The 72,089-nt window shown below is 44.7% G+C and overlaps 1 protein-coding gene and 1 long non-coding RNA gene across 2 annotated transcripts; both read right to left on the bottom strand.

Annotated features, from left to right (window-relative positions):
* Positions 1-47,051: 47,051 nt before the first annotated feature.
* Positions 47,052-48,065, bottom strand: LOC135386811 (uncharacterized). Its single transcript, XM_064616380.1, has one exon. It carries the CDS (start codon positions 48,063-48,065, stop codon positions 47,052-47,054), a length of 1,014 nt encoding a protein of 337 aa, XP_064472450.1.
* Positions 48,066-65,605: 17,540 nt separating this feature from the next.
* LOC135370649 (uncharacterized) lies at positions 65,606-68,726 on the bottom strand. The gene is made up of 4 exons (XR_010415415.1): positions 68,354-68,726; positions 67,948-68,127; positions 67,773-67,849; positions 65,606-65,637 (listed from the first exon to the last, which is right to left on the bottom strand). It is a non-coding gene; the product is annotated as an uncharacterized LOC135370649 (long non-coding RNA).
* Between the last annotated feature and the right edge of the window lie 3,363 nt (positions 68,727-72,089).

Here is a 72,089-nt window from a genome sequence, read left to right as displayed (position 1 = left end):
CAGGGCAGCTGGCCTAATACATTGATACGCACAGAAGTACAGGAATAATACAACATTGCAAGCCGGTAGAGTGGTTTATTTGGTGACTGGCTTTGCTATTGCTCACCTTTAGAGAGAATTTACGAAAGAGACTAAAACAAGAGTAAAATATAGTTGCGGTGCATGGAAGAGCCATACATACATTTTAAATACAAAACACAGCTCTGAAAGGGGAATCGGGAACAAATGTCACCTATGTGTGAGCGGCATCACAAACTGATTCTGTTGGAAAACATAGATTTGTATGCACATTCTCGAAAACATCACCAGCCAGACGTAGTGTGTGGATCGTTCGACGTGCTGAAAACAACGCAGCTATGACCGAGGTTCAAACATGTCCTCGGCGGTTCTTGCTAGCTGAACTCCAGATACTGCATGACTTTCAGATGCTTTGTACCACACATGGCATGAACGGATCCCTGTCACTGGCCGAACCAGCTCCCATTCATCCTTTTTCGAATTTCGAAAGGCTGCAACCTGAGCCGACGGAATGTGCAGCAGTTCCGTGGCGTGTTCCTTCTTTTTGAGAGCGCACACAAAGTCTTCAGCGGTTTGAATAGCTTCAGCAGGTGGACATCGCAAGTTATCCAAGCTTGCGATATGTTTCAAAGAGCCCCCGACCCCATCGCACACATTTTTTTCCATGGCCACTGGCAGAGAAAATCCATCGCAGTAACAAGTTGTTCATAGAGCTGGTACCTGTTCTTAAAGTGCGCTGCAGTACTGTCGGACACGTATACCACATGGGAAAACACGGGCAGGATGTCTTGTATAGCCTTGGTTATGTTTTGGAGGGCAAGAAGGGCATGTGTAGTATCGTGAGATAGGTCGTCACTCACTGTTGCAAAACTTTTTGTCGAAGACATGGTGGTTACAACACAGGTGAATAAGGATATTTGATCCGCCTTCCAATAGCGCCCTTGGACCTCACTTGAGAAGTTGACTCTCCAGTTTTCTGCAAAATCGAAGTGCATGACGACATGTCTTGGATCCACGAAGGCCTTCTCGTTCCAAATGGCGCTTCTTTGTTGTACACAGTAAATTTTTTTACGCCCTTCCCGGTGTGAAAAGGGTGTACTATGGGGACAAACCCGAATTACACTTATACTACACTCCACTAAGCACCCGTGTTGGTGTAAAAGTGGTGTAATGTACCAATACACCCCGATCACACTTCCGTTACACACAATGCTAAATTTTGGAACACTCATATCAGTGCAAAACGGGTGTATGCCGCACAATACTCATAGCTCACGTAGTTTTCTTTTTAATTGTGATAATGTTCGTAATATATATAGATAACTTAGTACAGATGGACGCGAAAAAGATATAGACTACACGTAATGAAGAGACTTGGGAAGCCATATAAGGATTAGAAACAATTGCTACTTTTATTACATTAAATCTATTTCTAGTAATTTCCATTTAATTTTTTTACAGTCGTGTTGCCAACTGTAGGGCAACTGTAGTTACAGCTAGGGGTCGACGTTTCGGCTGTCAGCGCTGCCTTCAACAGGACTAAACTTGAAAATAGCTGACAGGGGCTTCACCCCTGGCTGAAAGGTTAACTGGTGCGCGTGATCACGAAATTGAAATACATATGTGTATGTAAGTAAAGGGCTAACTATTGTGGATGATTGTGAAATTAATATACGAAAAGAAAAAGTAGAAAGAACCCAATACCACGAACAGCTAGGAAAAAACAAGGGAAGAACAAGGAAGACAGCAGCAGCCTTCAACAGGGCTTGGAAATGGCGAAGGCAGGCTGCTGTTGCAGTGTCGACTTGCCCCTTAATCCTTAATAAACCCCCCTTGCATTGTCTGTTTGTAATCTCGATCCATTCTACCTTTTCCTTCGCATATATATGCAATATACCTATATATGTATACCTATTAGTACATTTAAGCAGTGTTCATGCGGGAAGAGCGTACATGTGACATAATGAATGCTAACTCAAGCTTCCACAAGAGGTTAAAGCGGAAGCAACTAGCTAAGCTCTTGTAACCTCCCGTGTCATGCTGGTTAAGATGATCGCTTTCCACGCCGGTGACACGGGTTCGAATCCTCACACCGTCTGTGTTGCCTGCGGTTTTCCCTGGGTTTTCCGAAGACTTTCCCGACGAATGTCTGCGCAGTTGCCCTGAAGTCGGCCTAGGATGCACACTAAGCCCCCCACACACACACCTCCCTGCTGTCCTCTGCCCACGTCTGTACGCCTCTCATAGCCACAGTTGCTTCGTGCCGCTAACACGGAAATAAAAAAAAAACTCCAAGAGTCTAGATAGGTAAGATGCTCACACTAGCAATTAAATGCAGAGCAAGTGTTTTTTTTTTTCATAACCTGCCATTTTTGGGTCAATACACCCAATAAACACCCTTCTTTTGGGTGTAATATGTGACGCCTCTGTTACACCCATCATTGGGGTGTAGCATTTACACCCATAAGGGTGTGAGTTATCTAACGCTCATTTTACACTCATAGGGGTGTAAATAAATTTACTGTGTATATATATTCATGCTTGGTGTACAGAGCAGCACATTTCCTGACCGCCTTCAGGAATACCGATGCCTTTAGCGTCTTCCTAATGAGGTCACCAGATTCCCAGAGAGCCATATCAACGTCGTCGGCACGGTCCATCCTTAGCTTCTGTAGGTTGTTCCTTTTGGCCCCTTGACAACTGCGACACTCTTGCAAAAAGCATGTCCTTTGTGGCTCGGGACATACAGGCATCGCATTCAGTTGTTCTCTGCTTAGCTGGATGGATGACGCACTGTTTATGGCGGCGATGATCAAATCAAAGTTTGCGCAGTACAAACACACGCTCTGTTCCGGACGTGGGTCTGTGCGAACCCACTTAGGCCGAAGTGTGTACAACTTCGTCAGTCCTATATTGATGCCCGGATGAGCGCTCTTGAGCAGGCTAAACGTTTCCCGTATTGAACGAGTCATAAAGCGCTTTGCAACAGCGACTCTCTTCCCTCTTTTTTGTTGGGACTTTGGACAGAACAGTCCTTTTCGTCTTCAAGATAGTACCGGAGTGCAACCTGTACGTCGTTCTCGCTGACAGGATGACCCCATAATTGTCCGGCATCGCCCACACTCCCTGCTTCCCTCTCAGACTTTTTGATTTTTCTATCACATATTTCGTCGCATCCGGGATCAGTCCTACTATTTGTTTTTTCGTCATGTTTTCAGGAAGAAGCGTAAGAATCTGGCATCTTTCTTGATTGGAGGTGCACTTCTGATAAGCGGTCCTGATGTTGCGCAAAAGGATAGAACATCTCGTGCAGTCTGTTCCGGATGTGGTCGGTTCGTCTACGTCATATGCATCACGTATTCTGCGGCTTATTGACCTGCTCAATGCGTCGCCAACTTCTCTCCGTTTCCGTGACGCATACGACCCTTTTGAGAGATCCCGGCTGCCGCAGCGGAGTTACGTCTATATTTGCCGTCGAAATACTTTTATTAATTTCTTGAATAATGTCCTCGCTCTGAACATAGTCTGTGCAACAGATAGAGCAACGGGCGAGGACTGCGATAGGTCACTAATTGCTGAACGAAAGCGCGCAGCACAATTCTTACATAGTTGGTCCTCACCGCTGACTTCATCACGTCGCTCAGGGTCGAGAAGCGCCTTCAGCGCGCCGATGTCAAGGCTTGACACAGTTGTGAATCCACTCTGGCGAAGAATCCTTTTCCGATGTCGACGTGCATAATCGGCACAAAACGCACGCTCCTCACTATAAATGTTCCGAGCCATGGAGATGACTTCCAACGCTGACGAACCCAAAGTTATTCAGACACCTCACTCATCCGCTGCATCGTCGACGGCAGGTCCGTGCATTATTGGCCACACGCGGCGACCAAATGAACCTGTCCACACCGCAGCACGGTCATTTTTGTTAGGAAGTCTGGCGTCTGGTGTTCCCAGTGCGGGTTTGTTTATTACTTATAATCCGTATGTACATCCGGCAAAGGCGATGGGACGCGGGCACAAAGTTTGGGTGAAAGAGAATATAGCCTCCGCGTCACGCAACCTGATACCAAAGTTTCTTCTTTGCAGCCTGTCCGTAGTCGAAATACGATATGGCATTAAATCTCCATCATAGGCACAACAGGTGATGAAATGGAGTGTAGCATAGATACGTGGAAGTCAGGTTCCCTCAGTCGACGATCAGTACAAACGCCGAAGGGTGGCCGTAGTTGGAACCGCGTGGCCGCGTTGTACATGCTCTCTTTATGCGCGCTGGCATTTCGGTTCTAAACTTTTAGAATACACAAATTCTACACCATTGGAAAGGTAATATAATCAGGATTCCATGCATTTTTTTTGACAAAATTAAAGGTGGGTTTTTGAGGAATTGACCTACGAACTTCCCGTATTTTCACGGAGGGAGCATGGTTCGTCTCATTCTACCTATTCTACAGTAACACTCGCATTTATGCGTAATACGTCGTTGGAATGAGCAATTAATTATCTTTCATTTGGTGCAGAGTTCGTAATTCGACCATGCGTACTTCTTCCGTAATAAAAGTTTAAAATGTGCGCAAAATCGCGCTCACGAGCGTTTTCGCGATTTTTTATAGAACAGTTCGTGAGAGGAAACGTCCGTTTTTTGAAATGATGCGGTAGTCCGGCATCTGTAGAACGCGCAAAAAAATTCGCGCTCCTCTAGCGCTTTCGTGGTGCGGACAAGACGGCCTCAAATTACCACCCGAGGAAGATTCTGTGAAGCGCACGACGCCACCCAGGCACGCTCGTCAATTTTTTTCTCGGCAACTGCTGCGATCTCAAGTTTCGGACCAGTGGCACTGTTCATCATAGAGGTGTGGCTTTAGCATAAAAAAGAATCAACGAAATCGGAGGACCAAAGGGGACCGGCTTGCCTGAACTGAGATGAAATCGCTTCATTCATCTCTCCTATCATTAGTTGCAGGTGTCTCTCGATAATTTTAACAAATGAATAAGAGTACGGGACTTCACTATTGCATAGTCTAGAAAACCTCGTCATAAACATTGGGGAGTGAGGCTAACACCCCTCCATGACGGAAGTGCACGCAACCCCCTTAATTAAATACAATCATGGAAGTCGCTGCAACGCCCTCTCCGTAGGCGATGGTGTCAGAGTCCGAGCACCATTTTACTCCCTTTTGACTCTCTTTTTCATAAGCGTGTAGCCCATTACATTTTTGGTGATAAGCGTCCTGCATCAGGGGCGTAGCCAGAAAAAAAACAGGAAGGTTTATATGGGAGGGGAGGGGTTTCTCTCTCTCTCTTACCTCTCCGAAATGTACTACCAAAGGTGCGGTTTCGAGAGAAGGCTTCAGCCCCCCCCCCCCTTTGTCGCTACTCCTCTGCCCTGCATTGCTCTATAACCTGTATCCCGCAAGATTACCACCGCCCCAACAGGAGCGATATCTCCCGAGTTCCGACCACGGCCCTCGTACGTACATGTAATACAAGTTTTCCTGTGCAGGTGAGCATGAGTGAGCATCCTGAAGAAGGTGAGCATGAGTGAGCGAGCGATGAACATGTGAGTGTGCATGAGTGAGTGGGCAATGAGCTCAGCTGCCTGTGAGTGAGCATGAGTGGGCGAGGGATGAGCTCAGCTGCCGTTGAGTGAGCATGAGTGAGCGAGCGATGAGCTGAGCTACCGTTGATTGAGCATGAGTGAGCGAGCAATGAGCTGAGCTTCCAGTGAGTGAGCATGAGTGAGCGGGCGATGAGTTGAGCTGCCGGTGAGTGAGCATGAGTGAGCGGGCGATGAGCTGATCTGCCGGTGAGTGAGCATGAGTGAGCGGGCGATGAGCTGAGCTGCCGGTGAGTGAGCATGAGTGAGCGGGCGATGAGCTGAGCTGCCGGTGAGTGAGCATGAGTGAGCGGCGGTCCAAAGTGCCGACCTCTGATCCTGGTTGCCCTTCCGTGCTTACGCGCCGCCTTAAAGGGACTGTCGCATCCGGAACCGTGGTTACGAGCTCCATACCAATGTGTTCGGTACACTACCGCGAGCTATTTGCCAATGCCAAATTTTCTCCTTCCAAAACTGACCGGGTGATGAGGAATCGAATTTAAAAGATCCGGTTTCGTTTTGATCCTCGAAAGCGCCACCGCCAACAACGTCGCGTGACGCAAGGTGGAATCTGGCTAATCCGCTGTGAAGGACGCTGTCGTCTGCCGCCAAGTCTGGGGCTGCTTTGTTTCTTCCGGCACGTCGCCCGTATTCACATGTGACACTTTCTAGTGACGCGTATACTATCTCTACGCCTGCATCCTTCGCGTGAGATGTCGTTTGGAAACCGACGCAGCGTTCCTGACTCCAGGAAAACTTCCTTCGAAAACCTCCATGTTTGATTTCGCACACCTAGAATACAGCTACAGCCAGACCCCAGACGAAGCGAAAGTTGGAAGCAGCTACATCACTAGCGCACTAGCTGGTATCCAGATGAAGCAAGGAGTGTTCATGCTGTCCGTGTATGCTCCTCGCATTTCACCGATAATGTGTACCTGGATGAGAACATCATGCAAGTGCAACGTGGATTGACACAAAAAAGGAACGAATTGAAACTTGACTCCGTTCCGACAGTGTTCCACGAACAAAGCGAGCCAGCAACTTCGACAGTAAGTCACAATATCTGTTTCCCAATCAGATCTGTCACTCTTGCGCGTGAGTAACTTAGCAGCAAAAGAAGAAAACGGTACAACGTAAGGTATCCCCTAACCTATGTTTAATAACTAGATAAATAAAATACGGTAAACAAGTAAAATAACATGATGTCATTTATATGAACGTGATTGGCTTTCATGTGTATTACAGCTGCAGGCAGCTCGACAGGGTCAAGCGCAAGTGGCACGTATATTACTTAAATACATATAATGTGTTTACAATTTTTTGGGCACAGAACAATTCGCGAACTATGAACCCTGATCACTAAAAGGAAGAACTGATGCAGTTTGTGTGCTGGTGTTAGAAACAGGCACTATATACAAGCAGTACCTCTGTCCGTAACAAAAGTGCCATAAACCACTTCCCAGTTTCCTTTTATCTCGCTGTTTGTGAACTGTTTGTGTGCTGTAGGGCGGCGGTTTTTGCGGTTGTCGTAGCCAACTTGAGGTGCACTTTTGACGTTCTGTGTTATAGAAGGGCGAGGTGCTGCTGATCCAAGTCCCATCCATCCATGAAACGGCATCAAACTATGTACGTGTGTGCACGGCAATTTTGCTGAGGGACCTGGTTCTTATACTAATGCCTTTACGACGCCTCTGACAAATTAGGATCTTCCAGAACAGTGCTTTCTTCATCCAAGTTCAAGAAGTGAAGAGAATGACTTCATGGCTTCTACTGACATATCACAGCTACAAGCCAACACAAAATAACTTGAAAGAAGGAAAAAAAAGGTTATTTTCAGGTCCACCCAAATCTTTGTGCAGAGGCTGACAACAACAATGTTATTGTGAGATGATGAATGATGCTGATTCAGCGTTGAGATTAAGCCCTTGTTTCCTTTTTTGCAATGCTATACATTACTGCTGGTTAAAGGTAAAGTGGTGCACCTACCTCCAGAAATTAAAGGGGCTACCAGAAATGTAGTGTCAATTCAACAGAAAAGCTGCATGTTCTGCGAGGCACTGTCACATAAGCATTGGCCAAATTTACTGTCCTGTGAGCTTTGATAGGATATGCCGTAGATAGTAAGAGGCCTTTTACTGTAAAATGGAGGTGCATTATTCGAGTAGTGGGGTCTGAGGGATGAGGGTCATTTCAGGATGTACTAACCCTTCCAAAATTTTATACTTTGTTGTGCCCAGAGATCGATCCAGGTCCTCCCAAATACCCCGAGTTTTTTTTCCTGTGTACCACTGTTATAATGAAACCGTCCAATTTACTGTCCAACCGTCCCGTTTTCATTGCAATTGAAGTACTTACGATTTTTTTTTTTTTTTGTGAGTCCCCGCTTCAGATCCCAAGGGACATTGCCAGTGTGGTGCACGCTGATAACTGTCTGTGCATAGCAAATAATAAATACCTGTGCGTGAAGAGTTGGATGTGAACTTGTGCAATGGCTCTTGAATGGACAACACTCAGTCAACACAAAGATTTATTCACATTTGCGTAACGTACTGCCTGTCATTATAATAATTATTATAATACATAGACAAGAGGTAATGCTCTGCCAAGGATCTTTGAAGTTACAGTCTTGAAAGCTGTTTTCAAAACAGTGGTACTAAAAAAAATGGATCAATGGCAGGTATCAAAATTTGTTTTGCTGTATCAAGGCAGAACAATCTTCCGTGGGAATGACAAATTGTGGACGTTCCCAGACAGATGTATCACTTACTATGATAATGAGGTGTAACTGTACCATTAGTGATATAGATACCATAGTGAGTTATATCCCTTACGTGCTATAATACTGCCAACGATAAGAAGCATTACACTACCATTAAAAGTATAACTGTCACTTATGGTCAAGTAGTTTATTGCTCCTGCCTATTCCTTTGCACTTCTCGGGATTACTGTGGTAACACAGAGTCTGTTTCACACGTCTCAATTGGAAACTACTCAAGTCTATTATGGTGTAGGTGTGAACAGGAAATGAGGCACACTAAAGATGATAGTCCTGATAGGACCGGGATGGAAAAACGTTTGCGAATCATGCGGACGACACACCCAGGTATCTGTCGTCTGTTTCGCGGCCCAAGGAATGTCCGAACTCAGCTTGTAAACACACAACAAGCAGTGAACCTGTCGTAGCTGTAAAAAGAAGGGACACTTTCTAAACACGTAGCACAGTAATTTCCTGACAGTCATGCTAATTCTAACCCGGCCCTTGAGTTGCACAGTTGGTTAGAGCCTTCGTATCTTTTATGGGGCATTCGTCGCGTGTGTAAACAACGACGACAACTACGAAAATAAGATTGCTCAACGTGCCTATCGTGTCTATCATGCGCACAGTAGGCGAAGACTGTGATCGTCGCTGCAAAACTGCGGTGGATACACCACCAGAAGTTGTGGCCGAAGACAGAGAGCTGGGAACAAAGTGTAATGCATGCTTACACTGTACTTTGCCGTCATTGCACAACTCTGCCACTTCACCAGCACTGCAGCATATAGGTACTCATCCCGTTCCTGGGGAGCAGAGACGCCGCACAAACGCTTGAATTGTTTCCTGCGTCGTAGTATGAATGTCACGGGATTAAGTATTGAGCACTCCGATCATGAACGTACCTAAAGCAGTGGTCCTGAGGCTCGTTCTGTTGCGCTAACGCAGCTGCGCCACGTACATCACCAGCGACTTGCAGAAGAAGCGGATCCGTCGAATATGGGCCGTCATCAAACATGTATATTCGTCACGGGAGCTATTACTAAAGGAATTTGAACAGCACGATTCCCCACTTCCGCGTTCCGAGTCCGCAGTCTCCGTATGTGCCTTCGCCTTCGTCTCCCTGACCTTGCTCATGCAAGCCGCGGGGACTCCTCTGGCTCGCCGCGTTCTTATTGGTCAGATTCCTTGTGACGTTGCTAAAGATTCTCAGCAGAGAGTTCCGCTTGACGACCACATCCGTCGTCTGCTGTAGCGCCGCATACACACGAATTATGCAAAAAGTATTCCGTCGATCGGAATGAGACTTTCGGAGTCATGGTCAGGGAAGGACGGGGAATCTCATTTCACTGTGGTTTCGGAATAGATCTGCGGTCGATGCGACTGTCCCTTTAAAGCCCGATCTGGGATGCTCCGTGGCCGAGCACGTCTATGGCACAACACTGTTCTTTCTCGAAGAGCTACTGTGCCCCCTTCCGTCGGCTTTCCGAATGGCGCGTCGGACTATGCCTCTCGGCTTCGCACCGTCACATGTTCTCACCACGCTCCGCCAGAAGCTACCAACACCTGTATGCACGTCTTCATCCGCTGCGACGCCGTGCGAAAACCACTCCAGCCCCTACACCGGCCCATTCCCGGATCTCCACCGCGCAGACCGGTACTGTCGTCCTGTTAAATTCCCCAAGGCGCCCCTGAAACGCGTCCGTCCCCTGGACCCCTGCCCTCGCTGTACATCACTCTGCTGCCGGCAGTTGGCTAGGGGGGTGGGGGAGCCGTGCAGAGGCACCATCATCCTCAACGCCACTAGCTCCTGGCGTGCGGAGAATAAACTGTGTGGCGCATGCCCTTCGTCAGTCTGCATTGGCTGTCACGGTCAACGGTTGTCTCTGTCATTTGGTTACCCGTCATCCCCACAATCATATCAAGGACGCACATATCTAACAAGTTACCACTATTGCTGGGACCATATTTCTAACTTTTTTTCTGTTTTTCGGCGGGCATAAATGCGGGCCGTTGCGACCACCCGCCGCTACATACAGTACAAATAATATTCGCGTGCAAGTTGCATATTGCAAACACACACACACACACATGCACGATGCCGGTGTTTCTCAAACTTTTACAGTACGTGACCTCTTTGAGTAGTACCAAACCTACCATGACCCCCCCCCCCCCTCCTTCATAAGCCTTCCGAAAACTTTTTTCTCAATGACACAGATACATTTACATTGTAATGTATTTAAAAGACAAAAACACAAAGAGAGCTACCAAAAAATCATACTAATGTCGTTTAACGAAGATTCATTTAATCATGTATTTTAATGAGAATGATGTGTTTGCTTTTTTGATACAAGCAAATCAATACGGTGGTCTTTGTGGCTCAACCCATATCGCATTAAAAGAGATAGGGCGCAGACTAACTGGTGCATGATGATGAAGGAACGAAAAACCGAGAGACACGGGACACGAAGACAAGCACAAGAGTTCTCAGACACAGTAATGATTTAATAACACCAAACCTCCGGGAGTTGTTAGCTATTTAGGAGGTTTGGTGTTATTAAATCATTACTGTGTCTGAGAACTCTTGTGCTTGTCTTCGTGTCCCGTGTCTCTCGGTTTTTCGTTCCTTCACCATATCGCATTGTCTGCTTGCACCCTCAATGACCCCACAAAAAGGTTCATGGCCCGTTTAGGCGTCATCACTCACAGTTTGAGAAACAGTGGACCATGCTGAAACAGCGGACAGATGACTACTACAGCGTAGGGTGCGAGCTTCACTGCAGCCTGCAGGGAATGTCCGCCATTCCTTTCTACGTCCATTAATGGTCCATCAATGGTCCATCAGACCGCAATCCCACATATACAGATATACCAGAGCTGACCACACTTCTTCCCAGGCTTGTTTGCTTTCGGACGTCTCTGGCAGGCACTGTCCCGTTTGTCTGAACCCTGTAGACAAGCGTAGCGCATGGGCGGCAGAAATTACGGCGCATTAGGTGACTTTCTCAAACCGCAAGGCCAGTAATTTATTTTACCTTCGTTCTTTTGCAGAGAGGTTGATCGTCATGTCGTATACAAGCTCATGTCCGGGCCTGGATACAATGTCAGCAACATTAAGGAGCATCCTCGTAAGTCCATGGCTAGCTACACTTTGACGAGAAGAAACGTAAAATAAAAATTAAGTGCAAAGTAACACTCTTTCTTTTAACCTACCTACCTACCTACCTAAATACCTCCCTACCCACCTACCTATCTACCTAGCCGCCTACCTGTCGTTTCATTCACTGATCTTCGCATTTGACAAAATGACCATGGATATTTCTCTCTCGCCAGATGCAGTAGTTTGGTGTTATGTACACATAAGTTGACTGTCATACAGCGTAATATCTCATAATATTAACATTAATTTGGTTGTAATTTACTCACCAGACAACAATTAATTTCTTTTTCAGACAGGGATGTTATAAATTAACGACTTAAAACATGTAAGCACTCCTACACAGTTTAATTCGAAGAGTACATAAGGGATATGCAGAGATGATCAACAACAACAACACAACAGCAACAACAAACAACTACAACATGATGACGATGAGATGCGAGAGAGAGAGAGAGACCAAAGCATGAACACAATATATGCATATCCTGTAGAATCTATTAACGAATCAACGAATCAATCAGTTCAATAAAGGAAAAATCTCGACGGTTCACAACGTACTCGTTACGCTGATGAACCCATCTCATTAGATGTGCTTGCTGCCATAACTTTTAATATAGGTTCGTTTGGTGCCTTATACCACACGTGTGAGGAACGAATCCCCGGAACAGCTGGCACGGACCCCCACTCGTCTTGTTTCGCTTTCCGAAATTCTCTAACTTCACTTGACGGAAGATTCAGCAAACGAGTGGAGTATGCCTTTTCAGTTACAGCACGCAAAAAATCGGCAGGAGTTTGAATGGCGTCATTAACTCGGCACTTCATTTCATGCAAACTTGCCGTGTGCTTCAGGGACGCGCCAATATGATCGCGGGTGCTTTTGCCGTGTCTGCTGGTAATGAATAGCCATCTCAACAACAAACCATTTTTACTCATCTCGTAGAGCTGAAACCAATTCTTGAAATCTGGAGCGGCACCATTAGAAACGGAGATGACATGTGAAAATGGGGGCAGGGTATCCCCCATGGAAATCCTCTACTATATTTTTCAAAGCGAGGAACGCATTCGCACTCTCGTGGAACAGGTAGTCGCTCACTGTTGCGAAGCTCTTGGTGCAAACCAGTGTCACTACGACACATACGAATAAATAAATCTGATCTGTCTTCCAGTACGTAATTGGTTTAAAAAAAAACTGACGGTCCAATTTTCAGCAAAGTTGAAGTTCCTCTGGACGTTGTGTAGACAACGAACACGCGCATACCCTTTGACGTGGAACAGTCCGGACTCACTTGTGTCGAAGGGTGTAGAACTTTGTCATCCAAATTCTAATGTCGGGATAAGCGTCCTTAAAAAGACTAAGTACCCACTGATTGAACGTCTCATGAAGCGTTTGGTTTACAGGCTCTCTTCTTCTGCTATTCATCACATGCATTACGTCTTATTCGTTAGGGCTTTGGATGAAACTATCCATTTCATCTAATAGGTAATACTGTAGCGCTAGGTAGTACATTAGCTAAATCATTTTCACAGACGGTGTGTCCAGCATGTACTGTTAGCACAGAGGACACGGTTAGCTAAAATCGCCTGTCAATACTTCGCCGCTCCATATTACCTTCTTTACGCTCGAAACTGTTGTGTCAATATTGTATTTCAAGGTGGACCATGTGCAGCAGTTGCTTATTACTGAAAAGAAATAGTCTTGCAGCACCTGGATATTTGAGATACGATAAACCATGGAGTGCTGATTTTAGACAACTGTACCCTCTACAGTACTTCTCGGGGATCGCCCAGACTCCTTTTCATCTCATGTATGTATTGATTTTTCGATCACATACTTGCTAGATTCCAGGGTGAGTGTTCCAATTTCTTTCTTCGTAATGTCATCAGGAGGGAGTTTCGAAATCTGACACCTTTTCTGATGTCAAGTGCATTTCTGGTACGCACGTCTGATGCTCATAACCAAAATGGAACACCTCAGACACTCTGAACTTGATGTGGCCGCTTGTCCTGCGCCGTATGCATCACTTATCCTTTAGACTATCGACTTCCTTAACGCATCGCCAACTTCTTTCTTTGTCCGTGAGACATACGCCCCCACTTGTTTACGTTTCAGTAAAGCTGTATTTCTAAGCGGGGTAACATCAATATGCACAGAGGAAATACTCTCATTAATTTGGTCAATAATTTCTCTTGTCCCAGCAGATAATCTATATCAGACGCAGATGCAGTAAGAGCTTGTTGATCTAGCTCATCTATAGCTCACCAAAAACACGTTGCACAGTTCTTGCAGAATTCGTTCACGTTGTCCACTGCATCACTTTGTTCCGCACGCAAGGCTTCCTTCGGTGCACTGGTGTCCACGCTTGTAATACTAACGAAGTCAGGCTGCTTGTCCATCTTTTTATGGTGACACGCATAACCCGCACAAAAGACACGTTGAGCACTGTAGATGTTTCGTACCATCAGAACTATGTCACACGTGCATGCATTGGCCGAGCAGTAGTCTCCCTTCACTTGGCGGAACCACCAATATCTTGCGTGGAAATCCACTCACTCGGTTTTCGAGATTACTACTGACCACAAACACCAAACAGTGAGCAGTGGTCAGCAAGGTCGCTTGGATTAAGACGTCTCTATACCGCAAGAGAAAGGATGTGCTTTGTTGTAAAATACAGCGCTATCGTGTCATGCGTTAATGAGAATTACCTTTATCGGTGTGATTTCAAAGATGCGACCTTCTTTTCCGGAATATAACCAAACTAGTGCGCCTGGTATTACCATATACTGAACGATATATGGCACCTGGTACACCCATTGCCATTTCGTCTCATGCAAAGATCAGTGAATGAACCGATCACTACGATATGTACCCCGCAGCGTCTTCCAGGAGCCGTCGTGGGGCGGCCGTCGAGTGATCGGTGTTACTGCGAAATTGGTGTTAGTATTCCGCTCCGTAATCCATCCATCCGTCCGTCCGTCCGTCCGTATGTCTGTCTGTGTCTAACTATCTACCTACTTACTTACTTATTTACTTGCATACGTAGTTACTTACTTTGTTCAGGGATGACCACGCAAAGTATATACTTAGACAAGGCCCGAACAAGATTATCTTACCGTGTACAGCTCCAAAGACCTTGGAATAGCTCGAACAATGACTTCGAGGACATGTGAAATGCGATGCCAATTCTTAACGCTAAAGCTTCTATTTTGCAGTCAGCAACTTCAAACCTGAAGTTGGATGTTTATGGTGATTTTTTGTATTTTGATTGCTTACAGTGTTCGGTGGACCACCTATTCCTTTCCTGGCACTCTACATAAAGTACGGGAGCTGCATCCTCTTGAATGCCGTCGCCTTACACAGTAAGCTGCTCGTTCGAATGGGGGAATCGGAGTGTGGTAACACTAGCAGAGCAAAATAAGTTGCGGTCGGTGGGAGACTTGACGCATGCTAAAGATGACATGCTACATGCGACACAGCAAAAAATTTGATTGCCTATGTACCTCGCTGTTGGCCACATAGACAAGAATAGCACCGTTTTACCCAGTGTTTCTGAATGTGTGAGCAAACAAGGATATGATACATATTACTAAAACATCGAGGCTAGGGTAGTACGAAAACAGGCACACACGGAAGAAGTCCCAAACACAGCTGAAATATGCATTCCAGAGGAACAATTTTTAAGAAATACAATAAGGTCAAGGACGAAAAGTTTTCCATCAACTTTCAACATCAACTTTCCTAAAGACGAACCGAAGGTCACGCACGGCTTGCTAACACAGTTCCCTCAGGAATAGATCGACTGTGTATTTCTCAATTGCAGACCATTCAACCCTCATTCGTTAGCTTTAATCATAGTGTTATGCCGAACTAAAACGTTCCAATGGCGTGGCTCGACCACCGCCCGCCGGTTTTCATGAAAAAGAAAAAGATACATGTTTACAATTTGATCGTGCACTCCCAGCTAAGGACAGCTGTTTCGCTCTACTTGGAGCTCGTCGGCCTGGCGTAGGGAAGTGACACGATCTTGGGTCGGCACAACAGTGCGTCTCAGCGAGACGCCAATGTTCCACGGTGACGACGCCACCTGTGGAGGCCGTAGTGCAAGCCAGCAAGTACATATACAAAGTAAAAAAAATAGCCGAAGCTCTGTAGCTGCACGTTGAGCATATGTTTACAATTTGATCGTGCACTCCCAGCCAAGGAGAGCTGTTTCGCTCTACTTGGAGGTCGTCGGCCTGGCGTAGGGAAGTGACACGATCTTGGGTCGGCACATCAGTGCGTCTCGGCGAGACGTCAATGTTCCACGGTGACGACGCCACCTGTGGAGGCCGCAGTGCAAGCCAGCAAGTACATATACAAAGTAAAAAAATAGCCGAAGCTCTGTAGCTGCACGTTGAGCATATGTTTACAATTTGATCGTGCACTCCCAGCCAAGGACAGCTGTTTCGCTCTACTTGGAGCTCGTCGGCCTGGCGTAGGGAAGTGACACGATCTTGGGTCGGCACAACAGTGCGTCTCGGCGAGACGTCAATGTTCCACGGCGACGACGCCACCTGTGGAGGCCGCAGTGCAAGCCAGCAAGTACATATACAAAGTAAAAAAATAGCCGAAGCTCTGTAGCTGCACGTTGAGCATATGTTTACAATTTGATCGTGCACTCCCAGCCAAGGAGAGCTGTTTCGCTCTACTTGGAGCTCGTCGGCCTGGCGTAGGGAAGTGACACGATCTTGGGTCGGCACAACAGTGCGTCTCGGCGAGACGTCAATGTTCCACGGTGACGGCGCCACCTGTGGAGGCCGCAGTGCAAGCCAGCAAGTACATATACAAAGTAAAAAAATAGCCGAAGCTCTGTAGCTGCACGTTGAGCATATGTTTACAATTTGATCGTGCACTCCCAGCCAAGGACAGCTGTTTCGCTCTACTTGGAGCTCGTCGGCCTGGCGTAGGGATGTGACACGATCTTGGGTCGGCACAACAGTCCGTCTTGGTGAGACGTCAATGTTCCACGGTGACGACGCCACCTGTGGAGGCCGCAGTGCAAGCCAGCAAGTACATATACAAAGTAAAAAAATAGCCGAAGCTCTGTAGCTGCACGTTGAGCATATGTTTACAATTTGATCGTGCACTCCCAGCCAAGGACAGCTGTTTCGCTCTACTTGGAGCTCGTCGGCCTGGCGTAGGGAAGTGACACGATCTTGGGTCGGCACAACAGTGCGTCTCGGCGAGACGTCAATGTTCCACGGTGACGGCGCCACCTGTGGAGGCCGCAGTGCAAGCCAGCAAGTACATATACAAAGTAAAAAAATAGCCGAAGCTCTGTAGCTGCACGTTGAGCATATGTTTACAATTTGATCGTGCACTCCCAGCCAAGGACAGCTGTTTCGCTCTACTTGGAGCTCGTCGGCCTGGCGTAGGGATGTGACACGATCTTGGGTCGGCACAACAGTCCGTCTTGGTGAGACGTCAATGTTCCACGGTGACGACGCCACCTGTGGAGGCCGCAGTGCAAGCCAGCAAGTGCATATACAAAGTGCAGCTACTCAACATGCAGCTACAGAGCTTCGGCTATTTTTTTACTTTGTATATATATAGAAGCCATAGAAGCCATGTTAATCTGTAAGTTTGAATTTCAAACACGTCTAGTATCATTTATTTGTTTCTTTAATGGCTTTTTTTTTCCTGCATTATATATATATATATCTTGAAAAGTTGGAGTTGGATCGGACGGCTACGTAATTATAGTTGAAATAAATGGGAGACAGAAGACGAAAGTAGGGGAAGTAACAAAAAAGGGGTTTATTAAAACTTAAAAATCATAAAAGTTAGGGAGGATGTCTACGTTACGGCGGAAGCTCCGCCTTCATCGGGACAAAAGAGCTAAATGTGGCCACGAGGCTGATAAGGGGCTTGAGAATGACGTGGTCGGTTGGGGGAAATTCCCGCCACCTGGCGGTTGTCAATTGGGGAAATTCCAGAGCGTTTTTGTGTCAGGTCCAGGAGTGGGGTCATCGTTCTTGTGGGTCAGTGGGGATTTTGATCTGGCTGAAACGAGAAAAGGCAACAGGGTCTTATCTAGGTTGTTAGACTTCTTATTGTTGACAGCATGCCAGGGTCCTCGTTAATGGCCGATCGGAATTTGTAAATTAGGTAAGATTCCCGTTGTTCCCGGGAGCGGTCGGAGGTAAAGTTCGACTGGAGAATAAAAACTGAGGCTTCGTTGATTGAATGTTCTGGTTGTTTGAAATGGCGTGAGACTGGAAGATTAGGTTTCTTGGTAACATCCGATCGGTGATTGTTGAATCTAATTCGGAAAGAAGTTTTTGTCTGACCCACGTATTGGGCCCGGCATGTGTTGCATTGGATTAGATAGATAACGTTGCATGAGTTACAGTCTACGTCTGCGTTGATCTTGACGGTAAAGTTGGAATTCGTACTTCTGACCGTTTGTGCGGTCTGCATTAACTTGCAAATCTGGCATCTCCTGCCATTACATGGATGACAGCCCGCCGGATGGCTAGTGGGTTCGCCTACTTTAGAGCGGACCAAGCTATCTTGTAAGTTACGTGTACGTCTGTAAGCGACACGTGGTGGATTAGGAAATATGTTTTTCGTGCGTTCTGACTGGAGAAGGATACTGTGGTGGCGGCTAAGTATGTTGTTAATGTTTGGGATATTTCCGGCGAATGTTACAGTTAAGTTCACGGCATTACTTTCTGATTTGTTTTGTCTTTTCTCCAGTAAGCTTGGACGGTTTGCCTTGCGAGCTCTGTTGAGAGCATCTTGAACTAGATCGGGTGGATACTGACGACCGACAAAGGTTTGTTGCAGCTGTTCTAAATTTCTGTCCAGATCGTCGTCATTCGAGCAGATTCTCCTATACCGAAGGGCTTGACTATAGGGAATGGCCAGTTTCGTGTGGCGAGGATGACAACTATGGAATGACAAGTACTGCTGAGAGTCTGTGGGTTTACGGAACAGATCAGACGTTAAAACTCCATTGGTTAGCTTAATTTGAACATCAAGAAAGCTAACAGTGACGGCAGAATAGGTGTGAGTGAAGTTAATAGAAGTATGGAACTCATTGAAATCGCGTATAAATTCCAATAGGCTGTCTTCCGAATGTGGCCAGATCATAAATATGTCATCAAGGTAGCGCTTGTATAAAGTGGGTTTGTCTTCACGCGTGCTCAAGAATGCTTCTTCTAGTGAACCCATGAATAGATTTGCATAGTTTGGTGCCATTTTAGTGCCCATAGCGGTGCCGTTGACTTGTAAATAGTGGCCATCGTTAAATTCAAAGTTGTTGTTCTTTAGGATCAGTTCTAGTAGAGTAGATACGACAGATGGATCACAAGAAGAATCAGAGTACTGTGAAAAAGCCGCCTCGGCTGCAGCTATGCCATCATCGCGGGGAATATTGGTATACAGGGAAGAAACATCTAACGTAACTAGTAGACTCGATGGGGGTGGCTGACATTGATTTAGTATTTGCAGGAAGTGATTGGTGTCCTTGATGTTCGATGGTAGTCGCGGGGGTATGTCCTTAAGAAGATGATCTACGAAACTAGAGAGTTTTTCAGTGGCTGTCCCATTGCAGGAGACGATTGGACGTCCGGGGTTCCCCGGTTTATGAATCTTTGGGAGCATGTAGAATCTACCTGGTTTTGAGTTACGGGGGAGAAGGTATTCATATACCGCCGAGTCGATCTTCTTTGCGGCCTTTAATGCCTTTAGATGTTTTGTGATATCTGAAACAATCTGTTCCGTGGGATCAGTGTCTAAAGTTTTGTAAAACGTGGCACAAGCCAATTGTCGCAGTCCCTCATCGATATAATCCTGCATATTCATTACGACAATTGCACCACCTTTATCTGCCCTTTTGATTATTAGGTTTTTCGATTTTTTAAGATGCGACAGACTACTTTGCTCGGCTTGACTCAAATTTGGTTTGGTTTTGCGGGAAGAGGGATTATATGAAGTAATTGTATCTTTTTGAACTGCTTTTATATATATATCAAGAGCTTTTTCGCGATTGGGCTCTGGCGTAAATTCACACGGTGGCTTGAAAGGTTTGGGTGTTGTATCAGGCTTATCATGAAAATACTCTTTTAGACGCATACGTCGGGCAAAATTATCTAAATCGAGATGGAGTTGGTATTCGGCTACCTTGTTATTATTTGGGCAGAATGAAAGCCCACGGCTAAGAAGTGATAGTTCAGAATAGCTGAGGGGGCGGACGACAAATTAACAACGTTTTGAGGTGACGTATTGGTTGTGTTGTCATGAGCGTTAGGATTTTGATTGTCACAGTGTTCGGTTTCACCTTGGGAATCTAACGAGGGAGTAATTATGTTACTACTGCCTGCGAGATTCGCGTTATATTTAGACATAAGGTCAGAATCTATCTGGTCCCTTGTCATTTTTTTTACGTTTGGTGTTATTCACAGTTTCTTCCAAGTTCCTAGTGAACTGTGCCAATTCTGACTCATGCGCGTCCGTAAGGGTCACAGTATCGCGGATAGTTTTAGCTTGCTGAGATATTTCTGCAGTTGTTTCCTCACAGTGGGCTATTAGAACTTCCAGTAATGCAGTTGAGGCGTTGCTAACGGTTTCATTCCATTTCTTTTGAAGGGTGTGGTTCAGAGGGAAGGTTGGCTGGAGCTTAATCGCGAGTCCTTTAGGAATTTTGTTATGATCGCTATAGACTTGCAGTGCGGTACGGTGGGAATTATAGCGTATATATTTGTCGTTTAATTGTCGGATTTTGAAAAATGCTTCTGTACTCGGGCATGGCTCATTTGGATTAGAAAAGGTACGCTCACCGGCGGTTAGTCAGTCCTGTTTACGTGCCCTCGATGTCCGTTCGGAGTGTCTTCGTCGCAGCATGGCTGCCTCTTGTGGGGTGGGCCACACTGGATCCGGGATGACCGGGGCGTCAGCTCTGCGTGGTGGAAGTTGTCGAAGCAGGTGTGGGATCAGGTCCTGGAGGTGGCGGCTCATCATCCGCACTCCTTCGAAGTTTGGGTGAAGGCCATCCGCCGCAAGCACCTGGGTTGGACGTCGTCGGTAGAAGCCATGGTCGAGGTAGAAAAGGTCCCGGGACCTCCTGCATAGCTGGACCAGCTGGCGGTTGAAGGCGTGTGCCCGTGGGTTACACTGAAACTCCCTACGCCTGTCAATGAAAGGGCGGCGTCTGTTATATGATCGAGGGAGCACAGTCTAATCAGTCTAACAACCTAGATAAGACCCTGTTGCCTTTTCTCGTTTCAGCCAGATCAAAATCCCCACTGACCCACAAGGACGATGACCCCACTCCTGGACCTGACACAAAAAGCTCTGGAATTTCCCCAATTGACAACCGCCAGGTGGCGGGAATTTCCCCCAACCGACCACGTCATTCTCAAGCCCCTTATCAGCCTCGTGGCCACATTTAGCTCTTTTGTCCCGATGAAGGCGGAGCTTCCGCCGTAACGTAGACATCCTCCCTAACTTTTATGATTTTTAAGTTTTAATAAACCCCTTTTTTGTTACTTCCCCTACTTTCGTCTTCTGTCTCCCATTTATTTCAACTATATATATTTCAACTATAATTACGTAGCCGTCCGATCCAACTCCAACTTTTCAAGATATATATATATATATATATATATATATATATACTGATGGAACGATGCGGCATCACCAGAGGACACGTGTTTCGCCGTGTTCGCGGCTCGTCAGCCCTGGGTAGCTGCGCATCGTTCCGAATTGGCAAACCAGGGGTCACTCAGCGAGCGATATACACCTGGGAGGGTGACTGAGCACTCCTCAATGCCACAATGCAAGCCAGTGAATTATAATGCAGGGAAAAAAGCCATTCAAGGAACAAATAAATGATACTAGACGTGTTTGAAATCACTCTCTGAGTGACCCCTGGTTTGCCAATCCGGAACGATTAGGAGCTACCCAGTTCTGACGAGCCGCGAACACGGCGAAACACGTGTCCTCTGGTGCTGCCGCATCGTTCCATCAGTATCTGTTTTTCTGCGTGCAGCCATATAAGCCATGTTAATCTGTAAGTTTGAATTGTCATTTATTTGTTCCTTGAATGGCTTTTTTCCCTGCATTATAATTCATTGGCTTGCATTGTGGCATTGAGGAGTGCTCAGTCACCGTCCCAGGTGTATATCGCTCGCTGAGTGACCCCAGGTTTGCCAATTCGGAACGATGCGCAGCTACCCAGGGCTGACGAGCCGCGAACACGGCGAAACACGTGTCCTCTGGTGCTGCCGCATCGTTCCATCAGTATCTGGTTTTCTGCGTGCAGCCATATAAGCCATGTTAATCTGTAAGTTTGAATTTCAAACACGTCTAGTATCATTTATTTGTTCCTTGAATGGCTTTTTTCCCTGCATTATAATTCACTGGCTTGCATTGTGGCATTGAGGAGTGCTCAGTCACCCTCCCAGGTGTATATCGCTCGCTGAGTGACCCCTGGTTTGCCAATTCGGAACGATGCGCAGCTACCCAGGGATGACGAGCCGCGAACACGGCGAAACACGTGCCCTCTGGTGCTGCCGCATCGTTCCATCAGTATCTGTTTTTCTGCGTGCAGCCATATAAGCCATGTTAATCTGTAAGTTTGAATTTCAAACACGTCTAGTATCATTTATTTGTTCCTTGAATGGCTTTTTTCCCTGCATTATAATTCACTGGCTTGCATTGTGGCATTGAGGAGCGCTCAGTCACCTCCCAGGTGTATATCGCTCGCTGAGTAACCCCTGGTTTGCCAATTCGGAACGATGCGCAGCTACCCAGGGATGACGAGCCGCGAACACGGCGAAACACGTGTCCTCTGGTGCTGCCGCATCGTTCCATCAGTATCTGTTTTTCTGCGTGCAGCCATATAAGCCATGTTAATCTGTAAGTTTGAATTTCAAACACGTCTAGTATCATTTATTTGTTCCTTGAATGGCTTTTTTCCCTGCATTATAATTCACTGGCTTGCATTGTGGCATTGAAGAGTGCTCACTCACCCTCCCAGGTGTATATCGCTCGCTGAGTGACCCCTGGTTTGCCAATTCGGAACGATGCGCAGCTACCCAGGGATGACGAGCCGCGAACACGGCGAAACACGTGTCCTCTGGTGCTGCCGCATCGTTCCATCAGTATCTGTTTTTCTGCGTGCAGCCATATAAGCCATGTTAATCTGTAAGTTTGAATTTCAAACACGTCTAGTATCATTTATTTGTTCCTTGAATGGCTTTTTTCCCTGCATTATAATTCACTGGCTTGCATTGTGGCATTGAGGAGTGCTCAGTCACCCTCCCAGGTGTATATCGCTCGCTGAGTGACCCCTGGTTTGCGAATTCGGAACGATGCGCAGCTACCCAGGGATGACGAGCCGCGAACACGGCGAAACACGTGTCCTCTGGTGCTGCCGCATCGTTCCATCAGTATCTGTTTTTCTGCGTGCAGCCATATAAGCCATGCTAATCTGTAAGTTTGAATTTCAAACACGTCTAGTATCATTTATTTGTTCCTTGAATGGCTTTTTTTCCTGCATTATAATTCACTGGCTTGCATTGTGGCATTGAGGAGTGCTCAGTCACCCTCCCAGGTGTATAACGCTCGCTGAGTGACCCCTGGTTTGCGAATTCGGAACGATGCGCAGCTACCCAGGGATGACGAGCCGCGAACACGGCCAAACACGTGTCCTCTGGTGCTGCCGCATCGTTCCATCAGTATCTGTTTTTCTGCGTGCAGCCATATAAGCCATGTTAATCTGTAAGTTTGAATTTCAAACACGTCTAGTATCATTTATTTGTTCCTTGAATGGCTTTTTTCCCTGCATTATAATTCACTGGCTTGCATTGTGGCATTGAGGAGTGCTCAGTCACCCTCCCAGGTGTATATCGCTCGCTGAGTGACCCCTGGTTTGCCAATTCGGAACGATGCGCAGCTACCCAGGGATGACGAGCCGCGAACACGGCCAAACACGTGTCCTCTGGTGCTGCCGCATCGTTCCATCAGTATATGTTTTTCTGCGTGCAGCCATATAAGCCATGTTAATCTGTAAGTTTGAATTTCAAACACGTCTAGTATCATTTATTTGTTCCTTGAATGGCTTTTTTCCCTGCATTATAATTCACTGGCTTGCATTGTGGCATTGAGAAGTGCTCAGTCAACCTCCCAGGTGTATATCGCTCGCTGAGTGACCCCTGGTTTGCCAATTCGGAACGATGCGCAGCTACCCAGGTATGACGAGCCGCGAACACGGCGAAACACGTGTCCTCTGGTGCTGCCGCATCGTTCCATCAGTATCTGTTTTTCTGCGTGCAGCCATATAAGCCATGTTAATCTGTAAGTTTGAATTTCAAACACGTCTAGTATCATTTATTTGTTCCTTGAATGGCTTTTTCCCCTGCATTATAATTCACTGGCTTGCATTGTGGCATTGAGGAGTGGTCAGTCACCCTCCCAGGTGTATATCGCTCGCTGAGTGACCCCTGGTTTGCCAATTCGGAACGATGCGCAGCTACCCAGGGCTGACGAGCCGCGAACACGGCGAAACACGTGTCCTCTGATGCTGCCGCATCGTTCCATCAGTATCTGTTTTTCTGCGTGCAGCCATATAAGCCATGTTAATCTGTATGTTTGAATTTCAAACACGTCTAGTATCATTTATTTGTTCCTTGAATGGCTTTTTTCCCTGCATTATAATTCACTGGCTTGCATTGTGGCATTGAGGAGTGCTCAGTCACCCTCCCAGGTGTATATCGCTCGCTGAGTGACGCCTGGTTTGCCAATTCGGAACGATGCGCAGCTACCCAGGGATGACGAGCCGCGAACACGGCGAAACACGTGTCCTCTGGTGCTGCCGCATCGTTCCATCGGTATCTGTTTTTCTGCGTGCAGCCATATAAGCCATGTTAATCTGTAAGTTTGAATTTCAAACACGTCTAGTATCATTTATTTGTTCCTTGAATGGCTTTTTTCCCTGCATTATATATATATATATATATATATATATATATATATATATATCCTTCTCACTGACGTACATACGTTCTGTGTGAAATATTTCTTTCGGGTTACGCACGGAATCGCCACTAGAGGGCTTCGAAGTTCCGCTCCAAACCCAAAAATGTAATGCGTTTGAGCAAGCACAGAGGGTTGAACGGCTTTACATATATGGAAAGTTCAAACGGGACGTGCTTCCGAAAAGTTCAAGCTGGTTATCATCGGATTGGCAGTCGCCGCGAGTGGAGAAGTAGCTAGCTACGCTTCCGCGAAAGAGGCGCAAAACCGCACGAATTCAACATTTTTCTAAAAAAAAAAAAACACTATGAGCAGAAATTGCTAAGTTTTAAACTGTTAGGCTGTAAAAAAATGCGAAAGACGGTAGTTTTAGGAAAAATTGAAAACTTCGCCAAAGAAAAAGTGGCATTGGCAGACGCGCTAAAGGAACAAAATTTCCGCACAAATGTATTATAGTTTCCCATTTATAAGCACCAAAAATTTCTCCAAGGGTGTTTTTTGTGGCACGACTGGGAAGAATTTTAAGTTCAGCCTGGTGGGCGTCTCGCAAACGCATTGTAGTTTTGCTTTCAGAGCGGAAGTTCGAAGCCCCCTAGCGGCGATTTCCTGCGGATCCCGAAAGAAATATTTCACACAGAACGTACACACGTCACTGAGGACATTTTTTTAAACGAAAATCCGCGGTGGTCGAGCCACGCCATTGGGACGTTTGAGGTGGAATGGCCCGCACTTAAGATGATAACTTCTCAAGCACGATTCTTTTTTGTTTGTTTGTTTTACTGGGCGCGTTTTCTGAAATATTTGAATTCTAAACATCTGCTCGCTTGCTTTTTAGCAATTCTTTCAAGGATATGATCATTATGAATGTGTCCTCTGGGCAGGGTGCGAGAAAGAACTCTAGTGCCAATAGCTTCAACTCGAGCACATAACAGGCCTTATCGTTACTTTTTGAAAGGGCACGGAGGGGATTCGTGCTTGTGGGCCTCATTGACTACTGGAAGCAGGTATATTCTGTGCTCAATGCTCATTAATTGGAATATACACTCGTAGTGTGATGCAGGAAAGAGTAGAGCCGCGAGCTGGTGTGTGACGAATGCAGACTGTGAGGTGTGTGGAACGAGGACTTTCACGTCAAGACGAATGAATACGTCAGGAATTACGAAATATACCACCTGCGAATGAAGGATATATGGATTTCTAACAAGAATTGTTCCACGTAAAACCGAATTTTCTCAGGAATAGCCTTGTAGGACATACTGTACAAGAGATGAACTTCGCAATCACACAACACCGCTACGACAACAGCACCAACGGTCAGTGATTTACCCAGACCCCCAACACACCTAAATGTTTGACAATATCCCCACCCTTTTTGTCCTTGCTATTTCAGCTTTAGACAGACATTGGTAGGATGCATTAAAGGTCTGATAAAGGGGGACAAGGTGCATTTTCTTAATGCACTGTGATGCGTTGCCGGAGGTGAACTTTTTCCAAAATTGTTGTCGCAAAAAAGGAAACACCGACACAAAATCGACCGAATAGTCACTGCAGTCTTTCCCGCTCATGCCCCACTCTGCGATGACCTTTCGACAGCAGCCAGACGTCAGTTTGCCGTCGCGCACCATCAACGATCGTGCGACAATCGATCGTGCAACAATCAACCCCTCGCGGCATTTTTTGCAACACCCCGTGCTTGGAATTCTGACGAAACCACTGTCAACAGTGTTGCAGTGTCTTGTGCGAATGCGTCTGCAGTCTGACCTGTGCTGCTCCGCTCCCAGTTGGTAGCAGCTCTGGCTGCCGCTACTGCAGCTCATACGCCACGGCGAGGTTTATCTCTACCGGTCGCAGAAAAGTCGGAATTCCCCTGGAACGGCGTTGATTGGAGGATGGGCCGTTCCTGCAACTTATTTCCTTTGATAATTATGTGCGCTGTAGGTGACCTACACTTAAGGCTTTTCGCTGCTTCGGAGGTAGAAAAGAGGAAACTCCGATTTGCCACTTTTTTTAGCGTTTTAAATCGAATGGAAGAATCCCATTCCTCTTGCGTTGCTGTCATTGTGACAACATTTTTAATACCCCGAAGTGAAATTTTCGCGCGTCACTGCCCCTTTCACTTGGCATGCTTCCAACGTCTTGGGACGGCAGGTGCAAAGCCTTTTTTGGTTGACTGGGATTATTAGTAAACCTTACGATTAGACTTCGCGCAGGGACTCATGGCAAGTCGCGGAGAAAGCTTTATCGCTCGCTCACCGAATATCACCAACTTAAAGATCGCGATTGCGAAACCAATCTAGCCTAAAGAGGGTACGATGCCAGGCAGAATTCGCTCGCACGACACCTTGACGCGATTGCTGTAGTGGTTGTCTAAAAACATTCGGTGGGTTTTTTGCGTAGAGGTATGCATGCAGCATTCCTAGACCTTCAGAGAAAAAAAAAGAATGAATGAATTTACTCTTGTGCGCGTGACCGAAAAGTCATGGAGTGGGCATTCGTACTCCGCAGGAAGAAGAATAGGGCGCTGTTTGCTGGCGTTACGCAAAGTCATTGGGACGGAACAAGTACCGCAATCGTTTTCTCTCCGTCGTCTTCGCCACCGCGTCCTTCAACCAAGCATGGTGGCCACAGCCCTATGGGCTGTCCAGCGCACCAAGGGACTCTGAGGACTTATATTAAAAGGGAGTCTGGCCATTGGGAGGAGTCACGAAAAGATGCTCGACCTGTCAATCACAGTTTCGTTCCCCTGACTGGTTTGCTTTTTACCATGGGGTTGCCATGACACCTTACTGCCACCCAAAATGGCGATGAAAACAAACAGAGTGAAGCGGGAATCTCGTGACAAAATTTGCACACACTACGATTTTACTCTGTAAATGTGCACCCTCATATAGGTTTCTCGGAAATCAGATTCAACTGCTGCTCGTTCATCGATATCTAAACGAAAATGATAATGTTTTGTTGTCGGTGTTAGGTCTAATGAACGCGGCGATTGCTGCGATCAGAATGAAATCATAATAAAAACGGCAGTGTGCTGTACAATCTTATATTTAGTTGCTGGATTTCATGGACATAAACATGCTCGCCTTTTATATTCCCACTATTCATGTAGGTTCGTTTAAATATAGTACCGACGACAGAATGTGTCCCAGCAGGTGATTCAAGCTGTAGGGGTACAACGACGGAGGCAGACGACAATTGGTGGCGTGCCTTACGCACTTTAGAAGGCGTTCATCAAATTGGCACCAAAACTCCACTAGTTTTGCAGATTGCGAGAGGTATATATTTCAATCCCATCCAATACACTTTCCACCCAAAATGGCGCAGCCCATGTTGGATTCGGGGACAAATAGTGAGGACAGGTTGATTAATACTCCATATTTCAAGACTCCATTCGTTAGAAAGCTGAAAAAGGGGTGGAGCTTCAGGTATGGGCATGACCCATTAATTGCCGGACTCCCTTTTATTATACGGCTCTGAGGGGTCTATACATATAACGGCACCTAGGGAGGTAGTGCTCAACCTTGTATAAGCAATGCGCCTAGATAACAAGGTCGGTGCACTCTCTCGACAACGCCACGCATCCGTACAGGATTACATACATTTTCAACGAGGGAGCTTCCCACTTATTTGCTCTTTCAGTGACGTCACATCTATCAGTCGCCAACAGCCACAGTGGGTCCAGGTGTGAAAGAGACTTCTGTTATTACGGTGGTATTGGCATATAGGAAACGAATACTACCGGTTTTCCCGGCGATTTTAATCTAAGTGCCATCTAGATTAATCCCAGTGCCAAACTAATTAATCCAGGCGCCATTTAAATTAATCCGAGTGCCATACAAAATAATACAGGTGTCACTCAAATTAATCCTATGTAAATGCTTGGGATAGTAGACACTTTGCGACATAGGTGGTGCGGTCTATTACGTGGAACACAAGTTTTTGTGAGTCACGTATGTCAGAGTTGCATGACATGACATATACTCACTGTTGTGGGTTATGGCAACTGTTTGTGACAGTTTTCGTCATAGCGTGACCTTCTAACTAAATGGCTTCAGAACTACGATCAACTGGGAGAGCGATTCTATATTTACCACGACAATTTTAATATTTGGTGCTGTCCAGGGTTCTGAAAATTACGTTCCGTAAGTAGTGAGTTACAGTTACAGATAGTCAGCCTCCAAAGTAGTTAAGCTACAGCTAGGGTTACCCCTCCCCGAACATATTCAGTTATAGTTACAGCTGCCTCCAAAGGCTATCTGAGTGTGCTGCAGCTGCTTTTTAAAACTCCCCTTGTAAGCCATACTTTTGTCTTTGCTTCATCGTAACTTTCCCACCTGAAATATTATATTTTTTTACAAATTACGGAAGGACGTACAGCCTATGGTGTTTGCACACACACAGTTTCCTGGCTGATCTCATTTACATGCAGCACTATGAAGGGTGTACCTAAAGGGATAACAATCGCGAAGACAAAAGGTGACACAACAAAAAGGCAATAAAGATTTTCATATCCAAACGGACGTGACAAGCTTTTTATCACTTTTTGATTCTGGTTGGCATGACATAGGTGCAGAGTAGTGCCCCAGCATATTCCGGCGGACAAATAATGTTAAATGTTTAGAATGTATGCGATGAACGCAATTTCCTTACCGCTTCGGACATGCTTGACACTCTGTGAAAACTTCGGTGACATTGTGTTCGCACTATATCTGGCATTGTGCAGTGAGTGTTTCTCGGCGTCGAACGTCTCCCCCTTTGCTTTCCCCCGTTTTCCTTTATGCTTTATCCTGCTGCGCCCAGTCTAACCCTTTCTTGTTTCCTGTGTTTGGTTGTTTGTCCTATTTTTCGTAGCTGACCTTTTTCTTTCTTTTTTTTCACCCACAAACGCGTTTTGGAGTAGCCAGTTCTGACTGGGTCGGGACTAACCTCTCCATATTTTTCTTTCTTTTCCAATCCAATCCAATCCAACGCAATTTTCGGTGCGTGCCCTGAAAAAAGTGTTTGACAAGTATTCACGACTTATATGTTTTCAGTCAGAGCTGACTTTCTTCACTTTTCACCTGGATGCTTATTTCGTCGCAAAAATGCATCAGCTGTTTTCAACCGGTCGGGATGCTTGCTAAAAGGTGTCTGCAGTAAGAGCTGGTTATATGTGACTGCCTCTTCAGGCTAGTCGGTGAAGGGAGGACACCGTAACCAGCATTACGAAAGTTGTCCCAAAAAGGTGTAGCAGTCAGTAATGGGCATAAACCACAATACCATACAGCTCCGACATGAGGAAGCCCCAAAAAGTCACGCCGTAGCCAGCACTACGAAAATTGTCCCAAAAAGGTAGAGTAGTCAATAATAGTCGTAGACCAGCCTGTCATACGGCTCTAACATGAGGAAGTCCCAAAAAGTCACGCCATTGCCTGCTCCGGAACATTGTCCCGAACATTGAACATTATCCCGAACATTGAACATTATCCCGAACATTGAACATTATCCCGGTGTAGTTGTGAATAATGATTATAAGGCACTACACCATACGGCTCCGACATGAAGAAGTGGCGAAAAGTCACGCCGTACTCGGGATCACCAAAGTTGCCCCAAATTGGCGTAGCAGTAGTCGATAATGGTCCTAAACAACCATGTCATAGAGCTCTGACATGAGGGAGTTCCAAAAAGTCACGCCATAACCGCCTTCATCCAAATTGTGGCAAAACGGTTTTGTAGCCAATAATGGTCGTAAGTCACCAGTCCATACAGCAGCGACGTGGTGAAGTCCTAAAAGGTCAGGCCATACTCGGCATGACGAAAGTTGTCACAAACAGTTGCCATAACCCACAATAGTGGGTATGTGTCATGTCATGCAACTCTGACATACGTGAGTCGCAAAAAGATGGGTTCCGCGTAGTTGACCCTACCACCTTTGTCGCAAAGTGTCGATCATCCCAAGCATTTGTATAGGATTAATTTCAGTGGCACCTGGATTATTTTGTATGGCACTCGGATTAATTTATATGGCACCTGGATTAATTAGTTTGGCACAAGGATTAATTTAGCTGGCACTTGGATTAAAATCGCCGGGAAAACCTGTAGTTACTGAGCATACGGAGGGAGTTAGTATGCAGGTAGCCTACAACTCTGTGTCACGTATCGCCTCCTTGTCTAGACCGATAATCATCGGATACTTGGTCGTCCACTGGTAGCCATGTTCGGTTGAGCGTGGCCTCCCCTCAGAGACGGTACTGGTATAGGTCCTTCGTTCGCCACACCGCCGATAGGGAAGCGCTCAGCCACGGGTTGGAGATTTGCGAGAGCCGTATTCGTAACAGTATCAGTAACAAAAATTTATATTTATACTATTATAAATCCAGCATAACCTTTCTTGCACTCGATCCTATTCGCAGCCCGATTTACCCTTAGTGCTGTTCATCTACTTGTTCCTGCTGTTTCAGAGGACGCTTGTGCCATGATTGTGACGGATCTATGCAACGTGGACCCGTGTTGCGTGGAGATGTATGACTACATCTGTGGGCCTAAGAAGATACCCATATACGAACACAGTTGTTCTGAAGTATATGCTAGCGTGCAATAAATATATGAACAAATGCTGTAACTCGGGATTTTAATGAGTTATATTGGTTGCATATCATAATAACATAACATAACATAACATAACATAATCGTTTGGAATCTGAATGTAATCTTGTGATTTTTCTTTTTTTTTTTTTTTTACAACTAACGGTCTTCGAAAAGAAAAGCATTGCAATCACCACAGACATGGCTTATGTTTATAGCTGTGCTTCCCTTTTCTTCTGGTGCTACAAGAAACTCCTACTCGAAAGTAATCTGTGTCCCGGTATTTCGACCCGCATATAGGGACGCCGCCCACAGAAATGTGCGTTTGAAACACGTACAGTCCCATGGTGTTTGACACTGCACAGTAGTTAATTTTTGCCAGTTTTATCTCGCGAAAAGTGTTTAAATATTGAATAAACCAGTTTCATAGCTGGTGGTGGTGATGGTGAAACGGCTTACTGTTGTCGGCCTCACGTAGGTAACCAGTTTCATAAATTAGCATTGCAGCCGAGCAAGCTCCAGTGGGAAAACATCATTGTGACGCACTTTTGAATGGCGGATCTGAGGGAATCAAGCAGGCAATTGGCATCCGTGGAGAGTTCGTTTACTTCACTTAATACGCTCCTTGGAGATGGCCGCCGCTCAACCGGCACAGGATTTTCAAAGACATCCTTTCATTGGTCGGCTTCATTCTGGAGATTTCTCATGTTTCCAGAGAGGGGCTTCCGCAACAATCTCAACAGCCGTCGACTGCTCCTTCGGTGTATTTAAGCGAACTGCACAAAAGCTGTGCCATTATATCGTGTGTTATTCTCTGTATCATTATCGGTGACAATCAAAGAATACAATGAAGAATTAAAGAAAATAGCAGAAGGCGACCGTTTCTTTGATTATACGTGGTTAACAAATAAGTACTTGAAGCACCAAGTACTTAAGTGCTCGTCCGCCTTGTCCTTGAATACTGTATCGTACACTGAATGTAATTCCAAGCTGAACGAGCTTTCACAGCTTCGAAACAGTCCTGCTAGTTATCTTCACTCTCACTTCATGATCATCTTCGTTACCATCATTTGACAACTGTCCTAAAGCACCATCATCAAGCGGCTCACCTTTGTGTTCACCGTCAGCACTGGAAATCCACTTCTCTGTTTTCTGTCTCTCATTCTTGTGGCTGCGCAGCACTGCACGGGTGTTTGACATTTATGCTTTATCTTTATTGAGGCGATCCCAATACTTCCCCGTGCATTAAAAACCCCGTTCATAAATCGACGTCAGGACGTTTTGCGGTTCGGATATCGAGTGTTCATAAACCGAGGGAGGAATACGTAATGGAAAGAGCTTGGTTCCTTGTGACGCCGTTCATAAATCGAGGGAATTCGTAAATCGGAGGTTCATAAAACGAGGGCTGACTGTATGTGATGTTGCGACGTGCGCAAACGTGCACCAGAATAATTTTTTTTTTTCAACACAGTGTAGAACGACCGTACGGCAGTGGGCTCCGGGCCAAAAACCAAGGCACGCTTTGGCACTTGTGTAGGGGAATACGGCTACAAATAAATAAAAAAATTCTAATTAGGTCGTTTTGAGGAAGATTAGTTTAATCTCTGACAGCTTCCATACCTCAAGCGACCAGCCCATTATAACGTACTGGACAAGCAAAGTCAGAGCACATTGCGCCAAGTTCGGAATTTTTTTCCTTAATAACGGTTGGTAAAATCCGCCGAGTATATTTTTATCCGATAGTAAAGTGCTGATACAACGCACGGAAAAATATTTACGGTCATGTGGCAAATGGTTTATGATTTAAAAAATTCACGTCTGCAAAGCGAGAGGCCACTGAAAGCAACACACTGCGGACATGATCCTGCAAGGGAAGGTTCGAAAAGATACCAAAGTAAAGCATTGCCGGGAGCCCGGAGTCATCATGCAATGCGTATCTCACCTGTAAAAGGATCAACAGCCAGGAATTACTGAGGAATCCTTCAAGTGAGCAATACACTACTCTGAAAGCGATACACTTTGCGAGCGTGACGATTTTTGAGTCAGAGTCAGCCGTGTGGGATAGCGGTGGTGACTCAAAAAGTATAGCTTCAATTAAGTTAAGCTGTAATTAAGTAACAAATAATTTGTTCTGGATGATCCATTGAACTTCATTCTTAATTTCTCACTAGAGTTTCCAAATTCCCAATGCTGGAATGTAAGGACACCTCCCCACTTTGGATCTCACCATGAAAAAAAGAGGTGTCCTTAGAGTCGAGAAAATACGGTTGAATGTGAAGCGATGACAGACATTACCGTATCAGTTGCATACACACCTTCTCGGATGTGATAGTCCCTTTAATGAGGAATGCGGCAACAAGATCATGTTCTGATTTTTTCTTATTTTTATCGTGTAGCACATGAAACCAACTCTCAATCTTTATCTGACAACGAAACAAATGCGTGGGAAAATACTTCACAACAGCTACTGTCGCAGTATCGTAGAATCAGGTAATGAATATTGCACTGTGGACCGCATAAAACTAGACCTTGTTAACATTCAGTTTTGAAGATTTATCTGTGGACAGCCTGTTTGGTGAGTGGGTATTTAGTGCCTTCCCTAAACACATACTGCTTGCTGAGTACCTGAGGGCAAATTGAAGAGTGCGATTTTACACACCGTATCAGTTGCTTGTCTTGTATCTGAGAAAAATCCTACAAAAACATGGAAGCTACATGTGGACCAAAAATGTTGAGCCCGAACAATGGCACATTTTAGCCAAGTATGCTGTAACTGCTACACTGGATGAAAAATGATCATAGCAATAAGAACTAATGTCACTGTTACATTATTGCAGATGAAGAGACATCCTCTTCACTTCTGTCTAACATTGCTACTGAGAAGTCTGACAACACCTCTATTGGGCCTATGTCCGCCAATGAGAAGCCTGGCAAGCAATATTCTTCCAGACGTTGTAGCCAAGGAATGCAGAGTTTCAGCTTTCTTGTGAGCATCAGTGCTCCGCTCGCTTGTAAAAAGTTTAATGATTACACTCATACTGCTGCATGTACAGGGAGTCCAGTCTATGATGGGAGTGCTGTGTGCGACTGAAACTTGCTGAAAGCTGTGTTGTGCTCCCTGTTAACAGCTTTTTGTTGTTGCTGCAGATAAATGAGGCATAATTGACTAGTTAACTTTCTAATCACAGCTCTAGGGCAAATGCAAGAAGAAACCTCTAATGGAGATATTTCTGTAAATGTAAATCCGCAGGGCATAGAAACATGTAGGTTACTCAACATGCTCTAACTTCTCCCATAAGGGTAGTAGTTAAAAAGCTGGCTAACTAGTTATGCTCAATTCATGGGTCACCAAAACAGAGTGTCAGAGTGGAGAGCGCAACATTTAACAGCTTTCAGCCAGCTTTGTTTGCATGCATGGATATATCCTTTAAGTTCCTGTCATTCCTTAGCTGAGACACCATGTATATGCGTCCAAACCACAAGCTGCAGTATGAAAAGTACAGTGTGCATAAAAGAGCACTGAGGCGACCCCACTTTTTTTCTTTCCCGGAGTATCATGCAATGAATAAAATGAGGTCACAGATAAGCTACGTAGTTAACGAGAGCGAGGCACGCATTAAAAACAATTCGCTCACTGCGAAAAGAATATGTCACAGAATAAGAGAACGTTGTCACCTTATATAATTGGTGACATAGAGCAGCACAGGTCAAACATGTACCATAAACGTGGTACATAAATGGTACCACAGACTTTCAAACGTGCGACAGGGTTATCTAAAACTTGCTCTCAAGTGAAAGTCTGTATTTCAATAAGTACCCCTCAGACAAAAGTAGTTGACACAATGCTACCATTTAGAAGAAAAGCGCAATCAAAACACAACCTCTGTTGTCGAGGTCCGCGTGTAAGATTAGCTGCGTGCAGACGTAGACAACAAAGGCCAATTTTGCCCAAACTGTCTGATATAATCAGCCAGGCTCCTGATCTGCTGCAGCAAGGTTCAGACAACAGTGGTAACGATGAAGTTGCCTTTGTGCCCTAGAGTGTCGCAACAAGGCTACTCAAAGTACTATCCCGTGTTCGTGAAGCTATCTTGTGTAGACAGTTATTTCCAGCGAGTGTTAGAGTCCAAATAAAGTTTTGTTGAAACAGTGCAGATTTATACACTTGTTTAAAAATATGAACGGCTGGATAATCCAGACCGATTTAGTGGCTCCTTTAAGCCGAAAAATTGTTTGGCGAGTGTAAGTGTATTACATATGTTGATATTACAAAATGCTATTACTTCAGTGACCGAAGCAATCGTGAAAGACCTCCACAATATCAAGGAGAAGAACACCATGGGACTCAAACTCCTCGAGGAAAAAGCACCTTCGACGGTATCAAGGATGTCTGAAGACTTCCCACTGCAAACGGAGGAATTGAAAAACTTTGAGGTCCAACTATCAGATGATGAGTTCCGCTCACAGCTGGTAGCCACAAAATTGAGCAGGGGGTGTTAACTACTGTCTCTTGCTATTGCTTCGATTGAAAGTCACTTTGATTGCTGCAGTGTCTCCAAATTCCCGGTTGCAACATCCAGGGGGATTGTGACAGATTCCGCAGTGGTTGTGGAATGCTTCCGGAAACGGGTTCGTCGACGCGGGTGACCATTTCTTCGAATTTTAAGCATATTTCGTTCGAAAAAAAAAATCAATCTCTTGTTGATGTTTCTTTTCTTTGTATTCTTGTATTCTTGAATGGCGTACAAGAGAGTATTAGACGAAAATTGCCTGATGGACCACCACAATTGACATGTTCGTTGAGTTTCAATAAGTGATGATACATCAGACCTTGTACGACAATAGTGAACTTCTCATTCGACATCATTGCAAGAACTGATAGAAGTAAATAGTTCTGTCGAGGCTGTAGTGGAACATATCACGTGATAATATTTTTATGTACTTTCCATTTCAATTGTTAGGTGTAATTTCAACAAATCCGTAATGAATCGCGCGATACAGACTGTTTGTATATGATAATTTGATCTGATTGCTTTCTTGATTAATGCAATGCCCATTGCAATGATTACAATTACATCTAGTCTCGTATATTTCAATTCTTCGTTAGCAAACCTCAAAAACTCCACCATCAATCCCAGTGGCCCTTCCGTTGTTGACGTGCAAATATTTTTGTAACTATTGTACATTCGGCATACAAGTTCTTGCATCTCCAATTCCATATTTTTGTACCATATCTCCGAATCCGACCATGTCTAAGACGTATTGGAATGCTGTGATAATAGAATCATTTCGTTGCTCTTCTTTTTCAAATCAGCTTTTTATCATGCCCTCCATTGACCTATGGTAACGAGTACAAAATCCATCCATCTCTTCGCTGAAACTTCCTTTTTTCTGTTTTGTAGTGTTCTTCTACACTTACTTAAGCCATATCGGTGCTCATTTTATTAATTAAAAACTTATTATGTTAACAGGTTTAGAATGTTATTAATATCCACCTGCCATGAGAATTACGAAAATCAATTTACAAAAAGATGTAATGAGTAAGAAAAACGTGCACTTTCATGATTCTATGTACAAGACAGTGCTAGAAAACCCCCTTCCCTAACTTGACTTGCAAGAGCGAGTTCATGATTTTCAACTATAGATTGTGTATGAATGCCATTGTAGAATTCCCCTACTCCCTGCTGGCGTAACCTTAACGAAAGTGTATGGGAACTTTACGGCCTAGCGGCTTTCCCTCCCTCACTCCGGATCCGCTAGTGGGTTGAATGAAAAAGACGTGTTTCTGGGATGTATTTGGGCTGCGTGGTTAGGAAAATGTTTGCCTAAATTAATTACTGCTATGACTTTGTTTCAGGTGATCACTCGACTGATATTAATAAAAATATTCTACTAGATGGGAATGTATTTTTGAGATGTGTGCGTTCCTTTCCGCTAAAGAAAGCTTTTACAATAATTTGCATTTCAGAGGAGTTGTTAGTTTGTGGCTTCTGCGTGTAGAAATTACTGTTGCAAACTTATAAAAATGATGTAATTAAATTTGTTTCCCGTTTTCGACTTAGTATTGTTTCTATCACTGAATAGACTTGACTTTCTATCTTTGCTTCAGATGTTCACTCGATTGATATTTTGTGAGTTGCGAATAATATATGCATGATAGTTGTGTCTGATCTGAAATACATTAAATGCAGCGTTTCTCGTTTTTGATTGAGTATTGTTTCCGCAGATGCTATTTCTCGCTTGCTTAGATAATGTTTGTCTAAGACCAGTTTGCACCGATATTGACGTCTATTCCCAGATTTTTTGCTTGCTATTGATTGTTTTGATATAATTCTTATTGTGTTTTTGAGAATCGAATAATACTAACATCTATTTGCATTACGGTCCTAAGGATATTTCACTTTGGAGGAAAGAAGGAAAGAAGGTAATGTTTATAGCGCTTGAGTGGGATGAAAATTGTATATTGTTCGACTAGATTAGCTTACAAGGATGATTTTATAATAGTTCAAAAGATAGATTATTTCCATTTCAATTTATTAAATTTGCAATGTTTCTTGGTTGATAGTTTGTTTCGATATTATTTTCCTGCATGTGTCTGCTGTTTACACGTTGGCAGATGCGCCGTTTAGAGTGTTTCTCTGCTATTCAGTGTTAAGTGCGTGCATGTTTATCGTTTTCATAGATTGTTTTTCAATTATTTTTCTTTTTGTGTACCTCTTGTTTACGTGTTGGATGGTGCATTGTTTTGGTTCTGTATTAGTTGTTGATCGTGTTTCTCATTATTTCCTTGCATGTATCTATTGTTTACGCGTGGATGATGCGCCATTCAAAGTGTTTCTCTGCTATTCAGCGTTAGCTCTGTGTTAGTCGCTGCATTAAATTCGTCATGCTTCTCGTTTTTATAGATTGTTTTTTCAATTATTTTCCTGTACGTATCTCTTTTTTACGAGTTGGACGATGCATAGGTTTGGTACTCTATTTGCTGTTGATCGTGTTTCTCGTTATTTCCTTCTATGTGTGCTATTCACGTCATAAGAAATTGATTATATTGTGTCATGTTGGAATATTTAATTAGCTTCCCATATTCTTTATTATATGTACTGCGTTTCTTCTGCTTTCTTTTTTGTTTTCCTTCCAACTAGCTTCCCATATTCTTTATTATGTGTGTTGTGTTTCTTCCATTTCATGTTTTCGGTTGGGTTTTTCTTCTTTATGCAGTCACAGCATAATTCCTTATTGGCTTTAATTTATTTCATCTTGTACTTTTGTGTATGGCTATCTTTTGTATAACTATGCTTGCATGTGAGCCGTCCACCGCGCAGCTGTTGTATTGGAAAAAATTACGAATGAAGTCGGCCCAGGTGTGACGACACCATCGCTTGGTGCGGTTGTCAGTGTGCATGCCCCTACTTGCGTGTAAACCGCCTACCGCACCGCTGTTGTAGCGAAAAAAATTATGAAAGAAGTCAGCCCAGGCAGAAAAATTGCCAAAGAAGTCGGCCCAGGTGTGACGGTATCATCGCCTGGTTGGTATGCCAGTGTGCATGCCCGTATTTGTGTGTAAACCACTAACGCACCGCCTGAAAAAAATGTGAACGAAGTCGGCCGAGGCGGAAAAATCGGCAAAGAAGTCGGCGCACACTCTTAAAAATGAACTTCACCGCATAGCACGCTCCTAGCCTACCATCATCTCCAATGATATCGTTATCTGCCCTGATTTGTTGAAAACGGGATAACGATATTATTCCGGATGATGGTTGGGTAGGAACGTACTATGCGGTGAAGTTCATTTTTAAGAGTGCAGATGAAAAAAAAATACAGAACGATAAGGGCACGCGCAGCCCATGCATTCGGTATGCATGCGTGGTATGCATTCGGACAGCCCCTCACCCGCGCACCACCCACCTCGTGCTTGAAAAAAATCGTGAGAGAAGTCGGCCAAGGTTGAAAAATGTCCGAAGGTAAACAAAGGCCCTCCGCCAACTCTATCGATCACTTCATAAGAATATGATTAATTATGCCATATTGCAATATTAGCTGTTGTGCTTAGAGTTAGGTACATCTATCAGATCTTTTTTGTATTTTTTTTAATTCTCTAACATATTCTTATATTTACTTATAAGATCCAGCAATAGCGATATCTCAGTTTGTGTGAAATTGGCACCTCGTTTTGACATGACTCAATAATGGATTTTTTTGTACCATCGCGGCACTGCGTAAGTACCCCTTCATGTTGATAGTATAATGGCTTCTGCCTGCGCTCGAGGATTTTATTCAGAACGGTAAGCTCTTGGGGGCGGAGGAGAGTTGCACCGAGGTAGGGGTGCAGGTACATTGTAACAGTGGTACACAGGAAAAAAAAGTTGGCGGAGTTGCAAAACATTTGAGGGCGTTTGTAATTAAAACTCCACTATTGTGCTCACGTATAACAATGTTAGGCTTTTTATAATAAAACTTGTAATTTCGATTGTAATTGTATTGATTAAAAATATCTTCTTTGATTAAGATGTGCTACCCCATTTTAGTTCTGATTCATTGAAAACTTGTATGATTATCATTAATAAAAAATATTGTGTATGATGTGTGATACCCCTTCAATGCTATAGCATCGTACATAAAATAAGTATAATCTTTGTCACGTGTATTGTATTGTGTTTCTTCTGCTTGAGGTTTTTTGGCTGGGTTTTCCTCCTTCACACAGAGTCATAACATAATTCGCGACGCTATTGACTTTAATAAAGATATTTTCACTTGTACTTTTGTGTATGGGTATCCTTGTATGTAAACCGCCTACTACAGTCAATAAACGAGCCTGTAACTCGCCACGCTTTTGCCTCGGCATGACCATTTACTACTACTGTGCTATGTAAAGCACCAGGTAATCCTGTCCACTGGTCTGGCCAACAGCCTCGACATCACCTCTCCAACTAAACCTTTTCGATTTTTTGTTTCTCACGATAACCTCAGATGTGACAACCAATTAAAAACGTGTTTTAGAAGAACCTTTCGTTGCTCATCAAACAAACATTTCCTGTGACAACACTTTCTTCTTATAACCTCGGAGGAGATCAGTGGCATAGCCAGACCTCCAAGCTAGGGGAGGCTTGATAGGAAAACTTGCCCCACTTCCCCTCATCCCTCCTGCTGATCTTGGGTGCGACAACACAAGCATACTCGTACACACCCCAAAAAGCAGATGAAAAAAAAACGAAAATAAATTATTTGGACGTTCGCAATACGATTACATGTAGGCTGTCATGACCAATGAGGCGGTGTCACGAGATTGGAGGTATTTTGAAAACCTCTTACTTTGAAAACCATTCAACAGTGCTGCTTATAGCTAGACGCCATGAACTGAAAGAACTTTCGCGATCGTCCCAATGGTCCTCACCCCCACCCATATATTTTTTCACCTCTGATCTGCTCGGTTTGCCTGAGTTGGTCTGTGGCAGGTATGGGGGGCTCGTGCCCCCTAGCCCCCCTATGGCTATGCCACTGGTGGAGATACTGTGGCTTATCACTTACTTAGTTTATCACAAGGGAAAATGATTGAGTTGCCTGCTTAGCTATGTGGTTCAAAGGAAACCAACAGTAAATAAGCAGAAAGCACTCCAAATATTGACTCTCACACAAGAGGGAATGACTGTCTGGAACGAAATATAATGGAAACTCCAGCAACGTCGCCAAAATATCCATCTCTTGGGAGCCTTTTTTCGTGAAAATCTTTTTTGGTCTTGGCAAGGGTTCACTGAGAACCAATCATTGCTACATTAAAAGGCTGATAAATTTTCTCCCTAAAGGTAACATACCAGATTTATTCTGTCATTGTTTTTTGACATTACACTTATCGCCTTTTAGTGTGATCAAGATCAACTTAAAGAAATCATGATAATCTCCTGTCTGTGTAAAAATGAGCAGAATACCTAACTAATTGTATAACTCTCCCACAAACTCTATGCTGTTCTTCGGAGACTATCTCACGTTGGAGGTGAAGCATCCATAAAGATAAAACGTGTCATTGGATGTCTAGCAGCTATGTAAAGTAAATAATCGCCAACAAGCCCAGTCAGATGTTTTAGGGAATGATGCATAAGTTGAAGCAAAGTGTTGCAGAAAGTGGTGTTGCTTGCCCTTACATTAAAATAAACTGTACACAAATAATGCTCGACAGTGATCATGCTGAAAACTTCTAGAACTCCTAAATCAATATTCTGTTACTCTGGAACTTCTGCATGATGTGCCTCAGAAAAGAAGCGATTCAAATTATTAGAAGAACTGTACTAATTGAGATGTGTTAGTGAAAGGTTTCTATATGTTACACGACACAATTATTGTGCATTTCACAAACTGTGCTACTATACAAACTTTGGGAGCGGTGTAAAATACCGTGTAAATTTCTGGAATAAAATTTAGAAGAATTAATACTGTGAATGCTATGTTTTTCCTAATTGTTTTATACTCCATTCTCCAACCCGGGGGCATCTCCGAAAGCAGGATACATTTTGGCTCCACTGCGCATGTCAACACTGTCCACTGTGCGGGTCAACACGCCCCAAAATTGTACCTTCGGTAGCATGTGCACGTGCATGTGCACACCTCCTACACCATTTAAAGTCCCCATAGCCCCCCCCTCCCCCCCGCCGAAATTAAAATATTATTTTCTCGCTGCAATACTGCATGGCGTGCAATGGTTATGAAAGATCTGATTTCCTTGATGTACAAATCTGTTTCTCCCTCTTGCGCAAAGGAATGACTTTGTCTACCTTGTGATAGTAACATCCAACGGTGACCCCTGTTGCAAAATAAACAGTCTGTGTGGATTGATATGTTTATTTAACAAGTTTTTGGTGTCAGTGGAGAAGGGAGAATGACGTATTGCGATTAGAAGCACCCGAAAACACTACATAGAGGCATCCATATGCATTCCACAACCAGTGAGCTAGCCATGCAACAAGATTGTGTGCTTCTAAGCACTGTTTTTTATTTTTTTTTATTTTAAGTTCAGTGTTAGCGCTGTAAAGCAATTGTGGCGATGAGCGACATACAGATGTGGACAGATGGAGAGAGAGGACAGCAGGAAGGAGTGGGAGACATGGGGGGTTAGTATGTGTGCTGGGCTGACTTCGGGGGAGCTGTGCCAACTTCAGTCTGGAAAGTCTTCGGAAAAACGAGGGAAACCCTGAGACAGCACAGCCGGTGCCGAACCCGTGTCACCTCCCAATCCCGTGCCGATACGATGTAGTCATCATACCTATCCCCTGCGTAGCGGTACAGTCCCGTATTAATCCGCCGCCGTGCTAGATTATGGGGGATTTTGAAACAGTTTATTTTTAATGGTGTATTGGTTAACCGGTGATATTTAGGCGGTTATTTTAACCGGTTTATTCTTCCCGATTTATTTTTAAGTGTGTATTTTTAAGCGGTTTATTCTTAAATGTTTTATTTTTAAGCAGTTTATTTTTAATTGTGGATTTTGGGTATCTCCGCACTTTGCGCCGGGTTAGATCAGGTTATGTTAGATTAGTTTAATTTGGTTGCGGTTAGTTTGGAATAGTTTAGGCTAGTTTGCTCCTGTGAGGTTAGTTTTAAGCCCCTTGCTTCCAGTTCACCTTGATTTGGGCCACACCACATGACTCTAGCAATTTTGGGGTGGATTTGGAGCATTCTGAAACGATTTATTTTTAACGATATATTATTAACCGTAGATTCCTTAGCGTTTTTATTTGGACGGGGATATTTCGGCAATTAATTTTGTGCGTTGATTTTTAAGAGTATATTCTGGAAAGCATATTTTGAACTGTGGGTACTTACGCGTTTATTTTCGAAATATTATTTTTAATGGTTTCAAACGGGATACACCCGTACCGGCTCACTGCAGTCACAACAAAAATTGATACAGGTCGACGGGTACCCCAATATGAACATCTTTCCTGATACATTCACAGCCTAGTGGCTCTTCTGCAGGGTATTGCTGTCACGCAGTATTCAGACTCACTCGGACCCTCGCTGTGTGACCGAGTGGAAATCGGTAGCACCATCTGTTGGCTGCGCACAAAATATTATTCGTGCTTCCTTTGCATTCGGACAGACGGTCAGAACAGAAATACATATTTTCTCGTGCATTACGTGGTGTACACCACAGCGCTGGAATGAGAAGGCATTATTACCTATGAACTAAAATTTCCGCTTCACTGTGCTGCTTAAGAACATTCGAGTTTTCCCTGACTGTGACACAAGCGCATCCGTAATCTCTTCGAATAAAGAACCTCGGAAACGTGGGCTTGTCACCGTCTAGGATTCGAATCTACGCCATTCAGATTGCGAGCCGGATACTTTACAGAGAGGACATATCATGCTATAGCATGGTTCATCATACTGTATGATGTACGGGAATATTAAACCTTCTTCACGCCCTTGAGGCGACCCCTCGTAGGAAGCACTGGCAGCGGCAGGAGCTCCACGGAACAGATTGTATGACCTCAACCCTGTGATACTAGGCGGGAGCCACACGTCGCACCAGGGTGAGGCTTTTTGCCTCCTTCTCACCTGACTCTCCTCGCGTTACCATACACTACATTCCGCGCGCTTTTGCGTCGTTGCAACATCGCCGTGATAGTTCCGACTCGATCACTATCGGCATCGGTAGTTGGTATCGAGTCCACCCAGTAGCCCACGTTATATGCTTGTCACTTTATGCATGACGTCATACGCTTGTAGAATCGATCAATGATGTTTAGTCAATGCTCGCAGGGCACTATACATTACATAATATGTAACGGCGAGGCCCAGTCGGGGATGTAGCGCCGGTGAAGGTCAATATGCCCAAAGAACTCGCGGAGGATGACATGTTAAGTGTCTGGGATTGACTTGGAATCTTCTGCTGGATACCATAAAGCTTGCGGGGTCAAATATTCACGAGGCAATCAGTCACGTTGGGTACACCAAACGCTCTGTACTTCAGTCTGCCTCAAAGAATCCAGCAGCAACGTGGAAGACTCGTGTGTAATCGAGCTAAAGAAATTCAGTCAACAACGAATTTGGATCAGTGGCGCTGCTGTGCTTGAAGGGAAATCCCCGCTGACTGTTTAGCTCGAGGCATAACCGTCAACGCCCTTCGGAATGCTATACTGTGTTGGGAAGGACCATCATGAGTTGGGAGGAATCAACCCACGCGGCACACAATAGTGGGCCCATATTGGCTCGGCGTTGGCGATACGAGTCCAACATGAGACCCGTGTTGCAAGGATTATCCCTGTATTATTTCAAACGTGGCAATATCGGACGCCTGTTGCCAAGTTTGAGCCAGTGATGGGGAAAATGTCGGCAATATGGTCCCATATTGCAAAGTTGTAACTAATAAGGGGAAATGTCGGCAATATGGGCCCCATATTGCCCATGTGCACCCCATATTAACTGAAAATGCGGAAAATTGTCCCATCCTACTGTTGGCCATGCATCTACCCGGGCACTATTCTTGTTCTTCGTCTTTAGAGTGAGGTAGATTTTTTTTTTTTTTTGGCAACGCGGTGCAACGTGGATCAATTAGAAGATCTAGAGAAGAAAAAAAGTAAAAGAAAGACGAAATACGTAATCTCACTTCTACTGGTGGATATGTATGTATGTACCGAAGCAGCACGCCAATATTGGACCCATATGGGCTGCCAAGATTGTCAATATTCGTCAAATATGGGCTGCCCATATTGGCAAGCATTTTGTGCCAATATTGCGAATATTTCTGTGATAACGCCAACGGGGCGTCCGTGCAATAATAAAACATTATCTGGTTTAATATCCACCACTGATATTACTTCTCTCTTCTTTTTGCTTTTTCATTTCTGCAGATCTCATTGATCCACGGTGCACACAATTACAAAAACAACATTGCATTGCCCCAAAAACGAACGGGTGCTACGCCCGTCTTGCTGAAAGACAGAGAGAGTCCCATGGAACTACGAATGCCAAACATCCTTCAGAAGCCTTCATTGTCATCGCAACACCCTATAAGCCAAAAATTTGAAACCCACTCCGAGAGTACAAAGGAGAGAAACATTTTCGTGACGGTGACGGACATACGCAAGAGCAACTCACACAGCTTTCAGTAACTTGAAAGAACCTAACTTTACCGTAAGAGATATCCCTTCCCATCAAACATTGCGTTTTTTACTTGACCTGCCGCAATGCCGTTATCATTAGAGGAACCAGCAACATTTTAGCCTGTATGAAACTGTCGCGCATGCGCATTAGTTGTAGGACGCGTGATTTCGCTCAAACGACCACGGTCGCTGTCAGCCGGTTCCACCGAGTGGCATTGGCATCGCGAAGCAAGATCGTGACTGCTTCCAGAAAGTGGAAAGTTGAGTTGTCGAGTTCTAGTGAATGTTACAATGGGATTGCCACGTACGTTTACTGTTTCGAACAATGTGTATCATCTGCGGGAATTTGTTGGATGTAACGACGTACTGAATTGGGTATTTCACACGCTTCAATGTCCAATCTTGCCGTGCTGCTTGGGCATTTGTGCAGCACGGGTACGTATCATTTTCAGTATTTTCAGTGAATCTGGGGTGTGCACGGGCAATATGGGGCCCATATTGCCAGGATTTTCTCCATACTGGCACAAACTGGGCAATATGGGGCCCATATTCCCCAGTTTCAGCCAATATGGTTGAAATCTTGGCGAAACGGGCCTCAAATTGGAGCCGTATGGCATTGACATGCCAATATTGGCCCAATATTGTGCGCTGCTTGGGTATGTATGAATGTATGTATGCATGTACATGCATTATTCATGTATGCATACATACATGCATTCCTTTATTTCATTTCCATTGGAAACGAGGATCAGGTGCAAAAGAGAGAAACCCAGTATGTTCAATGTCGGGTATTGATACATCTAACACAACTTTATTTTGTGATTGCTATAGGGGATACGAAAATACTCCAAAAGCCTGGAGATGACATAACGAAAGAAAGAGAGGACTCCGACTTAACGTAACAAGCAAACACACAAACTTTAAGCAGACGTTTCGCCTGTCATATACGACGGGCATCATCAGTGCAAGACTGAGCGGGACAGCCGACAACCAGTTGCTATTTAAGGAGATGACAGTATTGTTCGGGAAGGGGGCCACGGTTTTTGTTACAATGCAAGGGATCAGTGCGTATGTCCCACGATTCCAGGAGCTTCCTCGGTCCCAGTCTTTCCTCGCATCCCAAGGTCACCGCGTTATCGTAGTCGAAACAATGCCCCGTGTTCCAAGGATGCTCGCTGAGTTCGGTCTTGAGCCGTGTGGCATGTGTTGCGTTCCGGACGTCGCTCTTGTGTTCTTTTATGCGGGTCCTTCTTTTCCGGCCTGTCTCGCCAATATAGCACGTGTTGCAACCTAGACATTGTAGCTTGTACACCACGCCAGACTGGTCTTCTGGGGCGACAGTGTCCTTTGGCTTGGAGATGAGGCTGCGCAGTTTAACGTGCGGTCGGAAGGTCGTCCAGATTTTCAATGGACGTAGCACCCGGCGGATAGATTCCGAAACGCCTTTGACGTATGGAATTGTGACCCGGGTCAGGCGGGAGCGGTTCTCATCCTGCGGTTTACGTAGCTGTATACGTTTCCGTGTGTCCTCAATAAACCTGTGTGGGTAGCCTCGCTTGTCCAGGGAAGCGGTGACCGATGCATCTTCACAAGCCCGTAGCTCGCTGCAAGATGACAATTGCTCTGAACGGTGCAATAAAGTTGGCACCACACTTCGCTTGTGTTCCGTGGGGTGATATGAGCCGAAACTTAGGAAAGTGGCGGTATCGAAGGACTTTCTGTAGACACACGTATGGATGCTCCCCGTGCTGTCCCTGCATACACATACATCCAAGAAAGGAAGCTTGCCGCTCTGTTCAACTTCATACGTGAAATTGATCGATGATTCAATGGAGTTGAGAACCGAGTGGAATTCATCGACGTGGTCCCTGTCTAGGATGACGAACGTCATCTACGTAGCGGCGGTAGAACTTAACTGGGCGGGACAACCGTTCCATGGCCGTCTCTTCAATGTGCTCCATGACCAGCATCACTGACACAGGGCTTCCTATAGGGCGTCCTTCGATTTGATGATAAGACTTGCCGTTGAAGGTGAAATGAGTTTGATTGAGGCAGAATCTCAGGAGTATAGCTACCTCTTCAACTGTGAGTGACGTTCGTGATGGCAGGGTGCTGTCCTTCCGTAGTCGGGCCTCCGCCACTGGTACCGCGAGATCCTTCGGAACGTCGGTAAACAGTGACACCACATCAAATGACACCATGACATCGTTGTTGCTGGGAGCTTGCGTTCGGACCAGCTCGACAAACTCCTTCAAGTTGCGCACCGTCAGGTTGTTGTTGCCGGTAAAGGAAGGCACAAGTTCTACTAGATACTTGGATAGGTTGTACGTCGGCGACCCGATGAACGAAACAATCGGTCTCAGAGGGCACCCAGGCTTGTGTATCTTAGGGAGGCCGTACATTCTGGGAGTCGCGCCGTCTGATGAGAAGAGGCGGCGGTAGGTGGCATCATCTAGGTGGCCCTTCTTCTTTAACTCACGGAGGTGGCCCACCAAAGAGCGTTCCGCTTTAGCAGTTGGGTCATGCTTCAAAGGGACGAAGTGCGCAGCATCGTCGAGGATCTCTTGCATCTTCGGACGGTAGTCCTCCGTGTCCAATATAACCGTGCCTTTCCCTTTATTCGCTGGCAAGACGATGACTGATTTGTCCGAGCGCAAGTCACGCGGCGCCGACCGTTCTTGCTTAGACAGGTCGGAGGGTGACCCAGTCACGTTGTTTAGGATGGTGGCGATGCGGCTCCGTGCTAGGTTGACACCTGTTGAGTCCTTGATGTGGCGAAGCCTGTCTTCGATTTCCACTATGATTTCCCGTTTCGGCACGGCACGGGGCGCGAGAGCGAAATCCAGTCCTTTCGACAGCAGACTCATGTGCCCGTCGGTGTTTTCGATGACAGGTTGAAGACGTTTTTGCAGTTATACCCCGGAGGCTTCCTCGGCAGCAGGCGGGACAACTTCTGGTCATGGATTACTGTCCGCTGGTTTCTTTCTAGCAGCTCTGCCTGTTTCCGGGCGCTGAAGACCTGTCGCAACTCATCGGGGAGGAGGGTACGTACCAAGGCCTTTTCAGCTGAGTCCAGTCGGTGGCGGGAGTCGTTGAGTTTTGACTTGTTCTCGAGGAGCCGGGCCTTCAAACAGTTGATGCCGAAGTCCCGAGCAAGCTTCCTGCCATACGGGGTGTCCACAAGAGGCCGACATCTGAGGGCTTGAGGAACGACGATGTGCTTCAGGCATTACCCGTTGAAGCGTTGGTGACACTCGAGGCGAATAATGTTAGTAGCTTGGTCGCAGTACTCTCTCACACTGCCTAGAGCAGCTGAGCCGTGGATGGATCGAATAGATGCGAAAATACTCCAAAAGCCGGGAGATGACATAACGAAAGAGAGAGAGGACTCCGACTCAACGTAACAAACAAACAAACTTTAGGCAGACGTTTCGCCTGTCATACGACGGGCATCATCAGTGCAAGACCGAGCGGGAGAGCCGACAACCAGTTGCTATTTAAGGAGATGACAATATTGTTCGGGAAGGGGGCCACGGTTCTTGTTACAATGCGAGGAATCATCGCGTATGTGCCACGATTCCAGGAGCTTCCTCGGTCCCTGGAATCGTGGCACATACGCGCTGATCCCTTGCATTGTAACAAAAACCGTTGCCCCCTTCAAGTCTGAGTTTACGACATACCGTTCTTTAACGAAGCCCAGAAGAAGAACAGTCTCTGTTCGAAATATCGGCGGCTTCTGTCCTGAGGCAACTTCCTTCCTACATCTCTACCGGTTCGCTGGATTTCTACCCATCTACGTTCTTTAACGAGGAGTTTCACGAGGAAATCGCGGCTTTTTCCTGTTTCTCCTTCTATCTTTTTTTTTCCACCTTGGCGCACCTCGAATAAAGTTGTATCAGAAGCTACAGGAGCGTACACTGTCAGCCAAAAGGGTGCGAAAAAGGGATAAACGGGGTGCAAAGGCGGGTCTTGTCATGTCGTTCAGACCATCAGGGTCATATGTGTACCCTTCAAATGGTATAAATAAGTGTCATGTTGCAACGACATACCTTGCGCGCTGTCAGTAGGTATAAAGGCAGTATTATGTACCACGTTTATACCTTCAGGGTTATGTTTTGATACCCCTGCATTCCGCGAGACCCCGTTGGTAACCTGCTCCGCCAGGGAAGGTATAATGCATTATGATGGTATAACTGGTTTGTGGTTGCCGAAGATGGCCGCTTGCGCTGTTTTGCTGTAGTTCTGCGTTGACAAAACACAAGAATACTGTGATTTAGTGATGTGCTTCAGTGACGCCATGCGGCGGATGGAATATATCATGCGTCTTCGTGCATTAGCGGCTATATTCACAAATTTGTGTTGGTTTGCCATCTGCACAGTTTTAATATAAAATGCGGCAGTGTTGTCGTAGAAGTGTTGTTGTTGGGATCTACGATGTCCACACACTATGACTTGTTGTTCGAATTTCATTACATAAAAAGATATATTTATTCCGAGTGCACAATAAAATCTATGTTCCTTCAGCGAATAAAAGTCAAATTTAGCGGCCGTTATGCTTAACACCATGTTGATGTTCGAATTCCTTGTTATTCCTGTATTCATGTGCGCGTCGTCTTCTGCAATGTTAAGCTGGATGGTTCAATTTTTCCAGCTCTTATTAGAAGACACAGCATTAATAACTCTAGAAATATTCATAACAAAAAAGCGTTCGAATTGTGCGTTGCATTGCAAACAACATATGTATCGCTTTAAATTAGCATTCGGGACATTCCCTCTTTAAGCCTAACTGCGATTTATTTTGGTAGTGTTTATTTGCGGCGCGGATTTTTCACAGGTGGATTTTTAAGAGTGGATTTTTGAATGTTTCGGCGTAAACCCCTTCGCAGTGTCACAGACACAGAATAAATGTTCGAAGCGCATTTGTTGACTTTGCACAGTATGCATGGGATGTGTAGAATGATAGCGCAAATAATACTGTACGTATTTTACAGCCTTCAAAAAACTTTAGGCTTCCACACATGTCGTACTGCTAATTTCTACTGCTGGAACATGATTTTACAATACACATAAAATTGTCATCATACAGTCAAACTCTACGGATAGCAACAAAAGAAAATCAGGAGTCATTCCGAATCGCAAAATTCCACGAACAACCACTGGTCAGCATTGTTTGCCAAAACTCAATGTCTTGAACACAACCTCCATAGCTCCCTGACCCAAATACGCTGAGCCCTTGGAACATTCTTCGACCATTTACTTTTTTCTTCCCGCTTTTCCCCGTCCCACTAGTCTTTATTCTCAAGAAGGGCTCTGGGCGAAAGCTTGTAGCATAGGAAATAATAAATAATGTTTCAGCTCTTCCTGTTTCAGCATTTCGAAGCTATACTCTGTTCCCATTCATGTGTCAGTCATATGGGATATGCTGCACGGTACGATACACGGTACCTGATACAAAAACAATTGCGAGTTCAAGTACATCGTATGAACTCTACTCGACAAAGGAAGTTATCTAATTCAAGCTTAGCAATGTGATTCCCCTTCGCTTCGAAGAAACTGGCCAATTGGCGTATCATTATTGGCAGGCGCTTTCGGAACCGTTATCGTCAAAACCTTCAGATGTATTAAAATTCGTAAATTTAGGACAGGTAGAAAAAAACATAAAAAAAGGAAGGAAGGCTAAACACTGCTTTTCGGAAAAGTGCCCGGGTTCGTAGTCACTACATTGCAAGGTGCGGTGCAGATAGGCCCCTTAGTTGTCTTTGCTTGTGGTACTTAGCAAATTAGGTGTCCTTGAAAAGGCCATGGTTCTGTGTACTAATCTATATATGTTTCGCTAACTTCGAGTAAAAGAAACAAAAATTTAACTAATATACCTATATAATGTATCATAGATGGGTAGAAATCCAGCGAACCGGTAGAGATGTAGGAAGGGAGTTGCCTCAGGACAGAAGCCGCTGATATTTCGAACAGAGACTGTTCTTCTTCTGGGCACCGTCCTCATCATTGGCAAGGTATTTAAAGGGTTAGGTGTGACGTGTTTAAAGGTTCATGCGAATTGTGAGTCAACAGCCCGGAGAGAAGAAACGGTCCGTACGGGCTTCTACGGCCGGAGTGAATGGCTGCTTTGTTAGAGTGTGGAGGGGATTATGTGAACGTAGTGATCTAGGCTACAGACCGGTTACAGAAAAGTGGAAGGTTCACGAACACGTGGACGAAACGGGACAACAGGCAAGAATTGGCAAGCATAGCGAAAGATAAGGAGGTTAGTGGTTCCGTGGGGAAAATTCCAGAACGAGCAAAGTTCTTTTTTTTAGTATTTGTAATACATAGTTGTGGCATGCAATAAAAAAAGCAGAAAGCAGTGGCCACGCAGAACATAACAGATGATAATGGAGGTAGAAGGGAAAAGCATATTTTATTTGTCAAGTGTTTCTAGGGTGCCTTGTGATTTGTTGATACAGGACGGGTGAAAGCGTTGAACTTGTATATGAGGTAAGACTCCCTATCACGTCTGTCACGTGTGGATCTAAACCCGGTTTCTAGAATATGTAGTTTAATGTTCTCAAAATTGAGACCAGGAACGTTAAAGTGTTCGGCGACTGCTTTAGGGAGTTTGTTGGACGTGTCGGTTCTGTGTGTCCGTTCATTTGTTGGCCGGTTTCACCAATTGCATAGAGCAGTCGCCGCATTCAATTGAGTATATGACATTGGAACTTGTGCATGTGAATGCTTGCATGGTTAACGGGATTGTTGGTGTAATTGCTCGCAGTGCTTTTGATGGAGTTAGCGTGTTGAACGTGCTTGCTTGTTTTGCAGCGCGGGAGGTTGCAGGGTCGTGTTCCCGTGTACGGGGTGCTCGTTTTGCTGATTTTGGCATTGACTAAGGAGTCTGCTAGGTTTTTTGCGCGTTGGTATGTCACCTGTATGGGATGGGTGAATATATTGCTAAGTCGGTCCCGCATGTAAGTGTTTTAGAGTGTCTTAGAGTAATTTCAAACATAAACGCAGCAAGTGACTCATACGCACCAAGGAACGGAAGACAATATTGCGCCTTGCGAGAAGACAAGCGAACGCAATCCTATCGCCTGTACCTTCTTCCTTCGTGCGTATTGTCATTTGTTACGTTTACGTTCGTTATTATATGACATACCAGCCAGTTTTGCGTTTACTGTTTGCATTTAGCGTATATGCGGATGGATTAGAAGATGATATATCGATATATATCGGATTTCGTTGGCGGTCTATTGGCAGCGACGTTCTGTGCCTGAAAATGCAGGATATAATTTGAAACCGCCAAATTTCAAGTAAAAGATAGATAGTTGTGTTCGTTTTGATAAATACGACTATGTATGCACGTATTTTGATGTAGTTTATCATGAACTGCCCTTTAACTACATCATTACTTATTTCTTGTCGTTCTTATTGCCGTTTAACGAAACTGACAGCCTCTGATCTTTTTGTGTATAGCTGCTGCTTGAGTTCAGAATATTGTTCCGTCCAACGAGAACTCGTCGCACAAGCGCAGCAGGGATTTGAAGATCTTTTGATGATCGTACAGGAAAACGGCACGGAGGCTGAACTACTCCTCATTGCAGATAGCCACGATAAGTTTTCCTTTTTTGCCTTTTCTCATTTTGGGAACACTAAATATCCAATATGGGCTATTTGAGGTGACCTGTGCGTCCTTGCCCTGAAATTAATTTCAGGGAGATGTAATGAGTAGTCTTCGTCACTTATCATAGAGGTGAGATCAAAATACGCTTGCTTTGCCTGTAGGTATTATTTAAAAAAGTCTTTTCAGGAACAAGAGCTGCCTCTCTGCCCCATCATCAAGCTCATCGGTATCAACATCATTGAAAGGGCAATTTTAAACCTCGAAGAGACAAAGGCTCGGGAGAAGTGCATTGATTTTGTAAACTTATGTACGTACTACTGTAAATACACATTTTTGCGTTTGGTTCACAAACCTTCGCATTGTCTTTGAAGTTATTTTAGGTACAGACATGACGCACTCTATTCCTTGCGTGCTTTTGGTGCAAAGAAAGATACTGTTCTGCACCCAGTGGTCTAGATTTCTGTACCTTTGTGGTACCTTGCTGCTTAGATTAAATTTATACCTTCAAATTACCTGATAGAAACCTTCTAAACGGTATTTATTCTCTACCCAAAGGCGTGGATTTCTATACCGTTACTATACCCTGTTCTTTTGATTAAATAGATACCTCGGGGTATATAATTTGAACCTCTCAATGGCACATATTTTACTCTCCAAGGGTTACTTTGTTATACCTTTGCTATACTCTGTTCCTGGGATTAAATTTATACCCTGAAGTATTGAAGTTATACCTCATGTATGGTATATACTGTGCACTCCGTCTGAATTTTCATACCTTGCTGGAGGGATAAATTACTATACCTCACCTGGTGGTATAATGTTTATCCCTTTTGGGGCATGGGCCACAGGACAAGCCATTTACACCTTTAAAGGTATAAATGTGGCTGAGAGTGTAGTATCAGCATAAGATGTGTAATAGGAATGTGAGAAGAAAAAAGTAAACGGATTCAAATTGTTTCACTTTGAAGTATTGGTGTCAAAACGAATTTAGTTCTCGACTTCCACAGCAATTTGAATCACCACCCAAATAGATAGTAAAATTATTTTTTTAAATATCGCTCTGAAATTCGAAACCAAGCTACGAAACATGGCACAGGTTCACAAATACTTGATAAGGAGACACCATTGCAATAAGACCCCGAATAATACATGAATGTTACAAACAGCAAGTGTAGGCACATACGACGAGTGGGTACCATCTCACCTATGTATTTTTTTTTTTTCAATTACGTAGGCGTAATTATTTAAAGACATCTCAATCAGGGGTGCCCAAGTGGCGGCCAGCCTGGTGTTGTCACGCGGTCCGCGTTGCCCCTCAGCAAAAAAATAAATAAGAAATATTCGGCCGAAGCTTCATGAACGGTCATTCATAAGTTAAAATTACGCTTACGACTAACAAACGAACACCTCGGGGCAGTCATTAAGACTGCAATTGCGTAATCACTTTCACACGATGTTAACGCAATAGTTAAAAACAAGAGGTGCCAAGTTTCCTCATGACACAGCAAATAAAAAGGATAGCTGAACCTGCGATTGATGAACGCTATGTAATACGTTTTATGTCGTTTTGAAGTTCTGTGTTGTGTCGTCTATATCAGAAACAGGCTATACTCCAAGCCCTAGTATCTGGCCCGCGTAGTTTCACCATGGCTGAATGCGGCCCGCAGACGGAATGTGTCCGGCACCCCTGATTTAAATGAATCGTTTCTGCTATTTTGCTGTCTGGGAAGCTTAGCGCCCTTCTCAATCTTCGTTCGATTTCGAAACTTTGATTGCATGAATCATAGTGACAGGACACACGAAATGCAGCCACATGTGTATATGTAGATATGTACCAGCCCGCCCAACACCTGTTATTGTTAATCCTAGTGACAACACGCATTTTTGGAGCCTTGAATTTCCTTTTTTTTAATAATAGATTTAAGCTGCTTGCAGATGATGTAGGTAATCTAACTGCACTGCGACAAGTGAGCCGCATGGCTGCAAAAACCATCCTGTGTCCAGCACACTAAGAGCTCAACGTCATTACACATGGAACTCCTAAAAGGGTGCCCCTTCGCTTTAACCTTTGTTACCATTAAGAACATCATAGGAAGAGAGCGTAGAAGACATTATCGTGTTCTGCAGTAACACAAATATTTCGTGATTATATGGGTTACATGATGCTGCCTAGAAAATTTGGCCCATAAAGCTACAGGCGAAGCCTCCGACAACAGCCTTTCGTGATAAACACATTTTGCTATAACAGATATTCCGATGTTCTAAGTGTGATTTGGCAGCTCATATGTTAGTTTATGCCGAGCGATTGATATTGCCTATAGCACAGTATGTGTATAATTGAAGCACCTGTCAGTTCTACGTCAACTACAGTAGCGGATGTTTTTTTTTTTTTTTTCAAAGATGACCGGAGAAAATTCAATTTCTCGGGAATTAGTTCGATAAAAGTGCTCGGAAGTCATCACAAAATATCCCCAGTCATAAACAGCGCACACACCATAGTGTTCAGACAAGTAGATTTTTTTTAAACGATTTGTTTTCCCGTTAGGTGAAACACCCCGTATGCTGCGGGTTGATTATTTACATGACTGCTAATGATTTGCAGCTATCAAAGGAAACCATAACGAGAAATCTGAGAGATACAGGGTGGGTGCACCGGAGTTAACTGAGGGCGGCTTTCCCTTCAAGTAATGCATGTAGCCTGAAGTCCCGTATGCATGCAAGACTCAATGTCCCAGTCTCCAATGTCAAATACACAGAGTTATACAGCAGCAGGATACCTAACGCCACGCACACGAGCAATAGGTGTAGCAGTGACACACATTCGTTTTGTGTCTTAGTTTGCTGTCTCTTAGGAAAGCATTCTCTATTCAGACTATGGCGGCGGTTTAGCCCGAAAGAGAATCCGAAGTCAAAATTCCCATTTCCCCACACTGATGCCTATAATAATGTGAAACAGAAGCCATAGTGAACACACTTAATAGAAGCTTTAGTCAAACGTTTTCCTGTAGGTCATGCTGTGCTAGCGACAGAGAAACTGCGGCGAGAGTTAAAACAGAGAAAGTGCGCCGCAATCTTTCACTCAATTTTAATTAGGAAAACAACAAGAATGAGAAACAACGACACAAAGCTTGCAGGTCGTACGTACTTACATTGCAGCTCGCAATTGTACAAAGAAAGAAAATGGAGGTACCGAATAAAAGTGGCTTAACCACGATGCATTATTCACGTGACAGTGGAGATGGCGTCTGAGGTTGCCCTTGTTGCAAAATGTTGTTGAACAGTAACCGCACTTGTAAGGGCGTTCACCTGTGTGTTGCATCATGTGTTCCACTAGATAATTATACCTCGAGAACGACCGAGAACAAATCACGCAACGAGTGTCTCCACGGTGAACAGCCTTGTGCCGGTACAGTGCCGTCGTGCAGTTGAATGCCTTGCCGCAGATACTGCACGCATGAGGTTTGATGTTGCCGTGTGTATTCATGTGGTTTAACATTCTATCTTTTCGCGTGAACGACCTTGAGCAGTGCTGACACTTGTGAGGCTTCTCTCCTGTGTGACGACGTAAGTATCTAACGAGGTTGTACTTCTCTAAAAAGCCTCTCTTGCAGACGTCACCTGTAAACGGCTTGGCTCCTGTGTGCGTCTTTTCGTGTCTACGCAGATTGGACATCCGCCCCGAAGCATAAGGACAGAAGGAACAGTTGAATTCCCCATTCAGTCTTGATATTGGGTGCATCGTTCCTGGACCAGAATTACAAAATAACTACACGTTACCATGTTACCAGTCACATATACGTAGTTCACGTTAGACACGTAAGTAAGAACCTTACTAGAAATACATAGAGAAATACAAGCTGTCCCAGCTAAATTCGAACATATTTTTTAAAACTATATAAATCATTTTTTCCGAGATGAAATCAATTGCAATATAGCATACGCTGAAGGGCACTCCCTAGGAGGGCATTATCAGACTCCTAAGGCAATGCCTTCATTAACTTTCAATAATTCACTTTTTAATTATAAAAGCTACGAAGTTCTTCCAATGAGAACATCTGATCTCTTCAGTCACCTGATACCGGAGCCGTTTTCAGAACAAAAATCCGTCCGATAGATCGTCCGCAAAAATTCGTGAAGCAACACCAGTGTTTTCTTTATTCTGTTCATTGCGCATCTTCGGAGACGCGTCTTTCCTTCTCCCCCAATGTGAGAGGGTGAAGGAGCACAGTGCCGCCTCGTGCGTCAAAGATGAGCTTTAACTTGCGGAAACAAAACAAAAACAAATGGACCGGGTGACTCTATCGGAACTGCCCTTATCTTGGGTTGCATTTTCCGTTTTCTTTTAATCTTTTTCCATGACGCAAGAGGCGATAGTGTGCCCTTTCATCCTCTCATATTGGGGGTGAAGGAAACATGCGTCTCTAGAGGCGCGCAATGAACAAAATAAAGGAAACGGACGATCTATCGAACGCTTTTTTTTTCTGGTAACGGACTCCGGTAACAGGTCACCGAAGAGATCAGATGTTCTTATTGGAACAACTTCGTAACATTTATAATTATAAAGTTAATTATTGAAATTTAATTAAGACATTGCCTTAGCAGTGCTAATGCCTTTAGCCGTGTTGTATCTGGGCACCGTGAAACGTATCTGCAACCGAGGGACTGGACCAATAATAATTCAGGGCTTTACGTCGCGAGACAACTGCGATCATGAGCGATGCCACAGTGGTCAGGTCGGTGGATTAATTTTGCCCACCTGAGGGTTCTTTAACGTGCGCCGAAATCTCGACAGACGGCACGCCACATTTAACGTCCCTCGCGGAGGACGGCGTGCCTGACCGACTTGTACCTTTCCACCAAGTTGCCACTGTTCTCGGCCGGGTTTAAACCCGCTATCCTAGGATCAGCAGGCGGACACGCTACCGATTGAACCACCGAGGGCGGCCGATGGACTAGACCAGCGATTGCAGAGTATAATAATGAACTGAGTGAATAATTGCAATTTCGAGAGATAATGTACAGCAAATAAACACGTGCAGCGTATCCCCAGTGCCTGTAGAAACTTGTTGCTTTCTTGTGCCTTGAATAAAATATTTTCAATTAATCCAAATCTCTCTTAATTCGTTCGATTAATTGTGAGTTCTTATTGAGCCACGATTGATGACCCATATATAGGAATCGCTTAAGATGGCATTAGGAACAAACATATTAATAAATCGTCTGGAACCTATCTAAATGTACAAAATCGAGTGCTTTAACCTGCGGCAATCATATGTTTGTTTCGAGTTCAAACACAGAGTATACAAACTATACGAGAGGCAAAAACACGCGGACAGGAAGCTAAAATAAGTTACTATATAAAGGTGAAATGTGACATCTACTGGCAAAGCCGTAATTATTCCACTCAAATGTCTATGCTATCAAGATATCACGGTCACTTGATATCATTATAGGGGTGTTTTCTGTCAGGGGTAGAAGACAGCGAAAAAGGCCACTTGATTCTTATGCTTTAAACTTCTAGTTCCGTCATTCCCATGATTCTCGAAAACTTGATAAGTCCAGGGAGTACATGCAAAATGAAATGAAATGCAATGACGTACAACACATTCATTTGCAGCCTCTGGACGAATATATCCGTAAATTCGATGGTACGATATACCCTTGCATAACGAGAAGAAAATGAAAGCATTAGGCGACCGAATATGGAACAAACAAGAACAAATGCCTTGAATGTAAACACTGAGAAGATAGCAGCCAACATCCTCCTGGAGATGATACAATATACAACCCCGAGGGCTGGCACAATGAAGTCACACCATTAATCAATGCGGATCATAATGAGCAACGACAAGAAATGACGCCTGCTGCGCTGATGGGCATATTCGCAACTCGAAGTAGGACTTCATTCGTGACAGGACATTCACCAAGCAGTTGTTTCACTTTGTTGACGGGCATTCTCTGAAACACAAAGCACAACAATGAGCACGACGTATTAGGTGGGATTACAGTGCCTAGCGGCGGTAGACAACGTAAAATTCTGTGAGTCAGCGAATTGTTGTGGAACATGCACAAATGATGCCCAGAGCATAAACTAGAATATTTCATGACACTCCGCATAAAAGCATATTTTTTTTACACTTTGATGTATATATACAACGATTGTCCTTCTTTAATAAATGAGAGGCGGTTCTGGAGCAGGTGCTGGACAGGACAGGCGCCTACAGCTCCATTTCCTTTTGTGGTGGCCATGAACACTGGTCCGTTTCAACATGCATGGGGCGATCTGTCATAGATCTGTCTATAGCCTCGTAAAAGATCCAGCCAGGGGTGGATCCAGGATTTATCTGAGGGGGTCCAGCCATGAACAGCACGCTAGGTACGCGATCTATGATCAATTAAACACTATGTAAAATCAGAAATTGGAGGAGGGAGTAAGGACATCCGACCCCCCCTCTGCAGCCGCCTGTGGGTCCAGTTAGGGACATCCGAGAAAACGAAAAGGCAACCGACGTAACAGGGGTAGTGTGCGTACCATTTCATATTCAAATTCCCCAAAGCAACAAATGAAGCACATAATCCAAGCGAGAAATCATTGATCATCCCGTTGTAGTGGACAAACACAAACTAGCAACTCCTCATCTACGTAAGCTAGCCATTGGTGGCTGGTTTCCAACCCACATTATATGTGCGCAGAATACAACACTATTTGATAATTCCATTATTCGTGGTTTTACGTCGCGGGACAACAATCATCGTAAGCTACGCAACAATAGTCGGTGAACGGATTAATTCTGTACAACTGAACGATCTATCACGTACATCGAAATCTCAGCACACCGTATTCAACATCCCTCGCGGAAGACTGCATGTCTAACTAACTAGTACTGTGCCACCAAGTCGCTGAGTCATTTCCACGCTTGAAACACAACATTGGAATACAGTTAACCTTGCACATATGTGAACTCGCACTCATGTGAACGAAAACAGCACTGAATCACACTAGGTAAGTATCGGAATACGCATGACAAAAAGATAACACAAATCCACGAAGACAACACACTAGCGTTCCGAAAACATTCCAGGGACAAAAGACGCAACTACACTAACGTTCGACACATGTAAGTTAGAGACGTCCAGTATATATCACCACAGCCTAGCTCAGTTCATCTGCAACAGTTCCCGGCTGTAATACACACAGTATTCCAACTCGGAAGAAGCCCGAAGGAAAATATAAAACATTCAAACGAAAACGAGGTCCCGCAAGGCACATCATGCGTTCCGCCATCTTGGCCGATGCTGTCGATGTCACTCCGATTCTCTCAGCCGGATTAGCGAGGCAGCGAAAACCAAAACTAACTGGTGTGCAGAGCTCGCCTTGATAACTCCTGGCTGTTTGGTGCACTCATCTCTATGTATAAAGGCTGGATAGCGGATGGGTGAGGGTACAGCGGGAAAGGGTACGCCAACCAGCCGCCATATTGCGGTGCTCAAAAGAGCCATTACAGCCCATTGGAATGCATGGAAGCTGTGACAAGTTTTGCTGTTTGTGAGCGCTTCCCTTGCTGCTTCGCTAAAATTTTGCCACGGATCGCTGCAGAAATCCCTCGTGATTGGATTCCTTACGCTTTTTGTGTGAAATCCCGTCACATACATGTTATTTCCCGTCTATTTTGTACTAGTGTGAGGTCGTGTTGTTCCAATTTTGTACTTTGAACTTCGATTATGTGATTTGCTGGTTTTCTGTGGTGTTGTGTTACGTTTCCTTTGTCGTCGTCAGCGTGTGCAGCGTGTTGCTTCTCGTGTTTCTCCCATTTCCTTTCTGCTCGGGGGTGTGGAATGCCAAGGAATGTTTAGCACGTTTGTTTATGTAACCACCTTAATATGCTTGGGTATAAACTTTATGCTTTGCACAGGAAGTTTGGATATGACTAGTTATGACACGAAATGCCGTACGGCACTAAAGCACTTCCAAAGGACTAGAATGATATTATGTGATATAAAGGCTATATCACGGTAAAAACATATCGACTAGAAATATGTGCACTGGGGAAGTAAATGGCGGTAAAGACAGTTTAAAATGACTAGAGGTAGAGTGAATAAGTCATAAAAAGGCTAAGTAGCAAGGTCTTGTGATGAAAGCTCCAACATCGAAGTATCACAAGTCCAGTTGCAACAGCAAGTTTGAAGCAGTCAACCAGGTAAGTGGGCAGAGTGCATTAATGGTTGTTGAATATGATCAACCTTGACAATTTCTTTCGCAGTGAGGCCTGGCTGTCACCTTCTCTGTATATTCCTTGGCAAGGTGGTACAGTCCAATACTGCTGTAGCACTGGGAAACTGCTTTGATCAGACGGATCACGTTGTTTTCATTTGGGCTGCATTCAAACATATATTGTCGCAAATTTAAGCAGGGAGAATAAAGAGTGGACATTCGAGGTTGAAAAATTATTTATTGTCTGTAAGTAAAGTAAACATGCTGGAACGCACCAAAGAGACATGTGGCTGGTGTGTTTGTATGTCGTACTAATACGAGTTTGTACGTTAGGCAAAATTTTCATGCAATACTTTTTTTCTTTATATGCTTTTGCCCATCTTAGTATTGTCCTATCCAATATGGAGTGGCTTTTACTGCATATGAATGCATAATTCAGGAGTGTTTTCATATATTGGACTAGCTGCAGCTTTAAGGTGCCCTTCGTGCAGTACTGATTCCAATCATCAGCCATCGCTTGAAACTCTTAACTAGGGAACATGATTCTAGAGGCTAGATTTTCATGCGAATACACACTTTCAACCAGAGTTCGAGGCAACTCGTTGCTGTTACTGTTTCTTTTCTTGAAAACTATATAACTTGACTCGCTACTTTTGCACCGTGGTAACTTTCAGAGGAACTCCTTTTTCAGGTAACTTTGCCAAAGTAACTTAACCTAAGTTCCAAGTTACTTTTAATTCGCTTTTCACTCACGTCCACTTATTTCCTTGCTTTCTTTATGGTTCTTCCACGGCATTTTATGTCATAAAACGTGATGTCCAGTCAATGACAGTATCCTGTTCAGGAAGTAAGAACTGCTGCTATTGAAATGAAGCTGAACCATCGTGTGCCCACAGGGAATAAGATGTAGAGCGTTCGAATTGTTGGACATAAACGAAAACTCAACGCAGGCACCTCAGGGTCGAACTCAACTGCACCTGTGTAGTGCTATTTTGTGTCCGAAGTAATTTGGGAGTAACTCGTTCCTTTGTTTAAGTAACTCTGTAACTGCGAGCTACGTTTCGGGCTGAATAACTTAGTTACATTTTTCACACGGTAACTTTGTAACGAATTCATTTGGACGGGCAACTTCTCGATCTATGCTTTCAACTGTGCATGCTTAATGTACACTACATAAAGTAAGATACTTTTGCCCCTGTGAATTTGTTGCGTGTTTTAAATGCATGCAAGTGAATTCCTAGAGGTGCATATTTTGAGCAAGATTAATGAATTTTTGATGCATGTGTGTTCAGCCAGCTTTTAGTGCATATCAATACGGCCTCTACATATGACGCATGCATTGTTACTTTCTGGAGGTGTTCTGGGAAGTCGAACTTGTTGGGCACAGCTTCAGGCCTCAGTCGAACGGTTTGGCATGTTCTGTCGAAGCATTTGTTTTTAAAAGGTTTGCTGCAGACCAGTGATGTCGTCGACGGCGTCCAGTCAACCTGCATTGAACAATTTGTGCCATCAATTACGGAAGGGATGACAAGGGTAATCCAAGCACGCAATCGTCGATACCATGACCAACAAACTGAGCCGTAGATACCAGACCTGACAAACGCACTTCAACGCCTGCTGCGTGCCGAGGCCATACCCGTGAACTGCAGGAAGTCTAGACTATCACAATGACTCTATCCAGATAACGTACGGCTTAAAGTTTAACGTTTAGATCTAGAGATACGATTCACAAGGTGCCGCGCACATGCTTCAACAGCAACGTTTTGTCACCCCGCTCGTGGACTAATAAATCACATTTATTTGTAAAACCAAGTCACCTACTTGTGAAATGTCGTCCCCGGTGCCTTGCCAGTACGGTCAGCACGCCCCATAACCGCAGCAGGCGGGCATGCCATCACAAAAATGCTACGCAAAGGCGCATGCAGATAATGCAGCTGAATCGCGGACGGCAATGTTTTGAGCTTCCCAAGATGGGGGGGGGGCGGTGACAGTACGGTTGCACCCTCAATCCGCTATCCAACCTATTATATAGAGATCAGTGGTTTGGTGTAATCTTGCTAAGTCACTGCCACTGTACATGTCTGACTTTTTACTTATCCGACATACCCTGTTTATGAGCTGAAGTACTTGCCAAAGGAAACGGAATGGCACCTCCACAGTTGACATGAACGGAGACTGTACAAAAATTCAGTATTCTTTATATCTCAATCAATCAATCACTCCAGTATTTAAAAAAGACAATTGATTTCCCCAATCCGATTTCATGGCAGTCACGTGGAAATAATCTATCAGGGCTAACTGTTAGGTACGTATAACCTTGTTGAACCTTTAATCCGCTTCTGACACAGGGAATGTTTTCGTGTTTTGTCTGTATTTCTGCAATGTGTTGGTTTTCCTCTTGCGGCATCTTCATTTTCGGTTCCCCAGCTACAGCATCTGGGAACGCCTTTCTTTCAAGCAATTATCTGTGGGGTTTGCAGATTTTCTTTGACAATGTTTTGTGCTGACAAAACACAGGTGCCGCAGAACAAGATGGAACTACGACGCAGCCCATTGGAGCATCCCAACTAACGCGTCCCGTAGGCGATCGATGGATGTTCAGACTAGACTGCCGATGCCCGGGCCCTTGTCGGCTGTCCCCGGGCAATGGTTGTGTGGGGTAGTTAAGCTTTAACGTTGCTCAAACCAGTGCAGGCACTTCCTCTTGTGTATCCACAAGTGTGTGCGCAAAAAGTTGTTGACACTTTCTAGCGCATTTTGCTTAGCAAGTCTAAGGTAGTTAGCTTTAGCTTGTTGTACAGTCTTCATTTCACCCTGCCTTGCAAAGGAACAAACTTCGTTGCGACATGCGTAGCATTTCTGGGAGTATATGAGGTATTGCTGGAACTTTTTAATCCACAGAGTCAGTCGACTCGCTGTTGTCTTGTGAATACCCGGGATAGCTAATGAGGACAGACGCGTCCGAAGAAACCTGTTGTAATGAGTATAAACTCTAAAAAATAAGAGAGCCAGCGTGACTCCCCTTGGAGGAGTCAAACCCTGCCACATATATAACCCCCTTCCTGGAGTCACTATGACACCATCAAGGCAGGAAGGTCATTTGATGCCATCAAGAGGAGTCATTTGACTCCCACTGGCATGGATCTGTTTTGACTCCCACCGGGATCAAGTGACCCCATGGGGGAGTCACTTGATAGCCTCGGGACTGGGGGGGGGGGTCCTTCCACCCCCACACAAAGAATGCGCCAAAACGAAGCACCGTTGCAACAAATTCTGTTTTCGTGCAGTACTCGCTCAATGCACCAGTTCTTGACCAGAACGTACAAGTATGATTCCGTTTGGTCACTTACATCAAGGTGTACTGGCAGTTAGAACATACAGCAGAAAGACATAATGTGTTGCAAACGGTATTCTACATTTTTGACAAGGTACTGAATGATTCCAGACTATAGGCTTAAGATGAGAGATTTTTATTGCTTTGACAATTCGAACTCCTTTGAGACAAGATACCAGCAATAGGCTGCATTGACTAGGTTACGCACAATTTGCTCTTTAAATTTAGATACCCGAACCACCCGCTCAACTTTGACGTTGTTCACAGCCGTGCACAAATCTGATGATCCACATCGATTAAGAACTAGCACTTGCGGAGCGTAGTGGCTATTGACTGTCCTATACTTCTTAAAACCAGTTTCATCCAGTTTGAGTGAACAACTGGATTATTAAATTTTTGACCAGGATGAATGTTTTTGTTATTGTTTTGTCATCATTTTGTCACAAAATGTCATCTACAAGGTGGTGCCTTGAAAAACCCACCAGTCTGATAGTTCCTGCACTGCAGATACGGAAATGGTACCTGTGGGTTTCCGAACTGAGAGAAAACGAATTCTCATTACGAGAGAGAACAATTGCAACGTGATTCGATATAAAAAGCTGCCTAAAAAATGCGCAAAATGGAATGGAAAGGTTTCTGGCAACAGCACGAACGTCTTGCTGTTGATGCCGCCGCCCAGAATGCAAGTAACACTTGCATACTTTCCGTTGATGCTGGCATTGTTACTGTATAAGAAGTTTGCTAGTAACACTTACGCGCTGTCTTCAAAATCTTCCTGTATGCTGTTTCATACATTCGAGTAACGTTTTGCTGCTATTCCAAATTAATTCCCAGTTTCCCCCCCGATAACAAGAATAGGTCATGTGTCCTTGCCACCTCAGAGGCGTTTGTCACACAGCTGTAGCACGCAAAATGCTGAATAGGGGCAGGCTTTCCGAGGCAACCCCCCCTACGATGGAGCATTACATGGAAATTAATGAAGCACAGCAACTAGTTGTGGCAACTAGTTGTACTTAATCGATGTACATTATGAGGTTTGTGCAAAGCTTCAATATTGTATAAGCTCCCAACAGTTATTCCACCGTTAATGTAACAGTTAATTAGTTAAGCTCAAGGACTGTACACAACGTTAACGGTAAAGAAGGTAGCGACCAGCAATGCCGATGCAGGATGCCGGACCATGAACCCTTCGGTCAAAACAGAGAATGATGCAGAAATTTGCAGGTAATCTGCTGTGCGATGGATGATGGTAGGATACACATGGGCCTCTCCCGGCTTCTGCAAGTAAAGTATTTTAAGAGTGAAATTATGAAGAGTGCCACGAAAACAATACCACATTATCAGATAATAATGTAATTTCATAAGTTCTATCTTTTCCGCGGAAAATGCATACGATAATTCAGGGGTTAAAATTGAGTTGGCATTTGCTGTTGGTATATGAATGAAATACGGTAAAATGAGGATGTTTCTCATCAGCACTGCAGTGATGTGATTGACCCAAGCCATTTTAGAGAAAATTCTGCAGCAGCAAAAAAAAAAAAGAAAGAGAAATCATTTTCAAGCAAAAAAACGGTGTTTTTGAGCAATATGCTACATCATCACGCGCACACTATATACTTAATTTGTACTTTCTTAAGAGAGACGACAATGGGGTCATCGAACCCGAAGCCCATCTCCTTGTAGCTCAGTCATCAGACTCAGTTGAAGTAGGTTACCTGTAATGACAAAAATTAGCCCAGTGTTCGTAACAGCCGCAGAGCGGTGTCAAAATTCGAAAATTCCAGGTGAAGTACAGTAAACAATAGAATATAGATAACTGCCAATAATTTCTTATTAGTCATATTCTGCCGATATGCTGCAGCCACAATGCCAAATATAAACGAAACAGTCAAAGAAAATGCCAAAGCTAGCTTACTGGTGAAAAAGTACTATGTGTGCTTTACACACTATGACATCTTTTTTAGTTATTTTCGCATTCAATTTGTGCAGTGTGCTTTCACGTAGTGCTAGAATCACATAGGCTGAACATGACCAATTTTTATTTCAAGCTTCTCGTACCACAACACCAATTAGTTGATCGCCTATTACGAGCGTTCTCGCAAATCTTTTGCGTTATCGCGTTAGAGACGCCATGTGACATCTGCGATAAGTTGTGGAAACACAGCACGCAAACAGCAATGACATCAAAAATGAAAGAAAGGGTGATGGTGATCTTATATCTATCAGTTTACTATTGCCTGGCCCAAACAGGTAGGAGACAAGCTCCTACGCAGTTTTTCCCTTTAAACAACAAGTGTCAGGAAAGGGTTTCCTACCGGCAGGATACCGGACTACCGTCTGCAAAACAGAAGCGAAACTGTACAAATAGGACACGCGACTTCTGTCCCGCGATGACTTACGCTACCTAAAGTAGCGCTACCTGGTGATAGGTACGCGCTAAACGAGCAGTGGGCCTCAGCTGGAGGCTTCCCTTCGCTTTTGACAGCGCAAGTGGATGTTTGGGCAGGTCTTGAGCGGATTCCTGATATTGTGCGACAATGTAGTAGGATGTAGTAGGATTGGCTGTGTGGCGCAATTGGTGGAGCAATCACATCACTGGGCTGCAGCCCGCCGCAGCGACGTAGTCACCGGATGATTGTGCTAATTTCGGAAATTACCTTCTGGAAACCTCTGCCACCATTCAGGAAGGCTTTGAAAAATGTTTAGTTGTGGGAAACTTTGAACTTTCAATTGAACTTTGAGAATTGCCAAGCGAATCTCACTATTTTTATTTATTAACAGTATCGCAACAGAAATAGCAAAAAAAAGTAAAACTTCGGCTTTATCCCCGCCTGCTCAATTGTCGCAAAGAAAAGCGCATGGAAGATGCGGGGAGAGGAGTAAGTGACCCCCTCTTGTTTTACCTTTCTTTCCCCCGCATGGACCTTGATGCTGGGGACAACTGTCTTATCACAAAGAATCCAAAAGAAGTCTTATCACAAAAACGCACAACAAATGAAGGTGAAGCACTTCCTCCTGGAGACCAACATTACACGCACGCTTCTTCGCAAAAATCAAGCAGGCGTTGCTGAAGCGTAATTTTTACTTGTTTTTGACGATTTTGAGTTGCGATACTGTGCATAGTTTTTGTTGGGTCTGTTGGGCGCTTATCCGTGGAAGACTTCGTATTTCTGTAAAAAAGAAAGTGAGGCTCGTGTGGCAATTTTAGAAGTTCACTTGACTAAAAATGAATTTCCTGCAATTAAAAATTGCCCAAAGCCTTCATCTATGGTGGCAAAAGTTTCCAGAACTGGTAATTACCGAAAGTCCCGCAACACCCTGTAGTTCGCTACATATTCCATATTCCACATATCTTGGAGACCCACCCTCCCCTTCTCAACAAAATAGACCCTACCGCAAAAAGAACTGCTTACCAACTTCTTGATGACTCCATCTGTCTCCTCTCTTAGCAGTGGTGGCAGGAGGCGGAATACAGCACTGACCAGGGCACCTAATGCAATGGGCAAATTACAATGGCCACTAAATATAATATTCAGAAGTTACACACCTGTAATTTACACAATAAACTGAGATTGTGCAGTGCCATACCTTTAACATAGCACCACTGAATTCTGACCAGCAAAGAACTTCATAAATAACCACAGCATACGGCGCACCACTGGGGAGAAGCAGGTATTCACGTGGTTCTGTTGTGTTGTGTAGCTGACTTGTAGCTGACATGTAGTTGACTTCGAAAATGGTGCCAAGCAAAGGTGCTACAGCTCATTTCTGTCATATTTCAAAAATATATTACGAAATTTATCGCGTGCATATACCGCATGAGTACTATCATAGAATTACGAATATGCATACAGTAGCTCCATTCAGGCTCGTACGGTCACATTATATGCTCATGCAGGTACAGCTAAGAAATTCACTGTGTGTGTTATATCTATTGCATGATTTAATTTTGAACATAAACTCTAAATCGTAACTGCCTAGCTTGTATACATACATCACGAAGAAGCAGCACACCATGTTGGAGCTCATCTAAGAAGTGCAATAGCAGCAAAGTGACTGCCATAGCCTTATTCTGTGGTTCTGGCCCTGGTGCTTCTTCTAGCTCTTGGAATATTGGAGCAGCTGTGCCCGATCTTTCTGTGTCTTGCTTTGCAAATTTAGAATGTTTTTTCTTCCCTTTTCCCTGAACGACGTCGGGAGCATATCTGCGATGTGAACGCCGACCAGTTCTTGAAAGTGCACAAACATTCCATCCGGTGTGAAGAGATACGGCCACTCTTCCATTAGTTGGCAAGTTGGCATGCTTGAGTTTATCATTTTACACTGCAAGGGGAAGGTCAACCTCAGTTCACGAATTATGACCTCTCTCTGACCTTCCTTTGACATGTACCATGATTTCATGGATTCTTTTTTCCTAGTCATGTCTTCTTCATCAATGTCATCTGCAGGACGCGTCACACAACCATACATATTGCGACTCTTTTGATGTCCTTCTGACTCAGAGCCATTAGAGTTTCTCTTGGACCGGACCAGAGGCGGAGAGTTTTCATTTTCCCAGGGGGGGCAAGGGCGCACCGCGAAGTAAGTACTCTGGCGGGGGGGGGATATGTTTATTAAGAAAAAAAAAAGGAAAAGAAAGCCAGATGGGGGGATGTCGGCTTGTTATTCTAACAAAAAAGTGAAAGGGGGAAGAAAAAGGCAAAGAAAAGAAGAAAGCAAAAGAAAACAAAAAGAAGGAAAGAAAAGGAAAAGAAAAATGATGAACACAAAACTAAAGTTGAAGAATCACACACTCCGGCGGGATCCTATGATGTATGCAGAACTGGTATAGAAATAAGAGGAAGGAAGAACAGAAAAAAGCAAAACAATAAGAAAAACAGAGAGAACGTAAACAGTGAACATGTGCACAACTGAAGGCATTACGCCTTTGAAAACTGATTGCAAAAGGAACAAAATGCATTGAATCATCGGTGTTTGAGCCGAAATGCGCGCAATTTAATGAATATGGTCAACGAAATGGAGCAGCGGGAGTTGAACCCGCTCCCAACGGATATGCGTTCCGAAGATCCTACCGTTACACCTCGCAGCTGCTGGTACCTTTTCGACTGCTTCGTTTCATTGACCTGATTGCTTTGGGCGAAATTCAGTCTATGTGTTGTGTCATCCTCTGTGCTTCTTCGCCTCACCTACTGTGATAATGAGTATGGTGGGCGGATACATATTTTACAAATTGCAAGATCAATTTTTGGGGTTGGTGCCTCTTCGCTCTTTTGACTCTGCCGCGCCGGAGCCCCAAAGGTTGGTGTCAGTCTCTTAGCGGGACTTCCCGGGGGAGGCGGTGCCCCCCCTAGTTCATGTTCCGGGGGGGCAAGGGCCCCCGCGCCCCCCCGCAGTCGGCGCCTATGGACCGGACGATATTTTCTGTTCTGAAAACAAGCTGATTCAGGAGTGAATCATATCCTGTGCCTACGACAGTGCCTTCAAAGGAGTCTTCAAATGATGAGGGGTACAGGTGCACGATGTCTCTCGCAATTATTGCCAGATGCTTTCTCAACGGCCGATCACAAACCTTCATTGCATGGTTAATTATGATGCGTATCATTTCTGGTCGCAGCTTGCTCGAAGGCCGTTCTTTTTTGTTCACTGCTGTGAGTAAAGCTGGTGGCATACTTTTCCATGGTATTTGAAAGTTCGAAGCCCAGTTTGGGTCTGTGTTAGACGATGGCCGTGTTGACTCGTGCACTTTGGGGGCAACTGGTAGGGTTTGACTCAACCTCAGGTCAAGGTCAACCTCAGTTCACGAATTATGACCTCTCTCTGACCTTCCTTTGACATGTACCATGATTTCATGGATTCTTTTTTCCTAGTCATGTCTTCTTCATCAATGTCATCTGCTGGACGCGTCACACAACCATACATATTGCGACTCTTTTGATGTCCTTCTGACTCAGAGCCATTAGAGTCTCTCTTGGACCGGACGATATTCTCTGTTCTGAAAACAAGCTGATTCAGGAGTGAATCATATCCTGTGCCTACGACAGTGCCTTCAAAGGAGTCTTCAAATGATGAGGGGTACAGGTGCACGATGTCTCTCGCAATTATTGCCAGATGCTTCCTCAACGGCCGATCACAAACCTTCATTGCATGGCTAATTATGATGCGTAGCATTTCTCATCGCACCTTGCTCGAAGGCCGTTCTTTTTTGTTCACTGCTGTGAGTAAAGCTGGTGGCATACTTTTCCATGGTATTTGAAAGTTCGAAGCCCAGTTTGGGTCTGTGTTAGACATAGGTGGGCATTTTCCTGCGGCCTCACTCATCCTCACCTCACGAAGCACAGACTTTATTGGCCTCACTCACCCTCACCGAAGTTTCCTCACCAGTAACTAAACCTCAGTCGCCCTCACCCTCACATTCCATTTTAAATTTTGCCCTCACAAACCTCACCTCAGGGCATCGGGATCCCGAGAGGCCTCACCATCCTCATCCTCACATGCGTTCACTTCATGAGGGTCCTCATCCTCACGTGTCCTCACCTCATGAGGGCCCTCATGTCCTCACGGCGCCTCACGTACTTTCGCCTAATGAGGACCCACATGGCCTCACGAGTCCTCATCCTCACGTGCCCTCATCTCATGAGGGCCCTCATGGCCTCACGTACCTTCTTCTCATGAGGACCCTCATGGCCTAACGTGTCTTCAAGTCACTAGGAGGCACATGAGCCTCAAAAGAACTTTCTGTCATGTTCACATGACACGTCGGCGTTGAACTACTGTGTCGGTAGTTGGTACTAATGATACTGCGCGGCATTAAACTGTTTATAGGGTTTCGCGCTGTGCTTGGATAAATTTGGTAACAGTTGTTACTGTCACAGTGAGGTTTAACGTTAGTGTTTGGCATCTGCAAAGAGGAGACCGAACCCATCACCTCATCCGTGAGGCCCCTCACGAAAGGCCTCATGGCCTCATTCGTGAGGTCCCTCACGAAAGGCTTCATGGCCTCATCCGTGAGGTCCCTCACGAAAGGCCTCACGGCCTTATCCGTGAGGTTCCTCACGAGAGGCCTCAAAGCCTCATCCGTGAGGTTCCTCACAAAGGGCCGCACGGCCTCATCCGTGAGGCTCCTCACGGAATACGTTGTACCCTCACGTATTGATGGCCTCACGACGACTGGCCTCATGAGGGCCCTCACGGTGGGCCTCATGAGGGCAATGCCTCACGACTGTCCTCGTGAGGAACAACACAGGCCAGAACACCAGCGTGGTCTGGCCTCACTCACCCTCACCTCATTGTCGTGAGGTGAGGGTGAGGCGTCTTCATGAGGGTCCTCATGAGTGAGGACGCCCAGCTATGGTGTTAGACGATGGCCGTGTTGACTCGTGCACTTTGGGGGCAACTGGTAGAGTTTGACTCAGATCCTGCTCGACAACAGAACTGGACAGTGATGGGGAGGGCTGCGTTGTGCTGGTAGACAAAGGTGACAGATGTTCAGTGTTGTCACCTGCAGAGAGATCTCAAATATAAATCAGAAATAATTAGCTCAGTAATAAGGTACAATGCTGTGATTCCTATAGCCCATAATTTTCATAGTGTCGATTTATCGGCCAGTTTGCAGCGACTGTGACGCCACAAAGCGGGCAAACAAGTGGCGACCACGGGTGCTTTGGCTCAGTCTATTGGTGAGGTCGTGCGCTCGGGCTATAGCTCGTTGTTTAGTATATTTGTCTATACAT

The sequence above is a fragment of the Ornithodoros turicata genome, chromosome 1 (genome assembly GCF_037126465.1).
Source record: "Ornithodoros turicata isolate Travis chromosome 1, ASM3712646v1, whole genome shotgun sequence".
Taxonomy (NCBI): Eukaryota; Metazoa; Arthropoda; class Arachnida; order Ixodida; family Argasidae; genus Ornithodoros; species Ornithodoros turicata.
The sequence above is the reverse complement of the archived record's forward strand: the minus strand, read 5'-3'. Positions and strand labels throughout refer to the sequence as shown.

Coding starts and splice junctions, on each gene's coding strand:
- LOC135386811 (XM_064616380.1), bottom strand. CDS start 48,065: ATGAGTCTGCTGTCGAAAGGACTGGATTTCGCTCTCGCGCCCCGTGCC.